The sequence below is a fragment of the Enoplosus armatus genome, chromosome 14 (assembly GCF_043641665.1).
Source record: "Enoplosus armatus isolate fEnoArm2 chromosome 14, fEnoArm2.hap1, whole genome shotgun sequence".
NCBI classification, from domain to species: Eukaryota; Metazoa; Chordata; class Actinopteri; order Centrarchiformes; family Enoplosidae; genus Enoplosus; species Enoplosus armatus.
The window spans coordinates 11,319,773-11,378,237 of NC_092193.1; the positions used below are offsets into that span (position 1 = coordinate 11,319,773).

General features: G+C 40.1%; 3 protein-coding genes across 4 annotated transcripts; 2 read left to right on the forward strand and 1 right to left on the reverse strand.

Annotated features, from left to right (window-relative positions):
• The first annotated feature begins 3,676 nt into the window (after positions 1–3,676).
• LOC139297073 (tubulin beta-2A chain) lies at positions 3,677–7,910 on the forward strand. 2 transcript variants are annotated; one of them, XM_070919660.1, is made up of 5 exons: positions 3,677–3,733; positions 4,159–4,267; positions 4,559–4,567; positions 5,515–5,625; positions 6,826–7,910. In XM_070919660.1, the coding sequence occupies exons 1-5, from the start codon at positions 3,677–3,679 to the stop codon at positions 7,908–7,910; spliced, it is 1,371 nt and encodes a 456-aa protein (XP_070775761.1). The 2 variants fall into 2 exon arrangements, with proteins under 2 accessions (XP_070775761.1, XP_070775762.1); XM_070919661.1 differs by lacking the exon at positions 4,559–4,567.
• Positions 7,911–11,885: 3,975 nt separating this feature from the next.
• Positions 11,886–20,282, reverse strand: LOC139296786 (desmoglein-2-like protein). The gene is made up of 15 exons (XM_070919299.1): positions 20,229–20,282; positions 19,464–19,586; positions 18,552–18,707; positions 18,306–18,447; positions 18,042–18,205; positions 17,724–17,858; positions 17,423–17,608; positions 17,018–17,295; positions 16,756–16,898; positions 16,437–16,658; positions 15,731–15,961; positions 15,287–15,414; positions 14,995–15,149; positions 14,820–14,865; positions 11,886–14,552 (listed from the first exon to the last, which is right to left on the reverse strand). The coding sequence occupies exons 1-15, from the start codon at positions 20,280–20,282 to the stop codon at positions 13,482–13,484; spliced, it is 3,234 nt and encodes a 1,077-aa protein (XP_070775400.1). The 3' UTR covers positions 11,886–13,481.
• A 3,422-nt stretch (positions 20,283–23,704) lies between these two features.
• Positions 23,705–32,922, forward strand: dsc2l (desmocollin 2 like). The gene is made up of 17 exons (XM_070919699.1): positions 23,705–23,786; positions 23,943–24,035; positions 24,220–24,310; positions 24,430–24,632; positions 24,735–24,839; positions 25,250–25,405; positions 25,856–26,000; positions 26,094–26,248; positions 26,397–26,531; positions 26,702–26,887; positions 27,028–27,275; positions 27,475–27,617; positions 28,295–28,516; positions 29,994–30,215; positions 30,521–30,636; positions 30,785–31,111; positions 31,556–32,922. The coding sequence occupies exons 2-17, from the start codon at positions 24,003–24,005 to the stop codon at positions 31,751–31,753; spliced, it is 2,685 nt and encodes an 894-aa protein (XP_070775800.1). The 5' UTR covers positions 23,705–23,786; positions 23,943–24,002; the 3' UTR covers positions 31,754–32,922.
• The last annotated feature ends 25,543 nt before the right edge of the window (positions 32,923–58,465 follow it).

Consider the following 58,465-nt stretch of genomic DNA (forward strand, 5'->3'; position numbering starts at 1 on the left):
ATAATTAGTTGTTGAGCTTGATTCAGTCGTTTTTTCAATTCAAAGTATTATTTTGAATAATCTCCCATGGCGTGCCCTTATTGTACAAACCTATACTTCATTCTTACAGTATTTGTGGCACCTCAGTGTGGTGGCACCTTATTCTTTGCAGTTGGGACAAAGCATGAAAATAATTGTGAACGTGTCAACAAAAACAAACTAGCAAACCTTAAAAAGACACAAAAAGCTATTTTTGAAATGAAACCAATGGATGACAAAATGTTCAATGTGATTTTGCCAACTGTCACAGCATTGCTAACCCTCAGTGTGTTTTCCAAATCATGTTCTGGCATTAACATAGTTTATGTATGTCAATGTGGTCGTACATTCACATGCACAACTAAGTTTACCATAATAAAAAAATGCAATATTTCATATATTTGTTAAAATGACATTTTAAAACACAGGTCAAGTCCTTATTTATAGATAGATTAACCTGTTCATATTCTTAAATTGACGGACTCTTGCTTAAGGAGGCACTTTCTCTTCCAAAGCCTCTGTCCATCTTTGGACAGCGTTATACTTGACTTAATACTGTGTGTAACTTGACAGTTGTAGTTACACACTTCATGCATTGGAGGTTGTAATATTTGTCTGAGGAAGATGTATGATTACGGATAGACCACTGTTTACAACAACAATAACAATAATGATAAATAACAATAATTACACTTATTACTGTAAAACTTAAGAGCCAACTGAATGATGTCTTGTCATTTCAAATGTGATAAAACCATCTCACAGTATATCATATTACATTCATCCAGGGAGTACTGGTGATCTATTAAGGTGTCATTCAGGAGTCAAAGGCCACACCAGACTTTCTGTTATGCACACCATCGTTTGGTACACAGGTACTTTACACACCATAATTCTCTTATGCTTTTATCTTAAGTCAAATGTGCACTGACAAAGGCTACATATCGTTTGGTAGCTGAATGATGGAGCGAACCTGCCTGTGGCTGTTTTCCTCAAATGCAGCTTGAATCAAAGTATGAAAGCTCTATGTTCGATTGGTTCAGGGTGATCTTTAAGTAGACCATCAAGTCAACAAACTTCCATTTAGTGAAAGATTCATATGAACATTCAATGTCTAACATGACGTATGCCATGCTGCTAAGCCTCAAAGCACAATGCCCTGCAATCATGTGATGTCAAATTTGGTGGAGCTTGGCGTCTTGACAGTTTAAAAAAGAAAAAAAAAAAAAAGGGAAAATGGAGTGGGATTTTGCATACAAGACAGTTACTAGTTACACATTAACTTTTGCAATAGACCCACATGTAATTACTTTGTGGAACAGGGTATTGACACTGGATTTAATAAGGAATTCTTGGCATCTGCAGTAGAGAGTGGGTTGACTGCAGTGGTCAGTATGTTCACATTACTCGGAGTCCTCGTTGTCTATGAGTGTTGGTCTCTCTGTCTCAGTGTGCGTATTGCAGAAATTGAACTGCCAAAAGCCCATGCAACACTAGTATAAAGACAATAACTCAGCACAATACATCCAGTGTCTTCTCTGAGATCTGTTGCTTCCATTTTCACAAGTCCCATCCAGCTATTTCTCAGTGCTGATGGGAGCTATTACATCCATTTGGTTTGACTTTTATTTGGAGTAAAATTAAAGTAAAAGCAATCCAAAGCAATGTTAGCACCAGCGATGGGGTAGACTAGGAGACAGCGATGGGTGAAAAAGCAAGAAAAAAAAGATGAATGGGTTATGCCTTTGTAAATAGTAAACGTGTGGAGACACCCAGCTTCGATAAGATGAAGGATCATAGATCATTACATGGACTGGTTCATAGTTTTAAACTTGGTAGATAAAAGACATGAAGTCCCCAGTGTACACATTTCAGGTTTTGCTTCTCTTAACCGTGCGACTCAGAATCTCTTGACGGGAGATTTGAATGAATGTAAAAACCATGGATTGTACCATTTATAATTTCTGATTGTTTGGTTTCATTTTGTTTTCGTTTTAACAGACATAATGCACTTGTATATAAGCCATACCTGTTGTTAAAATAAACCACTATTTATTGATCAACTGGATATCGATGAGTCCTTCATTTTATAACATTTCATGGATTTTATTAAAAGTAGATCCCAGGCAAAAGAAAACAGTCAAATATTTTCACTGCTGGCTGGAGGCCATGTATCTAAAAAAAGAGAGAGAACAAAAAACATGGAGTGCATGACCGTTTTTTATTACACTTTTATTTTAGTCATCCAATATGGAATCAAAGGGTTTCAAAAATCACGAGGGTTGTAGCCAAAGCTGGATTACCAACCAAGCAGAGAGAGCAAATGCCTCAGACCCTCAGGAGCCCTGAAAGTTGTCTGTGAGGCAATTACTTTGTGGTGATATGATTAATTACAAAATGTATGAGGTGAAATGTATCATTATAGCACAATTAACAACACTAAAAGAAGAGTGCATAGTCATGTTAGCTATTTACAGAGATGCTTTTAGCTACATGCTAATGCCAGCATGCTAATATGCTTATGATGACAATGCTAACATGCATATGTTTAGCAGGTATCATTTTAACCATGTTCACCATCCTAGTATAAAGTGTTAGCATGCTACCATTTGCTAATTAACATAAACGCAAGGTGAATGTCATTGGTGTTGCAGGTATTTGATCATAAACCTTAAACCTTTTGACCAGATGCTGGTGCTGGATGAAAAGTTAAGAGATTACCAAAGTTCTTACAATTAATTCAAAGGGGAACATGGATGTCTTTACCAAATTCCATGACAGTCCAATTCAATTGTTGTAAAGACATTTTACTTCAAATCACAAATGTGAACCTCATGGTGACACTAGAGGAAAAGTCAAGACATTTCCAAAGTCATTAGGATTCATCCTCTGGGGACCATGAATGTTTTTATAAAATGTTATGGCAATCCATCCAAAATGTTTTGAGATATTTCACACTGGACAATAGCCACGCTGCTAGCATGGCCATAAACTGAAATGGAGGGCCACAGCTCATTTTTGTGACCCAGGTAGAGTTAGTCTGATCCTGATCCTGATCCGTAACATTTTCTCAACTAATAGGAGCATCTGCTTTATACAAACTAAAACATCGGAGTTTATAGTGAGGGTTAAAATACCTAATCAAAACATCTATTTATATTTTTCAACCTGGAGTTTGAAACAACAGGCTCTTTTGTACAGGTAGCTTATAGCTGCTCCTGAACATGGCATCCACACAGCTCAGTTCTGATTGGATCAGCACATGCAGAACTGCAGCCTTCATTATTACAGTAATAAACCTCGACATTTCCTGGCAGGGAAAACATTTGCTTGAGCTTTAAAAGGCATCATTGAGGGGAAAAAAATGCATCATTGTTCCCTGCATGGGACAGGGTGATGTCAGGGGGATGATGCGGCATGATCCTCTGGTCCACTGCATCAAACCTGGGGCGCTCCTATTGGCTGACAGGGATACTGGGGATGCTGCGTTTTGTGCAACGTCATCTGACCAGCAGCACGTTTATCTATCTCGCCGGCTCAACACTCGCCCTAGAAATGAGGCAAGTGCTGATTGTGAGAAACACAGCGGCAAGAGACTGAAGACCGGACGCCGGTGAAGTCGAGACAGGACGCTCTTTGCCCGCATCCGCAGCGCACCATGAGGGAAATCGTGCACATCCAGGCTGGACAGTGTGGAAATCAGATTGGGGCGAAGGTATAAACATTATCATTTCATTAGGAAGGGGAGCGATTAACGGATTAATTTTAATTTACTGCGGAACATCGCACGTGTAATTTTCCGGGTATTTTTGTGTTGAATAATAATTAGATTGAGTCATTCAAATAAGTAGTTTGGCGTCTCTTGGACAAAAAGAAAGAAATATCTGTTTAAAAGTTTGAGATAGATTATTAATTGTTTATATATGTGCAGGATGCGGTCCAGTCGGGCTGGGCTTTGCTCCCAGGCAGAGTCTGCAGTGATGTGGCCCCCTCTGCTGCGTGTCATTTTCTCACCAAGCAGATGCGCAATTACAAAAACAAGGCCTGACGCACATGCTTTAAACTCGTGTTCACACCATGTTTTGCTGCCAAATGACCCCAACCATTGAGGTTCGTTTGATGATGTTTGTCCCATCTTAGTTCTGGGAGGTGATAAGTGATGAGCATGGCATCGATCCCACCGGTAGTTACCAAGGTGACAGTGACCTGCAGCTGGAGAGGATAAATGTCTACTACAATGAGGCATCAGGTAATATATATATATATATATATATAGAGAGATATTTGTCAAAGTTTTTTTTTTTTAATAAACCACGTTTGCATCTGAATAATCCGCCTGTACATAAAGCTTTCCATTGCTTTATCCTTGCATGACCTTATGCTACACAGACCTCATTTGAATCATGTCACTAATTTAGCTGCAAAGGGAAAGTAGGTCCCACCATGAGTGCAGCAAAAAATTAGGACAGTGAATCTGCTAAAATATCTCTCTATGTCTCCCTCTGTCTCCCCCCCTCCCTCTCTTTGTCTCTCTCTATAGGGAGTACAGGTATCTGCAGTCTCTGTATAGCCGACCCTGAGCTCATCTCATCTCAGTGTCTGATTTTATTGGTGTGGCATGTTGAAGGTCATTCCAAATGCATCACGTGTCATTCCTCACAGCTGCTGTACATCGAACAGTCAAACAACGAGGTTCAGTAATCATACGGCTTTGTGTCTAGTGCCTCAGCCTTTGGACTGACGCTCAAGTCAGTGCATATCTCAATCCATGTGTAGCTGGGATTGAGATCAAACGGTTCTTACTCATCCGCTTTGGATAAATGAAAGGCCTGCACAGGAGGCGCATGTAGGCACATGAAAAGCATATTCACTATGACTGTCTACCACTATCCTATTTCCTAGCAGCAGGGATTATTGATCCTTTATTTCCATGTTGCAGGCTGGCATCAGTGTCATCAACTGGGTCACTATTGCATGTGGATTGACTGAGTATCCCATAAATAAATTTCTCCTTAGAAATAAAGAGAACAGACAGATGTTTACAGAAGCAAGACTGAGACGAAAAGAGGTAGGGGTAGGGGAAGACTGCATCTTTGTTTAAATGGACTCTGCAGAGCTCAGCACTTTGAAAGCCCCACTGGTCTAGAATAAGCAGTGCAGCATGCTGCAGCAAGAAGGGTGACAGATGGACAGGGTGGAGCAAAGTAAAGTGCAAGAAACAAACAATAGAATGCAGTCTTTAAATATCCAGCTTGATGGGCAGGCTGTAGTATTCTTTAAACAAAAAGCTGTTTACCTAAAAGATTACATTAAACAACCGTTCTTCTGTTTTACCTTTTACATTAGAAAGAATCTTTTTAAATACAGTCAGTTTTTTTCCATGGCTCACTACAAATGTTCTGACATCATGCACACAGGGACTGTCGATATCTTACTCCACCCTTCCTTCCATTACCTCTCTCTATCCCTCTATCCTCTGCTCTTTTTCATCCAAAGGCAGCAAATTTGTCCCCCGTGCCATTCTGGTCGACCTGGAGCCAGGAACCATGGATTCAGTTCGCTCCGGCCCATTTGGACAGCTGTTCAGGCCCGACAACTTTGTCTTTGGTGAGTGGACAATAAATCATGGTGTCACTGCTCATCCTGAACCAACTGCACATACATGCAATATGTGTGTGTGTCAGCAGCTACTGTCATATCCTGTAAAGCTGAGCTCCGTTTCACCTGAGAGCACTGTACAGCACTGTATATTCCCAGCACAAAGCTTCTGCAGCCTCTCAGCGATGTGCCAGGACTGTGATGCATTGCCCATGTGTGCAGCTGTGTCAGACTGAGACAGCTAGCGGGGTGACTCAGCGAAAAAAGAAATCTAGTAGGAGATGATGCTGCAGTGCTGATCACAAGTGAGGATACAGGGGCTCGATAAACTCCACCAGGGTGACTCCGCATTTCTCCTTACCAGTAAATATACAAGCAGAAGAACTGTCTTTAAGCTTTATGATAATATGTGTAATAAATTTTAATTCTGAACCAAAAAAAAAATAGGTCACCAGGAATATCATTTACCTTGGCTAGATCTTAAAAAAGCTAAAGAAATAATGTAAATTAACTAAGGATTACACACGTTTCATTTTCAGATTTTCTTTTCTAATCACAATCTGGCATTTGGGTGCCTGTTTCCAACAAGGTATACTTTATAAAGGTTATATTGAATATGTTGTAACAAATGGCTTTATTAATGGTGATATATGATGTATCAATGCTTTATAGGTCAGTAGTAAGACATTAACTGGAAAAACATAGGTTGTGAACACTAAGAGCCTACAGCCCTGCTAGTGGCTCTGTGAGGCTTTGAGCTAAATGCTAATGTCAGCATGTCAACATGTTAACAATGACAATATTAAAATGTTGATGTTTAGCAAATATAATGTTTACAGTGGTCACCATTTAGTTTAGTTAGTCGGTATTGTAACATTTCTTAATTGGTAAAAAATGTACAGCTCGGGCTAATGGCAATGTCTTGTAGTCATTTACTCCAGTCAGTTTTTCAGGTATTTGGTCATAAACCAAAGTACTAGGCAAATTGAAACCAAAGTTATTACAATACATTTTGAGGAGGACAATGTTTGCACCAAATTTCATGGCAATTCATTTAGTAGTTTTTGAGTGTCAACCTCATGGTGGTGCTCGAGGAAAAGTCAACGGAATACTAAATATGTTAAATGTTATGAAGTATGCCTTAGCAGAAAGCGGTACCATTATTTTGACCAATATGATTTGTCTTTAAACATTACATCCATCATGCAGGTCAAAGTGGAGCAGGAAATAACTGGGCCAAGGGTCACTACACCGAGGGAGCTGAGCTGGTGGACTCGGTACTGGACGTGGTGAGGAAGGAGTCCGAGAACTGCGACTGCCTCCAGGGCTTTCAGCTCACCCACTCACTGGGTGGAGGCACAGGTTCAGGAATGGGTACACTGCTCATCAGCAAGATCCGCGAGGAGTATCCTGACCGTATCATGAACACCTTCAGCGTCATGCCTTCCCCGAAGGTGTCTGACACCGTGGTGGAGCCCTACAACGCCACTCTCTCGGTCCACCAGCTAGTGGAAAACACAGATGAGACCTTCAGCATTGACAATGAGGCCCTGTATGATATTTGCTTCCGCACCCTGAAGCTGACCACACCAACCTACGGAGACCTCAACCACCTGGTTTCGGCCACCATGAGTGGGGTGACCACCTGTCTCCGCTTCCCTGGCCAACTCAACGCTGACCTCCGTAAACTGGCTGTCAACATGGTGCCCTTCCCCCGCTTGCATTTCTTCATGCCGGGTTTTGCACCCCTCACAAGCAGGGGCAGTCAGCAGTATCGTGCCCTCTCTGTGCCAGAGCTCACACAGCAAATGTTCGATGCCAAGAACATGATGGCAGCCTGTGACCCTCGTCACGGACGCTACCTCACTGTGGCAGCCATCTTCCGCGGCCGTATGTCAATGAAGGAAGTGGATGAGCAGATGTTGAGCGTGCAGAACAAGAACAGCAGCTACTTTGTTGAATGGATTCCCAACAATGTCAAGACCGCCGTTTGCGACATCCCTCCCCGTGGCCTCAAGATGTCCGCCACCTTCATTGGCAACAGCACGGCCATTCAGGAGCTGTTCAGGAGGATCTCTGAGCAGTTCACCGCCATGTTCCGCCGCAAGGCCTTCCTCCACTGGTACACTGGAGAGGGAATGGATGAGATGGAGTTCACTGAGGCCGAGAGCAACATGAATGACCTGGTGTCTGAGTATCAGCAGTACCAGGATGCCACCGCTGATGAGATGGGCGAATATGAAGAAGATGAAATAGAGGATGAGGAAGAAGTCCGCCATGATGTTCGCCACTGATTGTAAAACACTGACACTATGAGTGAACCAGTCCCTCAAAATAGTAATTGTGTGAGATCATAAGAAGTACACTAGAGACGCAGATGTTCAACTAAATATTGCAGTGTGCAGATCACAATGAAATATAGCTGTCTAGCCAAAATTATATTGCATATAGATATGGCTTCTACTGACAAAGATCATGAGTGGTGTTAGGACCTAAAAATATGCAAGTACCACGTAATTGGTTTTCCAAGTAATGCTTTGCCAGTGTCAAAAATAAGTACAGTCTTGTCCTAAATACGGTTTTGTAACATTCACTTCAACATGCATTCACTGTCTCAAGTCTCGAATAAAAAATCCAGTCCTGTCAATCCTTCATGTCACGTCATGTTTTTATTTGATAGTTACACAGGTGGGGCTCTTCATTTATCACAATTTAGGCCCTTGTTTCAGTTGTAATGTGTGATATATTTACCATAGCAGTCAATATGTTACCAATGAGACATGCTTTTGTTTAAGGATGGGTGTGGTGATATATATTTTTCTAATTGTCAATAAATCCCATAAAAAAACAACAAAAAAATGATGCTACCTGTGCTATCAAGTATTGAATGTGGATCCAAAGTCAGATATAGCTTATTCTTTTGTGCCAAAAAACCCCATCTGTGAAGTGCGTGACTGCACTGGGTGACACGTTCATTCAATAAACATGGGCATTGTTTATTTTGAGTCAGGCCCATATACACATTCTTAGTATACTCCTAGTGCAGTAAATACTTGCTAGCACATCAAATCTGCAGCTGAAAATAGTCCCCAACAGACAGGGTAGGGAAGTCAGGAAGTACTGAAAGACAGACAACTGCATTGTTTGTTGACAGCAATAAAAACTTGCCATTTATCCTTTAATGTACTGACTTGAAGACCTATACACATTTAGCTCTATTATGGCCAAGCATACCTTTAATTTATGCACATTATGAGTCCTTTTAAGATGACATATAGCAATTATCAGATACATTTTGCAAAATATCAAGTTGAGTTGAATATGGAAGCCATTGTGAATTCTTGGTCTACTGCGTTTTTCTACAGATAGTCATCAGATTTACATGTCCTAGCAAACAAGGGAGGGGCCCAGCAACAGTAAATAAATACATCTGCACAGAAAATGCAGTAATAGGAGAATTTCAAAACACACATTAATCACTGATAATCTAAGAATGTAATGCACACCATGACAGTGACATGATGAAACTTGCTGATATGGCGCTTGGGCGTCACGACACACATTGCCATTCAGACAGCTAGGGCAGAAACTGACTGTGGAGCTACTCTCAAAGGGTTGTAAGTCTGAAATATGTTGCACTTCTGGCCACACCCCAGTCATGGCATGAAGAATTTTCTATTGGAAAACATCTTCTTTGACATGACTTATGGCCAAAAGAAAAAAATGTAAACCAGAGAGAGGTTAGTGGAGCTGTTTTGCCCTGAGCCAGAGGGAAAACATATTCATTACTGGCTTTTCGGTATGTCTTTAGAAGTAAATTAGAAGTCAATCACATTATTTACTCTTCTCTTCTCCTTTTGGAGAAATGAGGAGCAAAAACAATTGATGAGGGATTCATTAACAACATTTGCTTCAAATGCTGTGTCTACTGACAACTACAAAAATGTTTGTAAGGTAAGCATTCAAAATCTAACTTAAGTTAAAGTACAGAAGTATTAGCATCAAAATATATTTAAGTACTCATTATGCAGTATGGCCAAGTACATGTGCCTCAAAACTGTACTTAAATACAGTACTTGAGGAAATGTACTTAGTGACATTGCACCACTGTCACTGTTTTGGTGAGACTATAATACCAAAGCAATAAAACGGTACATTGGCAAAATACTTTCTGCAGAGGACAGTGTGCATGAAGGGAATGAAGTAAATATTTACACAAACTGAAAAATGTCCCAAAACAATGAAGAAATGGTTGCAGTTAATGAGCTAAGCCACACAAGCTATATGAGAAATGTGTGTAGCCATAAGCAAGAAAAGACATTTGATGCCAAGATTTTTCTGTGAAACAAGCGAGAACGACTATGAGAATTTAAAAAGATGTGTACTGCCAAGACTAGTCAAGACAAGTCATACTTAAAAGTCCAGCTGGAGAGCTGACTCAGATGAAAAAGATCACATGACGTTAAAAGGTCTGAGATCAGACCTTGCATCACTGTGAGACAATAAAGAGGGTTATTCTCAGAAGCTGAATGAGAAAAAGAAGATACAAGGCTATGCCTCCTCTATGATACAGATTCACTCTGTGTGAGCACTGGAGAGTAACATTTTCAGTAACATTTTCATACAAGTGACATACAAGCTTATTACATACAGCACACATCAAATCCACCTGTGCACCGTCAATACCCCCATCTGTTGACCACATACCACAGACTGTTTGTCTGACATCTGAGAAAGTGGTAGAACATGTTCTTCGACTTTTGTGCATCTTCCTGCAGGTAGCGTCACAACACACGAGCCTGTGATATTGATTTTATCCTTTAATGCAAAAAAATGATGCCTAAGAGCTATGTCTCTGGTTTGAAAGATGAAACTAGGCTTTTGCCCAGCAACATCTCATTTAAAACCACTCTTTGGCCATTTTCGTACTTTATCTGCATTGTAAATGACTTGAACACCAATCTGTCAGGGAAACCTGATTTTCCACTTTCTTGTCTTTGTTTAGGTGAAGCATGGCTGAATCTTTTTAAGCCAGCCACAAAGAAACCAGTTGTATCCGTTCAACATAGGCATGCCACTGTCTACTTGGAAAAGCTCGAGGTCTCCTCATTTCAACCTCACTGAATGAAGCACGTTATAAGTGACAAAGAAATATGCTATAAATCAGGAACGGCTTTTATGTTTTTAACCTGGCAAACTCCACATTCAGTGTGTCTGAATGATTTCCATATGTGCATTTGACAGCATCAAAACAGACTTTCAATTCAACTCCACTGATTTCACACATCATAGATGGTTTACACGTCTTGCGGAGTACTACATATGTGACAAAAGTTGTATAAGTGCCTCAACTGATGTCGCTTGAGTCAGTGTCGGTTGGAGCCGAAGACTACAAGTTTGAAAGTGAAAAAAATCTGGAGGTGTGGAGTTTGAAAGACATTGAGTTTACCAGACCGCTGTAGCCCGCTTCTCTTCTCTGCTTGAGGCTAGCAGCTTGACGCTACATTAGCTGCTGCTAGCATACACACTTCAGTCTCAGATCGAACTGTCAACAGTGGAGTTGCATTGTGGGAAGAAGAATGCTTGGAATAATACGATATATCTGGTTCTTCTGCATCGATTTTGATCATTTTTCTTTTTAACTGTCCATCATGAATCCGTCAGTGTTATTGGAGTGCAATGCTAGATCTCTTTTAATAGAATTTGCATACCAGTACATCACTTGTGTCTTATTCAAGTTTAGATGTGAAAATACTAACAGCCCCAAAGCTGACAACAGTTTGTTGGTCTGTAGGTTCAGTAGAAAAATTGACTGCAAGTGGGTGAAATGGCATTATAGACATTATGATAAGCAATTTCAAATCTAGTGTGCCAGAACACCATATTCATTTTTCAAACCCTTTTAGAAAGACTATTGTACACTAAGCGGAAGGTTGTATTTGTTTACACCTGATTTGCAGTGCAAACAAATAGTTTATTTGAATGACGCCCTTCCTGTTGAAAGCTAGATGACCGGAAAAAAGTGTCTCTTTAAATGAAGACACTATGTAGAGTGTCATCATAACACAAGAACCTCTGCCCCTCCCATGCACGTGTTACATCATACAAGTAGGTGTGTAATTCTATTTTAACATTCCCAACACTTAAGTGTATGAATATATAGTATTGTGAAATGACCACGGTATCTGTAATGTAATGTAGTGCATTAGCATGTTCCTATTAAATATCACAAAAGTGTGAAATCAGAGTCAGGGTCAATACAACAGCTATATTTTTCTATTCAATTTTATTATGACAGGAGGTGCAAAACTTGAAAAACATCATCATTATTAAGTCCAATACTACTCCTTTAATACTACACTTCCAAAGCAATATATACTATATTCATACAGCATATTATAAACTACAGATGAAAAGACATATAAATCAATAGCAAGAACAGCAATATCAAACAGTGTCATTCCATCAAATGTTTTCAGTGCTTGGCAAGTTCATCTTTGGTTACTCTGCCTATCTGCATACCCAAATTATGTTATCTTTACACCCACACACACACATATATATATATATAGACATAAGTCTATCTGGTAATTATAGCACAATATACATTTGTAAAAAATAGGGGCTTTGTACAACATTGTACAGCTTTGGCATTTATTTAAGTCTTTTGGAGTTACAGTTTAGAAGGTCACCCATTCTGTAGAAATAATAAAAAGAGTGCAGTATGTAGTGTAGTTTTTCTCTTCTTTGGTTTATAGTCTGTAATGACTATGTTGCCTACTGATAAAAACAGTCTAATCCCTTCTTGGGGCACCAAATCATTTTGCCTTTGGTTGTTCTGCAGGGTGCTTTCATCAGTATTACAGTATAAACAGCATGTATCTATGTTCAACAGTTTCTAAAGAAGCAGTGGCCACCCATATAACAGTTCCTGATTACAGTATAACTAAGTTCAATAATCTAAAATATCAGCAGAACAGCTTATGGCATGGCTAAGGCTAAAATATTACAAAATGCAACCCAAGCTTTTAGAAATCACACCACACTAAAAAAATACAGTACTCAGAGCACTGAATCTAGTGTTCAAAGCCTATTTGGATAAATGCAACATTATAGTAGCTTCAGTCACAATATTTGTCACAATAATCTTTTTGTTTGTACTCTGCTTTTTCCAATTTCTAGACAAGGTTAGAGGTTAGTAACCTTTGTTTGCTAGGTCCGTATACACTGTAGGTCTGACTGGTTTAGTTGTGTTATGTTTACTGTGGCTGTTCCCGCCCAGAAGCCATGCTAGTTTTGTACCTGAAATAAATACAGTGCTTTTAGGGCTGTCATTGGGTGAGGTCATTTTTTGGGACCAGTGAAAGAGGGAATTCTCACTTCCTTTTTTGCCACGGTTTTCCCTCTGCTGGGATGTAACGACAGAAGTCATATAATGCCTCTTAAAATCTGTTGCTTTGTCCCAATTCTGTACTTTACCCTAATACTGTAAAGTATACACTTTCAACTATTGTTGACAGAGCCTCATTTTAGCAGGTGGCATACAAGAGATGAATGCACTTTTTAGTATTAACAAAACAGCATGGAAAGCCAATACCTTTTATGGCCACGATAGTCACGTAGTCAGTACTATGTGTTAACTACTATGAGCAGTAGTGTTATCACTAGACAAGGACATACAGTATTGCACTTTTGGGCAAGCAGACTAAACTATCCTTTAGCCAGTTTTACCACAATTCATCACAATCTATCTGTATAAAATCTGTCTCTATATACTGAAGTATATTTTAGAATAGTAAAATATATTTCAGTATATAATCACAACAAGTGTGACATTAGCAGATATGCTAAACAAATGGATTGCTTTACGCTCTTGTACTAGATTCAATATTTCTCTCTGTGACTGAGACCTTCTTATGTTGCACAACCACTCTCTGACTCTCTTGCAACTTGGGTGTGGCTGTCAAGCCAAAGTCCTCATTTGACCCTGTAGAACTGCGAGAACCCAGTGAAAAACTTTGAGTTTTCACCTGCAAACCTTGACCTCTGGCCTCCAAATCCTGCTCTGTAATCCCTTGTCCTGTCTGAATAAAGCCCTTTGCTAGACGTGCACCTTGGCCCCCACCTGAGGACCCATTCTCCACCACCAACACTTGTCTGGACCTGGAGACGGTTCCTTGTGAAAGGCCTTGTGCTACCTGTCCTGTCGGCCCACCCATTCCTACTTGCCTATCGACAAGGACTACACCCTGTCCTGTCGCTCCACCAATTCCTACTTGTCTATCTACAAGGACTACACCTTGAGAACCTTGGAGGCCACCAACCTGTACCAGCCCCTGATTAAGCCCAACTTGGCCTACTTGACCCACTGTCTGCTGGGTGCCGCCTGCCACTAACACCATTTGGGGCTTGGGCTCGACTACATACATGGGCGCGGCAGCATAGTACATAGTGGGCTGCTGTATGAGCAGCGTCTGACTGGGAATCAAAATCTTGTCCTGGACATGTACCTTTGGAACGGTTGCTGAACCCTGGGCTCTCGCAATGATTCGCTCCTCCTGGACGATGGTGGAGGATCCAGACGCTACATTGGAGGTGTTGAGGGTGGCGATGTTGACGTGATCCCTGTCCCTGATATTTTCTGTGTGAGTATGGAAGTGTGTGTGGGTGGAGGTGGAGGGCCTGACAGGAGACACTGGTCTGGGTGGAGAGATAGAAACCCCTGCATCCGCAGACTTGATCACCATGGTTGACCCCTGACAAATCTCAGCCAGGGTTTTGAATTTAGGGCCAAGGTCATTGAGGAACACAAGATCATCATCATTCTCAAGAAGGCTGCAGCAACCTACAGAACCTGCCAGGGACTCCTGACCCTCATAGTCATAGACCAGCAAACTGTCCTTCTGCAGGGATTGCTGTGCGGCATGGTTGGATTTCTGCAAACAAATAGAATCAGAATATAATGAGTCCCCAGTCAATAATACTTAATGGTTAAATTGTGATAGAATGATACAGCTCTTACTTGTCCTAACAGACTGTATAATGAAAAGTGTTCTATGAGTTACATTTTGTAAGATATATAATGGGGAAAATCTTTTTAAAGCCAGATTTTCATTCCAGCAGTGTAAGCTAATGCTAATTGCAAATTACTGACTAAACTACTACTAAGTTTTAATTGATTCAAAAGCATTTTATGTACTCACACTTGAATAATACTCCCCCAGGAAGTGATCAGACAGAGCCATCCCATCAAACACCCCTGCACTGTATTGGGAGAAAAGATGTTCTTGTCCTGTCATCATCCCAGCATTCCCAGCACCTATGTAGTCCGCTTTCCCACATGAGTGGTTATATTGGTTGTACAGATGCATATCCTTGGCTGTCATGGTTGAGGTGTTTACGCCACCACCTAAAGCTGCTCCTCCTTCTTCAGCCAGTCCTCCTAGGTACCCCTTTCCCCTAAAGGTGTTGACGTTCTTGGCATTCACTGTGCCACCATCAACTTCCACTGGGGTATGTAGAAGAGGAACATCCTGTGAGAAAAATATGAGATCCCATCAGAGATGCAGCATTTTAGGCAAATTTGAACAAATTTTTTTATTATATTTTTAAACAAAAAATATTCAAATATTCAAAGATCCATTCATCAGGACTGCACTAATCAAAGTACCTTGTCTTCTCCTTGTCCCTCAGTGTGATATGAGATCAGCTGTTCTTTCGTATCAAATGGAATGGCCTTGAAATCTCCAATAGCTGCTGCACCTCCACACAGGCAGAACAGCAGAAGAAGAGGCACCACTGGAAAATGCACACATTTAACACTATGTCAACAGAAATTCTTATAAAAGTATACTGGTCAGGTCAAATAAAGCCCAATCATCAATCAGTGAATTCCTTTCATTCATCCATTGATTTAACTCATGGGAAGAAATAATGGTGTAATTCTTGCCAGGGTCATGATCTGCCTCTTTCAAAAACTGAGACCCACCCACATTAGTTAATCTCTCCAGGCATGCTACAACATGGCAGGTTAGGCAACTTTGTAGGGGAAAGTTGTGATGATTCTTAGCAAAATAACAAACCAGGAAGAGAAAATAAATAATTCTCTACTCACATAGCAGAAGCAGCAGTCCCAGGAGCAGAAGCAGGACACCTGAAGCTCCAAAAACTTTAGTCCCTGTACTGCGCGACACACAGGTTTTAGTGTTTTCATTACAAGTACACACAATTACGTCCATCATCTGAACGTCGGCACATGACTTTCCCTGCTGGTCTTTGACCTCCACTGCTACTTTGTAAGTTCCTGGCCACAAGTTGGCTTGGTCTCGCAGAATAGCTGTGGTTTCTGAAGAAAGAAGAGATCCACATTTTAAAATCTGTCGTTTGTTTGTTTGTGCCTTGCAATATATAATAATGCTTCCTCTCTTCATACAGAAGATGGACTCTTTTTCACTACAGACATTAACTTGTCATGGCAGGAAAAGCACAGATGAGGTTAATAAAATGAATGATGGTTCCAATTGATTTAAATTATTATTTGAGCATAACATTATGTCCTCTAAAGTTTTTTTGGAGCTTAAAATAAAATGTATTTGCAGAAACCATTCAATTTAAACGTGTTTGTGTTATTAATTCAAATGTGTATCATGTGAAGCCAATGAAATGAAATGAATAACACAAAATGTAAAAAACTGCGCAGCATTGAAATGATCACAAACTGCTGGCGAGTCTTTAGGATTCTAATGTTTTGGAGTTACAAACTTGACTACTTAATTTGTCTAAAAATGCCTATTTAATGCAAACCGTAATAGTAATCGTACCATTAAGATGCTCCACTTTCCAATTCCCCTTGCTGCTCTTCTCAATCACAGTGAACTCAAATGGTGCTGTATTGGGGAACTCATCTTCGTCTACCGCTGTGGCGTAGATGACATTATCCTCGAGGCACATGGTCTGAGTTTTAGTGGTCAGTTTAGGACAGTGATCATTAAAGTCCTCCACCTGAATGGCTATGGTCCCCGTGGCAGTTTTTGAGGGCATCTCTGAAAGCCAGATGAAAAGAGAGATTAATACCAACCTGTTGTGCGCCATATTAGTCCACTGGAGAATAACGATAACTGTCATATTTACAGAACTCACCATTGCTGATGCATATAATTTTGGCATAATATGTTCCATTGACTAAGAACTTGGACTCTCTGTCAGGCAGTTTATTCAGCTTGATATCTGCTGTATTTTCATCAATAATCAACCAGTTGTCATCATCGCGGATTTTGGCATACCTGTAAATATGAAAATCCATGTATGTGAGAAAAATTAAGCTATTAACGAAAATACATCAATTCAGAGGCACAAAGGGAGATCTCTATACATCTGCTTTCACTTCGTGGCTGTACTATACCTTACGTTGGTGGCTGTCTGTAGCGTGTCACTGTCAATAGCAGCGTAGGTGGTGATGACTTTGTTGAGCGAGACAGAAGTGTGGTCCTCAGAGAGAGTCACCACTTTGACACTTGGTTGGAAACGGGGTCCTTCCTTCTGATTGACCACATTGATTTTAATGGGGTAGGATTTTGAGGTCATGGACCCTGTCGTGGACGCACTGCCAAAATTGTACTGCGCTTTGTTGGAAACAGCCACTTCCAATTTGAGCACCTTTAGTTCTTCATAGTCCAAGGCCTGCAGATTCAAGGACAATGCACAGGACAAGCATTACATATTAGCCTTTGTAGTGCTCGTTGGGTCACAATCATTCATTTTACTGTTTACAATCTCAGTGCATCAGAATGAGACCACACTCTTTCACCTTGTGAATCATGATAATTCCCTCATTGGTCTTAGAATCAGTAGTGATGCTGAAATAGCCTGCCTCATTCCCTGAAATTATTTCAAAGGCAGCCAGCCAGTTGTCAGTGTGAATCAGATCCATGTCAATGGCTTTGATCCTCATCACTTCCACATTGATGGTGTTCTCCTCCACACTCCCTTCATACTGCAAATAAAAAACACACACCAACAGTTACTTTAGAACAACTAATCAAACATCATCATAGAACCAAATTAAAGAAGAATACAAGCATTGGTGGTGGTAACTGTGCCATACCTACCGACTCTTTTTCCAGGGTCGGAATATTGTCATTTATGTCCAGAATTTTTATCTCAATTTCTCCTGTGCCTGTGTTTCCTCCTGGCTGTCCATTCAAGTCTGAGGCTTGTATAGTCAACTTATAGGTATCTTGTTTCTAAAAAATAGATGAGATACAATACACTGATTGATACGTTCTAGTTTCCAGTAAAAGTTGTTGACTAACATGAGTATGAGTGTGTATATTTGGTTAAAAATTGGTCATACCCCATATATGACCTTTCCTATTCAGCAAAATAAGACGACAAGACAAGAATTTCAGGTCACTAAAGTGTCTCACCTCTCTATCTAGAGTGTTCTGTTGAACCATGACCTCTCCAGTGTGAGAGTTTATGAAGAACATCCTGCCTACGTTACTCTGCTCCACAATGCTGTAGAAGATCTTGGAGTGGGGCGTGTTCTGTTGATCATCATCAGTAGCTATCACTTTCATTACAACAGTACCTAGAAATCACCAATATAAATGAAATAAGACATCAGTTCATGGAGTACAGCTAAAAACACCTTGCCATGTCACAAATATACTGTGGATGACATCAAATACCTGTTGCACTTGATTCATTGACAGATCCGACTTGCTGTACTTTAATGACTGGTGGGCAGTCATTCTCATCCACAACAGTAATTCTAAGGTCAATATCCGTTTCAGCGTTGGACCCGTTGGAGAATTTTGCCACACCTTTTAACTACAAACAGAGATATCACAACTGCTTTACCATTCTCTCACCATACAACTTGAGGATATGGCTGTAAATGCTTTAGATTTCACAAACAAGATGAGTGCTCTTACCTGATAGGAGTCCATCCTCTCTCGGTCCAGAATGGAATAGATTTTCACAAAGCCAGTGTCACGGTTGACACGAAATATGCCTTCAGGGGGCTTATCAACACCAGACCCCGTCAGAAAATACGTTATCTTTGTAAAGTTCTCCTTATCAGAGCGAATCTGAAGAACAAACCACAAAATGAATCCACCTGACCAGGAAATCTAAGACTTTCCAGTTACAAGGAAAAGTGTAAAGGTAGCTTATTTACTGTAAGTGTTTATGATAAAATAGTATACGTATTGTTTTTGTAACTGTATTCTGTAAGGCATCATTTTAAACAAATGTCATTCAGATCATGTGAATGCAAGCACATTACATGATATGTTTATTAAGCTGAAGTGTGGCATCCAAACTGCTTTTGCTCTGACGAGAACAACCACACATCATTATTGTTTGACAGTAATTTAGCTCATTAACTTATGTCCATGTTACAGCATGGATCAGATCATAAAACATATCTTATAAACAAACAATATCTATCTGAGATATGAAACTAGATTGAGAACATCAAACACAGGTGTGTGTGTGTGTGTGTGTGTGTGTGTCTAAACATCAGAACAAAGATGTATTCATCATCGTGCACTGTGTCTGAGCTGACTCATGACTAATTATGAATTATTATGGAAGTTGGCTAGTGACAGGAAAGCTGTTCTCAGACACATACTCAGTCGAAGACAAAACAAAAAAGGTGGCCTGAAGGCTAAAACCAGTGAGGTGGAAAATACGATCAATCATGACAATGATAGAATTATCTTAAGGAATGAAATGTTGCTGTACCTGCGTTAAATATTTCTTGAATAATTCTAAATGAAGAATTAGGATATTCAGTTTGAACATGATTATTTAGACAGAAACAGAACAGAAAAAGTACACACTCTGGCGATACTCTCCAAGCCGGTGTAGTCGTGGTTCTCCTTCAGCTGTCTGGGAGCTATGATCCACTCTCTCTTCTGTCTCTGTAACCATGGCCCGTTTCCTTTGGCCCTCACAGGAACAAGCTGCAGGTAAACGAAGAGGGAGGACAAACTTGATCATTATTAATGTGTAATAATTACAAAACCATATGTTGCTCCTGACTCATACACATATGGCATTCGTATACACATTATTTCTTTTACATCATGAGAGGTTTGGCCCAATGGGGATCTCAGGGTTATACATTACACACTAAATGTGTGCTCACAGCAAATTCATTATTTTATTGTTTATTGTAATTTTACTTTGCATTTGAAGGGGGAGTCTCCATAACTTTGAAACATTTTTAATATTCCCCATATTACAATCTACATCTGAATTGTTTCAAAGCTTAAACCCTCCTCTATAGTTGGACTTGATCGAGACTTCCTGCCCCTAAAGTTTATCCCACATCCAGCGTTAAGAGAAATACTTCTGGAAAGCTGCTTTGCTGGAGAGGAAATAATGAAAGAGCTGTTCCGTGACCACCCAGCACAATATGTGAGCGTCCATGTAAACATGGACACTGCGCATTTGCTTTTTCCTTTTAACTGCACAGGTCTACGTGATGGTTTAACTTTGACTACACTCTGAGAGAAGAGCCACACCTGTTGAAGACCAGTTAGTCTTCACGCGATAATAAGCATCTAACAATAAGCATACGCAATAGTGAATCGAGTACTCGCCGTTAGAAAGGACGCCAGCAGAATAAAAAGGCTGCATTTCAGCAGTGGAGCCATCAGCTTGAAAAAAAAAATAAAAAATAAACTCCTGTTGAGGTGAAGTCGCGTCAAAGTAACTGGCTGAAGTCTGTCGCTGGCTTCGAACAGACTTTGACCCTTTGGACGGGTAGGGACTTTTACAGCAACAGGCGGTTCCTCTCTCGGTTTGATTGCTCACAGGCTACTGCTGATAGCAGGCGGAGGGAGGGAGGGACGAGGAGGTTTGTCCATTTTGTGCAGAAAAGGCAGACTTGACTAACAGGAAATCACTTCAGAGTAGACCCTTTTCCACGGCAGACACGTTGACTTGTTATAGCGGGAAACACACAGGTGAAAGACTCAGCGTCTCAGCATGCAGAATAGCAGGACCCTGGAACCAGCTCGTTTACAATGTTATCAATTACACCTGTGCTTTTCCTGCAAGTTCAAGCTGAAATGTCTGCAGTGAAAAGGGTGGCAATGTGTGAAATCATGTTTTTGTGGATAAAAACGGTGATAAATAAAATGAAAATGTCCACATTGACTTTGCAGTATATTGAGTCTATTTTTTTATTCATGATTTTGATATTCACTTTATAGAAATGTAGTGGAGTCCTTGTCAGACCAACTTTCTCACTCATCTGTAAAACTTCACCTGTGCCTGTGAAATTCCATAAAGGAGTGCACCTCTGTTTCTGGGTTCCCCACCCATAAACATTCAGCTGCACACTGGACTGTGTGAGAGTGTGTGTGTGTGCATGTACAGTAGGCGTTGGCGAGTTTGTTTTACAGAGAAAAACTGAGAAAAAAAAGATAAAGGTGCATGTTGGCACAGTGAGAGGGGTTTGTGTTGCCAAGTTACATGAAACTTTCACTCCCTACATCCAAAGGTGAGTCGGAGAGTAAATGCAGTATCAGTTTTATCTTTCCTGATTAGGACATTAGTTTCTACGAAGGCATTATGATGTATTTGTCTGACAGTTTATCTCACATTTCACTGGAATTTCTGCAGCTCCTATGTCAATTTTTATTTTCTCACAATGAGAATGATTGCTTTTTAAGCGATGTGGGTGATTTTCGATGACAAGTACATGATAAAGAGTGTGCATGCCCGAAAAAGATAGAGAGGGAAAAATAAAAATACTTTCAACTCACTTATGCTGCGTGAGACTGAAGCTACCAACTTTCTTAGTCATGGTTTCAAAGTTATGATTTTGACACAGATTTGATAGGAATTGAAATGTTAAAAGTGCAACATTTTTTTTTGAATAATCACTTTAATTTAGTGAAGTTTGAGTGAACAAAACTGCTTTTGGAGGAACATTTACGTGTTAACATTTCTCCAAAAACCATTTTAATGTGCATATTTTGACAGACCAACAAATGTATAGGCTGGGGTACAGGAGCATTATATTAGTAAGGATATTATCTTAGGAATTAGTTGCAATCGAGCAATGTATTAGTCCATATCAAAACAGTATAGCACAACAACTTCAAGTAGACCTGAGAGCTGAATCAAAAAAGACTGTAGACCATCCAGATCAAGAATAAATTGTGTATTTGTGAGTATTTTGATATGGCTCACTCAGTTGCCATTTTATTAAGTACACCTTCAAATGTGTTGAGTTATACTTAGAAGTGTTTCTAATATCTTATATCAGTCCATATATGTCGATGAGGATAAAGTATATGTCCTGTTTTTGTAATTTCCCCCCGGGATCAAAGAAGTACAAATTCAATGGCAAAAACGGCCATGAAGTTGGTCTCTAAAACACATTACCTTCACTTAGGTATTGTATTGTCACACACATCTATTAGTCACATCATTCTCTTGAAAAAACACGACTGAGCAACTTGTCTCGACCAAACACTAACCATCGCACATGACGTGAATGCTCCACCCTGCCTCTGGCTGGCACTCATCCAGCGTGAGTGGAGAGAAGGGTGGAGCAGTTGCATTAGGTGCACTCAGAAAAAACTTTCTTACCTCAGGGATATACACGTCACTGTCATACACGGAACTGTCTGCTATTACCCATTTGTAAATATATTCTCTGAAAACATCTGGTATGAGCCTTCTGGCACTTACAATAAATTGCACTGACAGTTTGTTGTCATCATTGCAGGTGATTTGTTCCAAACTAGATTTCGCAACATCACGTAGATTCACATAGTTTAATACCTGGGAACACAGTAACAATACTAACCACGCGTTCAAAAGAACAAGCACACCTTGTTACAACATTGTGCTATCCAGTTCAAGATGAGTTGTATGAAGTCATACCATCATGACGCATCTTGCGTATACCTCCTTTGATGTTCAAAATGATGGCTCAAGAGTTCCTGAGAAATTATTCAACTGTGCCTTCCTTCACACTTCACACTACTAATCAGTTATTTGCAGAAACTACAACACCTCTGTTGTGACAAATATTACCTCAGTGTTTCACAATGAGTGGACAGTGCGGGAGGGTGAGGTCAGACATGGTGTCACCAATACAATAAGCAGAATCTGTTCAAACATACTTATACTGTGTAGCCTACTCTGTACACACACTGTAGCCTGAGTATGATAATTCACTTTCATTCTAGCTTGGGACACTGACAGTAGGGTATTTTGCTTAGTCTGTTTTGAGTTTACTGTTAAGACTTCCAGCTGCAAGCCCTTTCATTGTGTTCACGCTCATGACTCACAGCAACGCAGCCTTCCTGACATTTTTCTCACCTTTCCTGTTGCTGCCCCACGTCTGTCTGACTTCCCAATGAACTTTTAAAAAGGACCCCATTACAGTACGTCCAAATGGGACATGTTTTTAAAAAAGGACACAGGCCCAGTGTTGCTGGCCCTGTCCGCTCTCACTTTTTATCAGCAGCTCATAGAGATAGCAAACGCTTCGCTGTGGGAGCAGAGCCTCCCCCACACTGGATTCATTCAGCACACATTCCTGTGGCGTTAAGTGAGGAGCCCAATTTTGTTCCTCCTACGAGAATGCTTCAGTGGAGCTGCAGAGAGAGGAGGGGCATGCAGGGGTCAATCTGTGCATAGACCTGGGAGAGGTTTCTCAGACCAGATCCTCTTGAAAAACAAGCAAACTTGACAAACAAGTAATTATGCAAATTACAATGCCAAAAAGATGATTTCTAAAATATGAATATTTTTTTCTCTGTAGCTTACATAACTATAAGAGCACCTGCTCAGCATAAACAGAAATCAATATAATATCCCTGTTAGACATTATATAGTGCTTTTATAGGCAGTTCTATCTCATATGGTACAGCAATAACTCTTGCATGGATAATTATATGATGTGTTGCAACACCCTAAAATTGAATACAGAATCACTTTAGCTGGAAGAACATTGAAGCAATGTTTCCCCCTGCTGGCAGAGAGAATATATGTATATAAATATATGTTCGCAAACTTTTAGGAGTTGACGCGTTGAGTTCAATAGCGCCAGAACACGGAATACGGCTTGAAGGTGCTTCGCCTTCCGATCCTGCAGGCGGGGAGGGAGGCTCTCAGTCTGGGTGGGGCGGCTCAAGGTGTGTCTGTCTGTTGACTCACTGTAGGCAGCGACAGATAGCGCGGCTCACAGTGAAGTCTGCACGTCTTCATTGAGTGCGCAAGTGCAGGAATAGACAAGTTTCTTCTTTGGGAGTTTTTAACCCAGACACTAATCCATCATCTGTCACTTTCAGGACGAGTCACCTTCGGTGGAGTCCAGCTTCCTCCTACGGACCGTCAAAAGCTTTCAAAAAATGACGAAGGTTTTCATTTTCTGCGTGGTGTTGGTGAGTGTTTTCACTTTTTGTTTAATAAGTCTTTATCGATACAAGTGTTTTACCACGTCATTTCTGTCAACACTATTGACATTCAATTATGTAGTATAATGTAGTTATATGCTATTAAAGGGGTGATTGTCATTCATATTAAGCCTTTTTAATCGATGAGCCTATTTGAAACTTCCTGCCTCAGATCTTGTCCCGCGCGGAGTCCTGTTTTCTCCCGAACTCTCTGTACGTGCGCGTGCCTCAAACGATTCAGGCTGGATACGAAATCATAAAAGGTACTTCACAGATGATGTTCATTAACTCTTTATCGTTACACTTTGAATTCTTTACCGTTTTGGCTTTTGTAACCCCCCCCTCTCTCCCCATTTCACCTTTCCCCTCCCTCGGTTTTCAGTTGCCGACTGTGACACCAGATCAACAACCTTAACTCTGAACGACCCGAGTTTTACAGTGAAGAGTAATGGAGCGATAGAAAGTTTAACTCTGGTGTCAGTGCCGACAGGAGGGCGGACATTTTCTGTGTTTGCTCAGGACAACAGTGGGCCGGAAAGTGAGATGGTAGTTCACCTTGTCCACAGCACAATGCAGGAAAGAGAGGTAAGATTACACGTGATCATATTCGTTTAGAGCAGGTTTATACAGGTGAGAATGTTAATGTTCATTTATTTTAACATTTCTTTCCCTGTTTGCATATCACAGCCCAAAGGCCAAGGCTTCCTGAAGCGCTCGAAGAGACGTTGGAGTCCCCCTCCCTTCAACATATTAGAGAATGATGCAGGGCCTTATCCAAAACAAATTGAAAGGGTAATCTCAATCTTGAAAATATAGGCTACTTTAGCATTGTAGTGTGTGTAAGGTTCATACTACATGACCTTTATCGCAGCATTTGCAAAACAAATTCTCTTCATTTTCCTCTCACTGCACTTTGCGTTTCTTTTCTCCCATGTTCTTTTAATTCCAGGTGACCTGATTCACACACCCAGACACACCCTTTTAAATTAGGCTGCATGACTGTGTATGACTTTATGCAGTGATGAATTCCTTTGGTGTTTTTATACCTGCACTATGAGATTGTCTATTGGCATCTGCTCAAAGATATCATGGAGTCGCATGTTCCTTTTCCTTGACCCATTTCAAGGTTTCATTGTTTGTGAATAACAGAATCCGTGTTCAGTTTACTTGTATATGTTTGAATTATTTGGTTTCTGCTGTAGATTGTATCAGACTCATCAGCCAACCAAGACGTGTACTACACCTTCAGTGGACCTGGTTTCAACGAACATCCAGTGGGAGTGTTCAGTCTGGACAGGAATACTGGGATGTTATCTGTTCACCAGCCAGTTGATCGTGAAGAATTCCCATCATTCACAGTGAGTGTGAAATAGGGCTGCAGCTAACGATTACTTTCCTAACTGATTCATCCAACGATTGGTTTGGTCTGTGAAATGCCATAAAACAGTGGAAAGTAACCATCACAGTTTTCCTAATGCCCAAGGTGGCGTCTTCAAATTGCTTGTTTTGTCTGAGCAACACTTCAGTTTACTATCATATGAAACAAGCGAAAAAAGCAGCAAACCCTCACAGATGAGAAGTTGGAACCAAGTAGAGTAATATAACAATTAATAGTCGCATATTCATTTTCTGTTAACTGTTTCGGCTCTAGAGTGAAATGACCCTTAAGCGTAATAATAGATATTTGACATTAAAGGACGTCTGTTGAAAGGCATTTTAAATGACCAATCTGACTTATCTGAATCTGAAATAGATTAAACTATATGATATGTGTGTTAACCTTGTAAAATTGACTTTTTTCTTCACAGCTAAGGACCGAAGTTTTCAACGTAAGAACAAATCAGCCCACAGACGAACCCTTGCCCATCACTATCATCGTAGATGACGTGAATGACAACGCTCCCACATTCAAAGGCCCACTGCAGTATGCTGTGCTCGAGCAAAGCAAAGCAGGTGAGGAACATGAAATGACACGCCAGTGATCTTGCTGTATTTGACACTCAGTGTGGGTGATAATAACCTCCATGACCATGTTTTACACCACAGGGACTGTGGTAGGCAAAGTGAGTGCTACAGATCGAGACTTACAAGGATCCCTCCACGCCAAGATCAGGTACACTCTCTTGACTGGATTAGACCTGTTTGTCATCCACCCAGAGACAGGTGTCATCACCACGGTAACTAACACTCTGGACAGAGAGGTGAGCACCGACGCCACTGTATTAATGATTTACTCTGAAATACGACGTAGAAATTAGAGGATACAGATGCTCTATCTTGTTCTCTTGCCTCATCTTAACATGTTATTTACCCTTTTCTCGTATCATTTTGTCAATTTTTTTTCTTTAGGTGAAAGACAAGCATATGGTGACTGTACAAATCAAAGATATGGACGGAGCAGTAACTGGTCTGTCCAACACAGGAACAGCAACCATTACTCTGGGAGACATCAACGACAACCCACCAACTTTCACAAAAAAATCTGTAAGTGGTTAGCAATTACACATCTTGAAATGATTTAATGTTTTGTGACGATAAAATGAAACACAGCAAATGCATTTTATATGAAGTGTAACTGTACAGGGGGTTTTAACCCGTGTTTTAGTAAAAGATTGGTTATCAAATTTAAGTAAGACACTTTTTGTTTCCTTTAGTACGAAGCCAATGTGCCAGAAAACGAAAAGGAAAAACTTATACTCCGAATTCCCGTTGAAGATAAGGATTTAATAAACACACCAAACTGGATTTCTAAGTTCGTCTTAACTAAAGGAAATGAAAGTGGAAACTTCAGAATCGACACTGACCCTAAAACAAACGAAGGGCTTCTGTACGTCTCGAAGGTGAGTACGATATTGTATTATTATTACTATGAAATAAGTAGTAGTAGTACAGCGAGAGATCTACATATTATGGAAAATCAAGGCCTGTAACAAGAAATATTGTTTTGTGTTTACAATACACTCCCTCCCTGTCTGTCCAGCCTTTAGATTATGAGACGACCAAAAATGTAAAGCTTGAGATTATGGCGCGTAATGAAGCCGAGCTGAGCGGCACCGCGGCCCAATGGGTGTCCATTCCTGTGGATGTCACTGTCACCAATGTCGATGAGGGTCCACAATTCGCAGCTCCTACAGTCCGCTTCACCGTCAAAGAGAACACGCCAAACGGCACGCTGATAGGAAGCTACGTAGCTGTAGATCCTGAGACCAAGAGCAGCAAAGGCATCACGTGAGCAACTTTACTTTCTATTTGTCTTTATGTAATGATCTTTCCTGTGGAACAGTACGGCTGATAGCAGACAGCAGCTTATCCTCAAAACCCCAACTCAAGTTTCTGTTACCTCTCTTTAACACTGGAGGGCAGACTTTCACTGCTGAATTGAAGAGTGTGCTACTAATACACAAGCACTTTTTCCATTGTCTCCCAGATATTACAAGTCCACAGATCCAGCCTCCTGGATCAATGTCGACAGAAACACCGGAGAGCTGAAGATTGCAAACACTATTGACAGAGAGTCACAGTTCGTCCAGAATGGAATTTACAACATCACCATGAAGGCTGTTGATGCTAGTAAGTTGCTTGTGAAATGTACTGTACATTTCCTTCTCCATGACTTCTATAAGCCACACAGAACTCAAGCTGTTATTATATCACAAAAAGCTTGTGCTGTTATCCGAGCAATATATCTCCTGTGCTTCCATAATTCTGCTGAACCTTATAACCACTTGACTTGATTGAAGAATTGAAGAAATCACAGGTTTCGACACAGCGCTGTTGCCTATTTCTTAACTCAGATCTTTTCCTGACTGTCTCTGTTGGGTTTGGCAAATATCCACCATACTGTAACCATGAAACCTGTGGACAGTAAATAGTCTTCCTGTCATATCACCACAAATGACATATTTTCACACCTTTTTGACGGCATTGTCATCAGCCATGTTATTAAGAACACCAGCCCCACCCTCACCAGTATCTGTCTGAACAAACAGCCAGTTTGTCCTCTCTTCGTCTCACCTGAGAACACCTGTTGACAAGATGTGATATGACTAGTCATTTACAATGACTCACAATACTCTGTGTGATGTGCGGGCTGATGGAAATTGGGCTCTTATCCCAGATACATGTCAGAATTTTAAATTTCCTGGTCATTGACACACAAACTGAGCACAACCAACAATCTTGTTTTTCCTCTGTACCGACATGCCCTTATTTGTCCTACATGCTAATTAATTACTAATGTATTTCAGGCTCCAAGACAGGAACAGGAACGGTTATCATTGTGGTGGAGGATGTCAACGACAACATGCCGGCGCTCCCCACCGGCGAGCTGGTGCTGTGTGAGAAGGAAGGAGAGCTTGGTTCTGTGCTGGTTGTGGCTGAAGACCACGACCAGTCTCCCTTTTCTTTCCCCTTCAGCTTTAGTTTGCCACGTGATCATGATGGCGTATGGTCTGTGACCACATATAATGGTAGGTGGTTGTATTTTTACCCACTTGATCTACGTCTGTTAGAGAGTGTCTTCTAAACAAAATACAAAAACTACAGTATGTTTTCAATGGAGAAAATGTTTAATGGGCAGTTTGGATAAATACTTTTTTCTATATGAATTACTCACATTATGAATGTTGACTCCAGTTAATGGAGAGTTGTTTAACAACAGCAAAACATGTTGAAACATCCGTGAAAGTTCTGTAACTGTTCAAACTACTCACACAGCACAATCCAAGTTATTCATTCAAATGTTTACTATCAACGAAACTGTCAGATTTTTCTTTTGGTCAAAGCTATCAAAATACACCACCAAAATAAAATCTAACAGATTTAGAGATTTAGAGAAGTTGTTTAGAGCTCGACTGATAATGAATTTTTGAGAGTGATACCAATACCAACTGTGGTGGAAGAATTCATATAATTTATTAAAAGTAAAACCACACTGAAAAAAAAACTGCATTACAAATTGAAATCCTGCATTCAATCTTACTTAAGTAAAAGTATCATCAGCAAATTGTACTTCTAGTTTCAAAAGTAAAAGTACTTGTCATGCAGCAGAATGACCCCTGTTAGCTATATATGTTAGTTTAGTGGATCATTAACATGTAAGTAGCCGATTAATGTGACTTTGAGGGAAAACTCATTGTAACTTCTTTGTGTACAGTTTGGAAGTTGATTATTAACAATTTATCATATTTTAATAACTAATTTTACGTTTTGTAACTATAGCTGTCAAATAAAAGTAGTAAAGAGTAAAAACTACAAAATCTGCCTCTGAAATATAGTAAAGTAGCAGAAAATTACAGTATTGTAATTGTTTTTCTGAAGTGCAGTACTTTAAATATATTAAAAGCTAAAAGGAATTAAAAACGAAACAAACATTTTTGATGAGGATCCCTTGACTTTGTTTTTTAAATAATTGTGACCATGATATGTAAAGAGTGGGACGTTTTACAGTTGAAAAAGGAACTTGTGCTCCCTGGTGGACAAACTATGCAATGCTGACACTGTTTCTTAAGTTGTTACTTCTTAGGCATCATATGTGCTGATACGATATATCTAATAAGCTAATATCGGACATTAATATTGGCTGGCTGATTTATCATTTGGGCACTAGTATGTTGTTTGGGACATACAGAGTATACAAGTGGATTCTTGAGACAGATTTTGCTGCATGCATACTAAAGATAAGATTTTACATACTGTACGTTTTGATTTTGTTTTAGTGGGTGCACAAGTAACTTGTCATGGCAACCAATTTGTAAGTTGTGTTCGACTTTTTGGGCTCACAGGTTACAGAGGGTCAATATTTTGATATAAAATGACAATTGCGATGTGTGTGATGAAGTATTTGCTGAAAGCATGAAAATGAAAAATTCACTTCAAGTTGAAAGTGTTTTGCACAGTGTTGCATCGCTATTTCTCATAATGTTTACACGTGTGTTTCCTCCTTAGACACAGCAGCTACGTTGCAGCAGATGAAAGAGCTTCCTACGGGGATACACAAAGTTCCCGTGGACGCTACAGATCTGCAGGGCTTTGGTGAAACACAGACGGTGAAAGTGAGGATCTGCCAGTGCAGGAATGGAGTCTGCTTGGCCAAGCAAAGCTCTGTGTCATTCGGGCCACTGGCTTTACTGGCTCTGCTGTTGCCTCTGCTCCTCCTCCTACTGCTCTGTGAGTGCCCCCACTGCTATACTCTTACCAGCAGAATTGTGTAGGCTACACTGTGCAGATAATGAAACAGGAATTTTGTGCTCATGCATGTGTAAAAGCACGAGAAGAGTGATAGAAAGTTAGTGGTTCTGTCACTGAATTATGCATTGTATATTTGGTACTGAGCAATGATATGTGGTATTATTATGAAGTGTATAATGCCATTATGCTCACTCTTGCCTACCACATGTGGAACATTGTTTTATGAAAATAAAAATGCACAATCCTTGGCACTGATTTCTAACACACTTCCTTTGTTATTGCAGGCTTGCTTCTTGCCTTTTTCTGTGCGACAAAGAGAGAGAAGATGGAACTTGAGGATATGGGAGACAGTGGTGGCATCCTGCTCAAATCAAACACTGAGGCTCCAGGGGAAGAAGTGGTAAGGACATAATAATGAAAGCATTGCCTGGGCTCATACCCTTGTAAAGGAACCTTATTTCTATCTCTTTTCTTTCCTGTTTTCCTTCATTTATTTATCAGTTGTTGCTTGATTGCTCATATTTTTGTTTTGTTGTGTTTCTCTATAGGATTCAAGTCTCATCAATGTTCCCACTATTGGGGTTGAACAAGCAGTGAAGGGCTCAGTTAAGGGTTCTATGGTGAATGCAGGATGGCTGGGGAATAACAGCGGCAGCACAATCGGAGCCCACCCCATACATGATAATGGAATGTATAAGTCTGCTGCAAAAGAGCTCCATTATGGCCAGTATGATAGCCAGTATGATAGCCAGTATGGCACACAGCTAAATGGAGGTAATCTCCTTGGTAGCGGCATGGCCTTTGACAGCAGGTACTATGGCCAGGACTCAGCTGTTCTTCACACCTGGCAAACAAATGGACGCTATCTAAACCAGGTAATGTTTTAGAGTTAAAAACATTTAAACAGAATTCATGTATATGGTACAACAAAAAATATGTCCAAGTGGAAGTTAGCACAAAAAGTGGGAGAACGTGGCAGAATTAAATGTGTCCAGATGTGTACACCTTCCATTCTCGGAGGTTTAATAACTTCTTTGTTATCTGTAAGAGCTTCGGTAACTCTCATGTGTAATATAATCTTGTGTTCTAAGCTGTGATAGTATCCTCTGTAAACTTTAATATTTCTCAACTTCTTGGTGAGAAATATTATTTCTCTAACTTGTGGGAGAGTTGTTTGTTTGCTGTGTAATATCTGACTGCCAGTCATATCCTGAGCAGCCTTGTGTTATCACATGGTGTAGTATCCCCCTTCCTAAAGCTCAGACTGAGTCCACACTGAGTAATAACACACTTCCTCTCCCTCTAACTTGGTCTTGCAGAAGCTGACCTATCTGGGAACAGAGGAGGACGGGCGGTACGCAGACGACATCATCCACTCCTACGGGTTTGAGGGGATGGGCTCTGCGGCTGGCTCTGTGGGATGCTGTAGTGACTATGGCGACGACGATAACCTTGACTTCCTCAACACACTCGGACCAAAGTTCAAAACTCTCGCAGAGACTTGCACAAACACATGAACAATGAAGCTCAACCATAATGGTGTTTACAGGATGCAGAGGGGCCTGGGATCTGAATGCTTGGTATGCCCCCGAACATGAATGAGAAAAAGAACAAGCAGACATCAGTGTGTGCCTATGTGTTGCTTTTTTTTTTTGCTGCTTTTTGGTAAGTCTTTTGCACTGAAATCTATGCAGGTGCAGGCGGTTGTACATATTTTGTGTCGTGTGTTAGGTGTTGTTTGCTTTTAGACTCTTGGTTTTCCATCCACCCATTAGCTATACTTGCTTATCCTTTTTGAGGACGGCGGAGGGGGGGCTGGTTTTGCAGGTTTATAATGGTAGTTTGTATTGATATGATGTATGCAGTTAATGGCTGTGGGGTTTTATATCAATTAGTAACACCTTAGGGTATTTTGGTTATTATTAATAATCCTTGTTGACAGTAAATGATACAATTGCATTTGAGTGGCTGAATTTAAATTGTTTGCTAAATTTTATATTTTTAATACATTTTTTAAAGAAAAATAAAAGAAATACCTAAATGAAATAAAACAACAATAAAACTACCTTTTTAGATATTTTACATGAAAATACTTAATTCAGATTACATGCTTATAATTATTTATATTTATAACAGTAATGTAGACTGTCTTCCTCTGGTTTTCCAAGTCATACAGTAATTAGCTGTGCAAACACATTCCAGTGCAGCTATTGACCGTTGACTGAGCGTAGTTTCAGCCCTCAGTGTCATTAAGGTTGTTGCAACATTCAGGCAGTAATCCTGTGAAAGTCAGCACAAGGGCGTGAAAGGGAGGAGTGAGGTGTTACTGACACTGACTGCAACTGTCTGAATACCAGATATGAGAAAAGAAAAGCTAAACAGATCAGAAAAATGTCCTTGAACCTGCTAATTAAAGGGAATCAGACATTCCCATATGTGTATATTAAGTTGTCAAAGTTGTAAATTTAGTATGGTCATAACAAGAATGTTTCTCTTGGTGTTGCAGATGTAGTTCTATAGAAATCTCAGCTTAATTTAATGGAAATAAAATGGTTGTTGAAAAGGCTATAAGCACTGTAACTTGACTAAATGCACCAAAGTCTTTGCTTACAGCTTGGATCTCATGTTACAGTATGTTTTTTTTTTATAAGAATTAACTTGTAAAATAAAAAAAAGGTTCATTGCACTGTTTTGACTCTGTACTTTGGCAGAACGATTAGAGCCAAGACAATTGTTCATTGTGCTCTGTTTGTGTACTCTGGTGAATGATTTACTGGGTGTGGCACTCTGAGCTTGCACAATATGAACAACACAATGTTACACCTACTGGCTCCTAGCTAATATTTCACCTCCAGACTGCAGATCAGGTGGATTTTGCATACAGTACAGTATCATACAGTCACATGCACTATCATTGTGCCTTCCCTGTAATCATCCAATGTTCTCCATGTCAGCTGTATCTGTTGCCCCAAAGTTTAGCTACAACATCCAGTAGAATATGTCATTGGCCGTCATCTTTGAAACAGATTTTGCAGTAACAGGAAATTCACTGTAGGATCCAATCAACGTTACTTAGAATTAATTATTGATGACATATTTAAAATGGTGAGATTCTGTAGATAACAAGCTTAGCTACATTATGCACAGACCTCCATGAATAAATAATACAGTATAACAAATGTATTGAGATCCAAATTGAAATCCTCTGTGAGTTCCTGATCTCATTACGCTCAGGCCGATTATGGATTATTAATTTATAGATAATATTTTTTAAAAAGCGTCGGTGCTCGTAAACAATTCACCAACTTTCGTTAAGCTGACGTGCAGATCGTGCATCAGTGTGATGAATTACAAATCTGAAGCTGGAAATATAATTATAGGGTCTAGAAAGGACCATCTGTCATGTGATTGTGGTGATGAGTATCAAAGATGACAGCAGAGACCAGGAGAAAAAAAAGGGGGGAAATTAAATCTTGGAATGAAATCAGTCTCTCGCTACGAACACTGGAATCTTGTTAAAAATACAACAATATTATCTGCACAGATTACAATAATACTGTCACAATTATGGGAGGATGTGAACGAGACTTGAACATCAAAGGCTTTTTGCTCAAAATCCCACTGGGGCCAATTAGGAGCATCCTGAAAAGTCACTTAACTCAAAATAATGAAAATAAGCAGTTAACCCAAATATCTAAAGAAGGCTCTCCAAGCACTGACAACAGCTCTATTACCCCTGTTTTACCAATAAACAGTCTGTTTTCTTTTTAATTACTATTCTCTGCAGAAATAAAAGCTTTTGTGTGTTCTAGAAATCTGCAATGATTCAAATTCCTTGGTATTTTTGGAAACACTCTTAGATTTCTGAAGAATTTCTCATGCTCTATCCACCATGAGCCAGATATTTAGCATGTTGTGGACACCAGAGTTTATGCTCGCCGTTGTGCTGTGACCAACAAACTGGTCACAGTGATGACACAGCATGAAGACCTAGGAGTGAATGTTGCTTGAACAGCAAAAATCATTTGACAAACAGTTTATTTATAGATGCTGACTACTCAATAGGTGTGAAATGTATCATGGAAGTCCAAACTGAGAAGCAGGGAGGAAAGAGTTTGACGTGCCGGTAGAAGATTTTATATGGTAATTATATGATTGGCATCACTCTGTCACTAACCTGACTTACATTTTCACACATTTTCATTCTAAAACATAGTTACATAGTACTATACTGCACAAAACAACATACTCAGCTGTCCTGACATATGGTGTGTGTGTGTGTGTGTGTGCCATGGGAGCTGCGCGACAAAAAATACCTGAGCAGCAATTAAAACGACAACAAACGAGAGTTTTAGATCATTTCTTTAAGGATTATCAAGTGCATCCTGATGTAAAGTAATGGCACTGATAAGCTACATAATTCAATAGACCACTTTGTGTGTCCACCCTTATCAGAGCTGCTTGAGCCATCACTTCCAGTCACTCCTGTAAAGATGCAATTAATTCCAAAGCAGTAGCGTGAAATTAATTTATTGCTTGTAATTAGTTTTCGGCATACTGTGAAAACAATCTCTCCAGATAGGGTGTTTTCACCCTCCACCAGAGAGTCTGAGGACACTTGGCTCCATCTGAGTTCAATATGGAGTGGTGCCTTCAGCTGCCAACAGCGTGGAGCACAGAAACTTCTTAACCCCCTGTTGACTTTGGCCTCAGGATTTATAGTTTTAAATGGCACGTGACATTTTAGTCGCTATAAATGTACACGACAAAGTAATCTCTTCATGTTGCGTCTTGGGCAACACAAACCAGGTCATGTATATATGGAAGGTTAGTTTGCGAGTAATTTAATCACTGAATGTGTGTGTTTCTGCATGCAACAGGCCTCATTCAAATGATTGAGATGTATTCATGAAAGCGGCTGCAATTATGTATTGTTTAAAATGATTCTCGTGTCACTTATCCGATATGGTTCATTTGCACTTTCCTCATGGCAGGATGTTATAAATACAAGCTGTCGTTACTGCCAGAGACACTAGGTGTCACACTTACCTCTTATCTGAGTTTAACACCGGCTGCAGAGGTGGCAGGGAGGGAATATTAATAGAAGGCGGCTGATTTTAGTCAAGACACTTTCCCTGTCTGTCACATGTGTAACCAAACACCTGAAATCACTTCAATTAAGCTGTGAAGTCACGACAGCCCAGTTAAAGTGAAGTGATGTGACAATTTGTGGCAGGAGCCTCATCATGCTCTGAAGTGGAATATGCCAGACTGTAAAGTCATCACGTGCTCTTAGTCACCTCCGCTGATATTTGGTGTCACTTATTTAACAAGATCAGGCTTCTCATTGCACCTCCATGCTCATTATAACTAAAGTGAGACTGGCCACCACCTCTCTAAGACGGCGTAATGATAGTGTATTTAAAACTCACACTTTTAATGATTCAAATATTTAACCGTCTCGAAAGGATTATTATATTTTACGCTTCACCACTATTAAAGTTAAAAGAAGGATTATGTTATGTTTTTGTCATTTAATAGGAACAGTGTTTTATTTACAGTACCCAAACATAAGATAACAAAAAGAAGAATACCGTGAACATTATATGGTATTTCTGGTAACTATATAAACTATTATTAAAGATAGAATGTAATTAAGGGAAAAAAGTTTGTGTGGTTGTACTGTCATCATAACACCTAATCTTAAAGTACCATTTGGCACAATGTACTGTGCCTTCAAACTTTTTGTGCAAGAGCTTAAATGACTTGTTACATTGTTTGTTCGAGGTATTGTGCTTCTTCCTGGAGTTTGCCGTCCATATCTTTCACACTCAATTGAAATGTTCGGCTTACATATTAATTAGATGAATCTGTTTAGCAGCGGAAAGCCTGAGTGAGACATCTGGGTCTTAATTAGTCAAAAGGATTCAAGTGATAAACAGTCTAAAGAATATGTGTAGAAATACTAAATTAACTCATGCAATTAAATCCGTGATTATTAACAGTAGAATACCTATGAACAGTGTAAATATTCATTTGTAATATATTTCCTATTTCCCTGATATTTGTTTTGTGAGATGCAGTTTTTCTTTTCATGATTTTTAATCCGATTATCTGCTTTCTAAATTCATTTTTGCCCCACACATCATTATCTCATAGATCAGAGATATCATTGTTTCTCCAAAAGGCTAATGGAGTGGACTGATCCTGAAGCATTGTCATTGCAGTGGACACAAAAACATTGATGCACATGGTAAAAGCATATACGCCGAAATGAGAGGATAAACTTAGTAGTAAATTGTTTTGAAATTGCTATGACATGTTGTTTTTGTGTTGACCTCTTGTACTTTTGTGGTTGCTTTTTGTTCTTCATTTTCTCTGTGGGCATTAATGGCAAAACATATAGGAAAGCAACAAACACGGCAAGATGAAAGCTTGACTTTCATCTTACTTCTCTTAATGAGAATGTGACATCAGAGGTCCAAGCTGCTGCATTCACCGTCAAGTGTCCACCACAGTAACAGCCGGGGTGAAGGAAAAGCCTCAGATTCATTACTGTATCAAATGAATGGCTGAAGTTGACAACCACAGAGGCCATTCATCTCCACAGTCACACCTCTGAACCATATCAAAAGACTGTTTAGATGTGTGGTCGAGATATCTGCTTGTGTTTGTCTCTACCGAACAGAATTTCTGAAGTGCAATAAACTAGAGGTCAGAGGGCAGCAGCCAACATAGCACACGCTAAAATCATAAAGCACGGCTCCTGTTCATTACTGATCCTCCAGCTGAGGCTTACGTGATCACACTTAGGCTTTGAACAATGTTCTGAGAGAAATTCACAGCTTGTCTTGGTGTTGCTGGTGTGAGGTTGAAATCACTTCTGCAATTACCGCATGTCAAAGTACAGCACAGCGTAATCTGTTTAATGAATACACTCATATAAAACAAATAGCAAAAAAAAAGAAACAGCCGCAAACAACAAGATTACAGACAATCTCAAAAGAGCATTGTTGGTGGCAGAAAGCCTTCAGAGAAGAAAGGACGTTTGTTACAAGAGTTTCCGTCTGACTAAGAGTCTCAGTGTGACGTTGTTGTTCGTCAGAAGTGCCACACATTAGCACAGTGGCCTCGTTACATTTATCTGACGGATACACAAAAAAGGGGACCTGACAAAGTGTTTTCCTTTGTAGTTACCATAATCAAAGTGAGCCCTCTGCAAAAATCTTACTGTCATGTTTCACCAACTGCAAAAATTTAACAGCCGAACTGCTAGGATTTAACAGCTGAACACGCAAGGATCAGCAGAGTGCGAGTTGCCTGAGTAGAAAGAAAGAGATAGACGGGGTTAGACAGGCTGAGGAGGAGGAGGAGGAGGAGGGGGGAGGGGAGTAAACAGGTAGATTAAGAGCGTAAAGAAGAGAGGCAGAGTGCCTGACATACACACGCAAAGAAGTGAGACAATTTTCATGTGGGAGTTTGTGAGTTGATTTCGGGGACTGATGTTGGGCATTAAGTCGGCGCAAAGGCAGAGGCTCACTCTGGCTCTCAGTGTGTAACCCCTGCAGTGAAGATCTATAAGGCTGATCAGACCACCGGCTGTGTGAGCGGCCGCTTTTCCCTCACTGCCAGTCTCTTGGCTGGATGCAGAGAGAGAGAGACTTCAGCAGACTACAAAACGCAGTCTCACACAGGGGTTATGCCCTGATAACCACACAGTCTTAGTGAGGAATTTAATTGGCCCACTGCACATTTGACTTCAGGGAATGTTTTGACACTGTAGGTGTCAAAACAAGATGAGCTAAAGGTTGAAGCTGTAGATACAAAGCGTGCAACCAAATCTCAGCCCCCTCAGTCCTCTGAGCTCAATGGCCATAACAAGAAATTTGCATATTGATGAGGATACTTGGAAAGTTTTTAAGCCATGAGTAAACATTCAAATTCAAAATAAAAAAAAATGAGGATTATTGAACTAAATGTAAACTTTTTTTTATGGAAACATTTTCTGCTGTATTTTTGGACAAATATGTGCTTATTTCATATATTCAACAAATAACATGGCATAGCTGTATATCAGTCAGAATATGTATCACCAAGTGCGACAACATACATAAACAAATACACATTCTGCATGTATAAGAGGGCACATAAAAATACGACTTCATTATCTTTGAATAAATATATCCACGGTGGTAGCAAAAAATTCAACACTGCACAGCAGCAAATCTCTTACTAAGTCCTTTGACCACTTTGTTGTTTATTTATACCAAAGTCTGGAGAAGTTAAACCACACCGACACTCCTTACATGTTGATCCCTTTCATGTTCTAAGACTGAGCTCAAAAGACATTTTTTTTATATCCAGCAACACTGATGCTAAGGGAATACAATTTATTGATTTGCTGTCAGGCTTGGATCAACACAGTCCTATCAGGAGGCTCCGTACATAACAACATAGCCAGTGGACGGCGAGCAGGGCACAAATACACCAGCAATGATGATATGTGCCGTGGAACACAGGGGTTGACCCGATATCTCATGCAGCTGGCTCAACAGAAGTTGCATCACACAAATCTGCCGCGCTCCGTTGAGTTCACTTGGCTTACATTCCCAGACGATTGGCAGCCAAGTGATAGACCTGATTTAACTCAGATAATCAATACAAAAAATTAATCAGAGCAGCCCACTGATCTATCTTGTGTTGAAAAGTGTAGCATCCGCCAACAAAATTCAATTGGTTAGCATTTTATACAATCTTACAATTCCTGCCGTGTTCAGGTTGTGTTTGTGAACATCTCCATCACACTGAAATGCCAAAACAGCAGGAACAATCTAAAATCTTAAATCTCTTCGTCTTCTTAATCATTCAGTCAGAGAAAAGGCTGCAGATTAAGAAATCTTAACAGGCATTCACACCAAAATTGGTATTGTGTTAATAGTTCCACATTTTGGGAAATATGCTCATTCCCTATCTGATGGAGAACTAGATGAGAAGATTGATACCACGCTCATATTTGACTGTCAAATATGAAGCTACAGCCAGCAGCCAGTTAGCTTAGCCTAGCACAAAGACTGGAAATAGGTGTTCACAGCTAGCGTGGCTATGTCCAATGGTAACATCTTTCTACCAGCATCTATACAGCTTAATAATGAACAAATTGCATCTTGGTTGTTTAATCTGTACTGAAATCAAAGTGTACAGATGACATTTTGCATGGGATTATGTGCCAGACTGTTTCTTGACAGTAACTTCCTCGAGTCTCTGCGGGATGCCTGGCAACAGCATAAAGCCGAGAAATAGTCATAACCCCCCATAAAACCACAAGTGGTCATTTTTACACTTTAGTTTGGGTGCAGATTAAACAAACAAGATATAGTGTGTTTATTAGTGAAGTGTTGCAGGTGGATTTTGTAACCCTGTTCTTGTCTTCGTGCTAAGCTAAGCTAACCAGCTGCAGGCTGTAGCCTTATATTTAATTGACCGGTATGAGAGTGGTATCGATCTTCTCATCTAACTTTCTGACAGAAAGGGAATAAGCATATTTTCCAAAATGACAAACTATTCCTTTAAAAAAGACCGGAAGGTACATGCTTCGGTGTGGGCATTAATCTGTGGGTACTGGTAAGAAGATAAATTACAAAATGTCATTGGTTTTCATTGAAATGAACGAGAAGGATGCGCGTTTGTCGCAGTGCTATTGTCAGTCTGAACACGGCCTTATGCACTGTCACAATGTTGCCCTAATGTTTCAGTTTAACACCTGCTCACAACACACCCCTCATTCAGCAAACAGGCAACCTTGACCTGTTTGCATTACATGCAGGACCACCTGTTCCCCTGCTGTTCCCCTGCTCGCTGTGTGCAATAGCCTGTCAGTGACGAACGTCACGCTAGGCCTTTACCTTTAAATAAAGGCGAGATTCCTTTTTTTCCCCCTCTGGTCTTCTACCCACCAAAACCACCTCTTCTTCATCTCTCATTGATTGCCACCCCAACATCCCAGAAATCCCTCCATCTGTTGTGAGTGGCAGGTATAGGAATGACGGAGGAGGATGAATCGATGCAAGTACATTTGGCAGTCATTCCTTTCCTCTAACCTTTCATCCTCTCCACCAAGAGGTCAAATCAAAGCCCCAACATCCACGATACCAACGATGTGGAATGAATTGTTGCGTGTGTTTTTTTTCTAAAATCCACTCAATAGCGTGAAATGTGTCTAGACAATATAGAGGACCTCTGTATGTGGCTGTACATTTTTTGCTAATGTGACTACTGTAATATTAATGTTTAACATTATCTTTTATTTTATTAATTGCCATGTATTTCCTGTCACACAATTAATCGTCTGGGTAAAATTGTACACTTTTAAACATTTATATTCAATCTTGGCCACGACTCATTTAATATGTGCATAGTGATGAACTGGTATTGACTGGACGAGCCCCCCCATACATCCTTGCAAATACAGGTCTCAAAGAATGACACCTGGGGGAGTTTGACCTTTCGAGGGTCACTGTCCAGCACGATGAATCCCTCTAAGATCAAATGAATGTATTACCAGGTGCCTGTGATTAATTACTAACAGGGCCTACAGCAAATTGCTGCCACAGATGACAGCTCGTGTGATAACATTTCTTATCAGTGACCTCCATCACCCCTTCCATAACTCACATAGATCACACAGCCCTGATTTAGACCTTCTTTCATGCAAGGTATCAATGGAGCCATTGTTGCTAAATGATTGATTCCTTGAGAAGAATTGCAACCTTTATTTTCAGTGCATATTAAACAGAGTCCAAATTGTCCTTTAAATGTAATGTTATATATTTATGTATCAATATTATGTTTAAACCTAACATGATGTTTTCACACATCATTACTTAAAATGGAAGATATTTCAAGTCCTAATAGCTAAACATGCTAACTAGGTATTTTCTTGTGCATTTTAAAACAACCCTTGAGGGTTTTACTGATGTGCTGCAGCAGTATGGTCAAGTTTAGTTTTATGATTATGGCTGAGAAAATTGCCATAATGTTTAAAGGAAAACAACATTACTACGGCAGTGTTGAAGTCAGATATGACTGACATATAAGTCATGTCAAGTCTGAGCTCAACGCTTAACTTTTAGCTGCACTATAAGGGTGTCGCCTTACTTCCTACTTTGGCACTGAATGTAAATATAAGTCGTTTTAAACCATATGGTCATATTTCTGGTGAGGACAGTCTCAAATATTCTCCATTTCTCGTGTTTAGCTTGACATCTGTAGTATCTCCAGACAGATCTTTGCGAGAATTTAAAATGATGCTCTGTGGGTTTGAGCAAAGCTTGTCCACACAACATGAATTTAGAATGACAGAGCCACCGGCAGGTCAGCGGACTTGAAGAGTATGCGACAGTGTAACCAACAAAACATGTCCACCAAAATCCATAGTGTGCAAATGAGTCAATAGATCACTTTGAAGCTAATAATGCCTGTCGACACTGAAACTAAACACAGCTCAAATACATTATGTAGATCTAATTCAGTGGTGAAAACTATCTAAAAATATATAAAAGATCATTTTTTCAGTCGTCGTCTTGATCAAAGTTGGGCTAACCAACGAGGTAAAGCTTGTTTATCATCAACATTACAGCGGAAACTGCTCCTGTTAAAACAGCTCGAGGGTTATAAAACACACGCAACATTACATGTATTCCCAGTTGCGGACACTCACAGTATATTTATGAGTTAAAACATTTTCCATTAATAACCTGGTGACTAATGACCAAGGTTGTTGCCAGCAGAGAATAGGTAAAGCCTTGTGTAGCTCCGCTGCTTTCAGCCCTCAGATAGCACACAAGTGTGTTCCCACTCTTTGCTTTACACCTATGTTATATACCTGAACCAATATCTCATTGTATTTAAGGAGAAGAGCAAATTATGTGGAACCTTTCTCTGGATAGTCAGACTTGAAAATGTTGCTCATCTAAAAAACACAAGACAGCCTTAATTATTCATCTGAATAATTATTTTATAACTTGCCATTATCAAACCAAGTGAAGAGGCGCTAATGTGATCTTATATACAATTCCATGAAATAGTAAATGGATTATTAAGGCAGCATGCTAGCCTAAATGCATCTCTTTAGAGCTTTAGAAGTGATATTTGTGTCTCTCTGGAATTATACAGCTAATGCATTCGTCCCTCGGCGACAGCAGCATAGGCACACAGTGACTCAGTCCATAGGCAGCAAGTAGCCATAACAAAAGAGAATAGGGCAGATGAAGGTTGCATGTAATTACACCTACCCTCAGGCTTAATTAGGTCACCCTTAAGTGAGTATTGTGTGATAGTGTGCATGTGTGTTCGTCCGTGAGTGAATGTGTGTGTGACTATCTCCAAACAGAGGTTCACGTCCATGAGTCACAAGATCAGGATGAATATACAGTAGGCTGCTGGAAAGTGCCTCTCTGCTCAGCTGAGAGCAATTTGGTACAACATACTTACGCAGTGAGTGTGTTTTCATGCGCACTCCTGGTTATGAGTCGAATCCAGTTTTTCATCTTTTTTTGGGGGGCTGTGACGCTTTACATGGAACAAAGGGGTTATTGATGTGCCCTTATACACGATTATCCAGGTTTTTGATCATTGTTTGTTGTCTGCGCAGGCGTGTCTTTGACTCCTCGACATCACAGTCAGTCATTTTTATAGGCCCACTGATTACATTATCTCAGCAGCTGGGCATGAAACCATTGTAGTTTATGGCCTCCAAGACGCTGCTGCATTGTAATGCGGCGTTGTGGACTTTTTCCATCTTATCGCTAGTAATGGAAGTTGAGCGCTTATCGTCATATTTGTTTGTTTTTCCGACCAACTCCTGTGTGACTCTGGTTGAAGAACAGTCCGTGCAGATAACACACAGTGATCAGATTCCTGGATAAAAGCTTGTTTCTGGAAGTGCTTATCCAGATTCCTATAACCAGTATATGTTTTCCCTCTGGGTGTACTGCACACACATTAGTACTGCAGTTGTGGCACCATTTTCATTTAGAAAAGTAATCTGTAAAAAGTATCTATAGTTTCCAACACTATGTTTTTGTTCCACTAAACTTTATAGTCTTACATGTTGGGCAGACTAAAACTTCCCACCCAAGTACTTGGGATTCAGTTGTATTGACTCTTTTCAGATACTGTCATCACAGAGGAATGGTTGGAGCTATTCATTTAATCATACTGAAATTATTCCAAGGTGACATTACTGCCTGCATTCCACATGTTATGCTGTTTTTTCTTCCACTGCTTCCATTTTTCATTGTCATTTTAAACTGTCAACCTTTTGTCCTGCGCTCTCTCTCTCTCTTGCTGTGCCCTTGATATAAGTACCCACTGCTTCTGTCTGAGCACCACTATTACCATGCGTGGCTGTTTGCTGAAAAAAAAAAATAAAAGAGAGAGAGGGAGAGAGAAAAGCTAATGATGTTGGCTTGAGCACAGAGCTAATTAAAATTCTATAAATATGGTGGAGGTAGGTGGCGTGATGGATGTAGTGTGTCAGAAGTCCGGTGAGCAGGGAGGTGCGTGGAGATGTCCGGGCGATCAATACTAGCAGTAGCATAGTGAATGCATGACACTGCATATGCATTTAATGAACCAACAGTTTTATCTGTTAATTACACACCAGGACACACACCTTAGCATTCCTCACACTGTGTTAAACCTTCCTGGCTGTCCAGATAATGGCCGGCTATTTCACACAACAAATCTGCAAACGGTGGGCACATTCCTCTATTTTTACCCGCTCACTTTATCTCTCCCTCTCCTGCCTGTGCTTTCATTTATTGCAGGTAATTCTCCATGCAACACACTCTCTACGCTATATCGGGAAATGTAATGCATTTCTTCTTTTGTCCCTTGACCACCTAGTTTAGAGAAGCGTCTGCATTCGTTCTGCAAACATTGTATCTCAGAAAAAAGCCAGCGGTTTCTCAATGCCCTGGGAATATTGGGCAGGCAGGCAGAGGGGGTACGGGTTAATTGGCGTAACAGGGCAATGTTGGTAAATCAAGAAATAAAACTCTCATGTTAAAGCTTACACAGAAATAATATTCAGCAACTGAAGCAAAACCCAGACCCAATTTATTGTCCAAAGTCTGTTGGGAGTTACTTACGTAACACTGAAACAAAGCCATATTTCAATGCCTCTCTTCGCCCGTCTAAACCGAGATCACAATGAGATGATTTCTGGTAGTGGAGCAGTAAAATATCTATCCATCAATGCTTATATTACACCAGAGTAATTCTTCTTTTCAGAGAACTTTGTGCCACTTCAGCTTATGGCTTAAAAAAAAATTCTATAGAGGAAGCTGTGGCATAATCCCGTATTACAGGAGAAATCCTTCTGTGAGGGTGAATTATTTTTGAGGTTAAGCTGTGAATATTATCTCACACAAAGTCGTTTGTTGTGGGGTGAAGAGGTAATATTGGATCCAGAGAGTTATATAATTTACTGTGAAATATGAATAACAAATAGAGGTGAATAGTAGACAATATGAGACATTAACCTTATTCATTAGCTGCCACTCAAGGGTCTAACGCCAACCTCATTTTCAGCACTAAAGTTACCATAGATACCTAAAAAGATATTTGAGATGTTTTTTTCCCCCCCTCTCTAGTCACTTAACTTTTACAGTGCTTTCCATACATATCATGTCTTTATAAAGTTTGTTGTTGGCTCTATACTGCAGCACACTGGATTTAGAATGATGAAATTAAAAAGAGGTTAAAATGATGACTGTCATCTTAAATTTGAGCATGTTTACATCCATATCCAATTAATCATGAAGGCATTTTAGCCCTTTTTTATACACACAACCTATGTTAATAACCTCACAGTTATTGCTTCATTTGAAATCCAGTGTACTGGAGTGGAGCACAATGAAAAACACACGACTGTCAACTGCACTGTAAGTTATTCATGATATACTGTTTATTTACACACACGTACCTGCAAAAAATACTGGATAAGTTCAGGTTTCTTAGGATGGCAGAGGTAAAGCAGAGAGCACAGGGACGCTGGGACGGTGACTCAGCTGTGAGCTGTGAAAGCCTCGGCTGCAGTCAAAGAGCAGGGGGGACCGGTGATACGTTACTTTTCTTACTGCAATTCTTTCAACATATCTGCCTCGTCTCTCTGGCTTACATTATCAGAGGAGTATCTTGACAGCTGCCAGAATTCCCTCATGTATGGTATGAAAGCTTTTTTTTTTTACAACAGCACATGTGCTGTAGGCTGCAGCAGAATCCTAATAAGACTAGATAAAGACATTTTTCATTTATCACTGAATCTTAGTTGGTATGCTGGGACTCGTCCGCCATAATCCTGAATAGGGATAAGCAGATAAAATGAATGAATGCTGTTTTTTTCTCTCACCATTTTTCGGAAACACACACACACAGTGTAATATAAATTGGATTACTGTAATGTGTTTAATGGTGGAAAGTGTGTATTTTAACAAAATCAGCACTTTTTGGGCGAAATTTAATTCTATTAAATAATCTATTTCACTGTCTTATATCTTCAGTAGCCTTTAGTAATGGAAAAGTTTGTTCAGGACTCTCTCGGAGACTTTCCAAATCAACTCTCCCTGTGTCTCTCTTTCTCTTCCTCTTTCTCTCACACACAGCGCTGTGACCTCTGGGCCATTAGGTCGGCCTCTTGAAGCTGCCTCCAAAGCTCTAACCAGCTCTTTTCCCGTAAGTGCAGTGTCTGTTTATTTTTAACTCCAGCAGCTGCATCTTGTCTTTTCTTTCTTTTTTTTCTTCGAAACTCAGACATATGTTCAGATGGAGGAGGCAAAGATAACATTCCTCAGCTTAATACACTCCTCCCCCAAAAGAGCAAGAAAAAAAAAGAAGCCTGTCAAATATAACAGCCTTGTGTTTGTGTGTGGTACTGGTGGTGGTGGTGGTGGTGCAGGTTAGGTCTGCAAAACAATAGCCTAGGGATGAAAAATGTATTTTATAAATAAACTTTATTCTTTCTGACACAGATGAACTGTCCTGCTAGCATTATGAGTTCAACGTATTTTTATGTAATTCAACAGTTTTGTTATTTTTTTATGTTTAAGGCATTATAGGTTGTATATATAGGCTGTGGTTTACATAAAGTTATAAAAAATAATGAATGCCTTTTTCATTACCTCATCGTGGCACTGTGACTCATACTTCATAAGGGAAGTGTTGCTGCATGTCACAATGTGTCTACAACATTGTTATCGGGTTGTAAGAATATCATAAAGTAGTAAACCAGTAAAGAAGCGACCAGTTGAACTGGCAGAGTCATCTCGCCCTGCCTGTGGAGAATCAGTCTGCCGACTCGGTAGAGAGGAAAGAGGGAGGATCGGTTGGCTGATGGTTTAGCTGGAGGCAGGACAATACTGCTCTGGTTGGCAGGTCATTTTGCAAAGAGGCAGGGCGATACTTTTGGCTTGCAGGGTGATTCTACCTGGTAGGCAGGTTCGACAACAAGAAGCAAGGCCATATTTCTACCATGGTGGTGGATTCTGCCTGCTTGGAAAGTTGTTTTTCCAGCGGCAGGGAATGTTTCTGCCAGGCAAGGCAACTCTGCCTGGTCAGCAGGTCGTTCTTCCAGAGGCAGAGCAAAGCCGATTCTTTTATGATTCTTGCTGAAATTCCATTTCTAAAAAAGGGCTTGGACACAAAAGGGGTTCTAGTTTTGACACTTACTGTAGCTGTCTTGACATCATGTTCCTGCCTCATAAGGCATCTTGCTTAAAATGGTGGTCAGTGGAGTTGATAATGGACAGCACACGACCTGCAGAAATAAGACAGCCACAGGCAATTACGAGAGGCGTCAAAGAAGGCTTACTGCTCTCCATTATGTGTGTGAGTGTGGTCCAAATTAAAATCTAATTTAAGGTAACACCAAGATAAAAAAAAGTGTGTTTCATTTCTTCAATTTGCACAACTATTCCATTCCATTAGACATGTAATTTCTGCTCATCAGACACTGGGTGAAATTGGTGCCCCAAAGGAGAGCTTTTTCCATTTAAAGTAATTAGTCCTGGAGAACAGGGATGAGCAGGCATGCATGCATGTGTGCATTTTTGTACATGTGGGCAAGTGGGGGGAGATAAGGAGAGAAAGAGAGAAGGAAAGGAGCAGGGAGATTGCGATAAGGAGGCACTAATTATTTATTGAGTTTTGAGGTATTGATTCTAGTGTATCATCTTTATAAATGTTGGACAAAATCTCTTGACGATTAATTCAACCTTTTCTATTCAAATTTTATTTAGCTTACCAGATGAACAAACCAATGCAAAACCTATATACGTTTTCTTCTCTTTGTCAGGTTTGTGCTCCACACGTGTGGCTCTGCACCTCTCATCTCGCCATTTTTAATCTCTCACAGTTGACACTAACAAAGCCTTCAGATGATACTGTACTGTCAGTCTCCCCATAGACACACAGAGAAAAGGCACTGGATTGAAGAACCAAAGAGGTCAGATCCTGCTGAAATGACCTGACTGCTGCCTACTCACTTACAAAGCTTATTAGTCTGACTCACCATGTGGATGACCACGCTCATGCCCATTTACCAGTACCCAGAGGCTATCAAGGCAGGGTGACCATGGTGGGTGGTGAGCTGAGTTCCTTCTTTGTACTCAACCCAGCAGCCCTGACTCTGATTGGAATGATTGTGCCCTAGCCTGTGTGAAGTTTCACTGATCAAGCCTTGTGACTCATGGACTAAACAGGAAGAAACAAGTTAAAACTATAGTTTAAAGCTCATTGCAGAACTAATAGTCTGGCAAAAGAAAACCAGAGGCCACCAAACTGCACAACAATAAAGAGTGTGCTTAAAATAGAAAGATGAGCACAAACTCATCTATAGAGCTGCAGAATTGCCACCAGTGTGATCCCAAAAACGGAGGGCTCCTCTGCGGAGCACAAGAAGTGGGTAGCCACGCACAAATATCCACATATACCAATTTGGCTGCTGCACACGGACATACAGGAAAATAATAGATGAGATTGTTTTTCCCAAGAATAGATTAGAAGAAATGTTGATAACATGTTCGGAGCTACTGTTTTCTTTTTCCCCTGTGGTAGTGAGGTCTGTGGAAGCTTATCCTAGTGCAACTACTTAAAGTTTTTGCATCATGATATCAACACAAAGTCCTCTGACCTGACATTCAGGGCAGAACCAGGCAGGTTAGAAGAGAAGAGCCTTCAAGTTCGGGGCTTTCAAAACTAGAATTATTTTAATCTAAAATACTTTTTAACTGGGTAAACCAATGTCAACAGCATTAGTGTCTATTACATTTCTATTATCAAAGTGCCTATTCTAAATTATTGGTTATTGTGGATCTGGAAACTGAATTTGTAGTTTTAACTGAGGTGGACAGCAGCAACCCTTTTATTGTGTAGTCTGCTGGAAATTCTTAAAAAGGGAGCTGAGAAACTGTCTGTCCATCTGCAAACCAGCATGGTTACACCGAGCTAAATCGCCTCCAACTTTCTGGCCAGTTTACAATGCAGAATAGCTCTCGACTAAGAGCATTTTGCTCTATTCATACTGTGGACAGCAATTTCAAATGTTCTGATACATATCAAGGCTACACAATATAAAAGAAAAAGATTCCCACACAGTCCTTGATTCAAAAAGTAAAAAACAGCATTCTGTCACATATTAAGATCTTTTTTTTCTCTTGAAGGTGTTTTTTCTTCTTTGGCAAAAAAATCTTTGAGATTTTTTTTTTTATCCCTGTTTGCCGTGTCCAATCCCCTGTGCACAGCAATAGTTGTCACTGCTGCTGGGCAGAGCTACAGGCAGACATGTGCCACCTCCGTGACACATGGAGTTGCCAACCGCCTCCTTTCACCTGCCAGCGATGAGCTTCACCAGGAGGGCATAACACATGAGAAGTTCACGCTATCTCCCACGGTTCGACTCCCCGCTGTGCAGGCACCCGGACCAAGTGCAGCAAAGAAGCTCACCTGCAAACACTGTCAAATGTTTCCGTCGGAACGCACAAGAAGATGGAGGTACCGCCAGCAGGAACCATGTCGTTTTAATTCAAGTGCTCAAGCAGTCAAATATTCCCGCTCAGTAAGACAAAATGGTATTAGCAACTATAATATTCCAAACACATGGTCATAATTACCAACATCTACATGTCTGATACATAAAGCCACACTTCATAATTGGGATGAACTTGAATAAATAATCTAGTAACGAACACATCATCGGTTAATTCAAGACCGGAGCGTAGGAGTGGTGTGCTACCTGGGATTGATGCACCGGAAAACAAGAAACATGGTCACTCTGTGTAGCACTGATCACTCAACTCCCATGTTAAGGAAAGCAGAGAGCGGGACGGCCAGGCACAGAGAGCAATGTGCTCAAATAACACACCCTGTCAGCGCAGGCCGCCCTGCCACTTTGATTAAACTATGTACATCAACAGGCCTGCACCCCAGAGGCCCCGGGTAACAGAAGGGCATGGCTCGATGGAGTGAGTTAAGGGTGTACACTGCTGCCTTTTACCATTACTTCTCACTGCAGGTTTGTGTCAGAAAAAAAAAAAACACAGACAGGCACAAGTGGTAAGATCTCAAGTGTAATTCTGTGGCGTCAGAGCTGTGAGAGAGTACCAGCTGGTCTGTGAATGTTTTAGACCCACTGCGCTGCTGATGAATCTCTGCTCAGCTGTCTTACTAGGGAGTGTTTTATCTACCATGCCACACCTGCGGAACAAGATATGCTCAAAAATCCATCTCCTTCTTACCCATGTTGATGTTAAACAGTGCTCCCTGTAGAATCCCACATGATGCCTGAACCAGGCTGGGAGGCCTGACCCAGATATGGCATCCCGGCGTCACACACAGCAGCCAGCTATATCTGTAAAGCTCGACATCTGTCTCACGCTTGCACACAGTTCTTTCTTTTTCCTGTTTCTCCTTCCCACCACCCTCCACCCCCTGTTCCCTTAAAAAAGTGTAGAGCCACAGAAAAAGGCTCTCCAGGGGAATAAGAATGAGAAGCTAGCTCAAAGAGTTAGTGCGTCTGAAGAAAAATGTGCAAGCGTGCACTAAACAGTGAGGCAGAGATATTGCTCCAGTTGTTCAGCAAATTTGTTTTTTACAGTATATAATTACGGTAATTATAGTAATGTTCTGGAAAACCATTGGGAGAATAATAGTGTTCATTTACATCAATGGCAATGCTTTAAAGAGTTGAAGTCTCCTAGGTAAAAATTAGCAGCTCTAGTGTTCCTCTTTAAAAGCAATAAACAGCTCCAGTAGTTCCTCTCAACATTTCAAAAGGTCTTCTGCAGACTGCACACCGTTTACATGAAATTAAATAAAAATGGAAAATGATATATCCACAAAATGTCCCTCAATTTCTCTCTGAAAGTGCCACCTTTGGGTCTGTGATCTCAACTGACATACCGCTGAGATTTTCTTGTCAAGCTAGTTCAGCGATGAATGACCTTCACCAGAACTGCACTACCAGAACCTTTTCTGTCCTCGTGACCGACTCCACAGTGAAAGAAGGAGAAAGAAACTGTGAAGTAAGTGCCGGTAAATCCAGCCAGGCCACTCAGAATGAGAAATGCTATGCGCAAGAACGGGATAATTTATCAGCATTAAGTCAAATAAGGAAGACATAGAGAGAAGTGGTGGTAGTGGAGGGTTGGGGTGGGGGTGGGCGGGGGGTTGAGTACACATCAGTAGGACAGCAGCATTTAAAAAGAGACATCAGTAGATAATGACTTCATCCCCCTTCATCTTCACTAAGTGTACGGCGGCTTGTGGTACCCCAACGGGCTCTACAGATGCTTCAAAAAAAGACAACGGAAAAAAATGACGGTACATTGAAGTATGATGGACTTTAGTGGCAAACACATGCTTCTTTAAGTCCCTCCCTGCTCTTTTAATTTTATCAAATGGCCTGTATTTAGAAAATGAGATTAAATTCAAGCAATCAAAATAGCAAAGAGGATTTATAATGTCATGCTTACACAGATTTATTGCTCTTTCTGTCTCTCTTATGCATACAGACACAGATAGATACAAATGCATGCTTATTGCCTCTCTCTCTCACACACACACACACACACGCACGCACACACTTTATCACTGATAGCGGCCGTGACAGATTCGTCAGTGGGTGGTGGGCGTGGGTGAGTAGATGTTGTGTGTGTGGGTGGACATGATTTAGTACACACTGAAGCTTACCGCAGTGAGACATGATGGCACTGCTGGAGGTTCAAAAATGTCTACGTCTAGTTAAAGTCAGCATTAGATTATAGCTCCTCATCCTCGACTAGTCTTTATTCTTGCTTTTGGAATGCTGTTATTTTGTACCTTGAAACTCTTCATAACTTCTTGTACTCTTGAATATTTCTAAAAGGGTTTTTTAATACAAAAGAAAAAATGCAGACATTCTTCATAACAGCTGAAATTATTATTTCTTTCCTTAGTTTCCTGAGCTGCTGTTACAGAGGTTGTTATATTGATGTTCTTTTGTGTTAATGTCAGCTTTTCTGTGATCAAGACAAGAAAAACTCTCCACGTTTTCCATCAGGCCAAAATAGCAAAAAATTGTTCTCAGACAATATCCCATAATCTATATGGTAGACAACAATCCATAAATTTTGGATTGTGAGGTGTAATGAACAACACAGCCTCTAGGGGTCACTAACAGGGCTTCAGTTACAGTTATAATCATTACCAGCTGTGACAGCAAGTGGCTGGTATTGTTTTCGCCTTGTGAGTCTGTGTGTGTGTCCTGCAGACACCTACTGTAGCAGGAACCACCACAGAAGCGGTTTTGAGTACTTTGCCAGGTGTTTATGTCAATGATTTTGTCAATGCGATATGCGATAGCGTCACAACTGTGCAAGAGGCAGTCACGAAACTTTACAGACGTGTAGTTGACATCAAGATGGGTGCGGTCCAAGCAAGTGCACTGAAACTGTAACATGAATATGCATTATTTTTTAGTCCATTTTTATTCTTTATTTAATTTTCCTCAAATGTTTAAAATCATTTCTACGCCCTATGTCAAGCACTTTTGTTTGACAGGTGTTATATCAATACATTTGCCTTGCCTTGCCAGTAAATAGAACTACTGTAAGAAATTATTGCATGTATAATATAATAGTGACCTTTTGTTCACCATTCATAATGTTAATACTAAATGGAATTTCCTATAACTTAGCATAATGTCCATCATGGAATAAATAATAAAAAAAGTAAAATCACAAAACAAAAATCACCAGAATTGGAATTACAAGGTTTTCATATGAGCAGCAATATGTATTGCTGTGCTTTGATTAAAGGTCAACTCTCTCCTTTGTGCCCGTGATAGAGTTTGCTCTTGGCTCCAGCTGGGGTTCCTGACACCATCACACCACGGTTTATTCCCCTGCTCAGAGGACAATCATCTTTCAACCCTGTGGTGCTCCTCGTAGTGAGGACACGGAGAATAAATCACCGCTGCCCAGCCCAGGGACATGGGAAGGCTGTTAACAAGTTCAAGAGGGGCCTGAGGTGCTGTCCAGAGAGCGAGTCAAGGGTCAAAGCTTCACTGCCGGGTTAGTAGGTCAACTGCTGACCAGGTAGACTGGTATTTGCATGTGCACTGGCCAACTCGATGCATCACGCAATCAAAAGTACCATGTGAAAGTAAAAGTACTGTGACATTAGAGCTTATGGAGGTCCAGTCAAATCAGCAATTAAAACGGCAAATATTTGCAGTGAAAGTAATTAATTGGAATGAAATCACAGTGATCAGCGGATCAGTAAATCACACACTTTTTGCCATTGACAGTGCAGATTATTTTTTAGAGAACAGAAACAAGAAAAACGGAGGAAAACTACTGCAGTGTATTAGCTCTGTTGCACCATCCACTTTTATTCAACCCTTCGTTGTTGGAGGATAAACTGCTCCACAGAACAGGAATGGTTTGCAGACAGTTACCAGGCAGGAGGTGATAGTACTAATATGTCTTAGAAGAAACCGTGTGAACTCATTGTCCTATTAGCGACTGAGGTGTCTGTTGTTGAAAAGACCAAACAAGATTTCCATTTACAACTATAGCCTTACTAGCCTATCTCTTACTTTTTGAAAAATACTAATTTAATGAAAATACACACAAACATATTCATGTATATTTTCATTTTTCAAAACAGGAGAAAAATTGTGACGTGATAAAAATAACTGCTTAGAGAGGGAATTTAATGGTTTTGAGTGGAATAGAAATAAGTTCCTGCATGATGAGCGCTTGCCTGTACTTTGGGTTAGTCAGTGTTTTATTTCTTTGTTAGGAGACGCACTTTGTGTTGCCTCATTCAGCTTCTTCAAATTACTGTAAAATTACGAACAGCAATAATACAAAAGCGATGTTATGGCTTTATTTTGAAAAATATGAATATGTGGATTAGTGCTTCCAGTTCCATTTGACCATTACATTCTGCCTTTAGACAATAGCTTAAAAGCTTTTACAGATAACAGCACATTTTCTCAGATATTCCGATGATAGCAATTACCAAGGCAGTTTCTATAAAAAAAGCTGCACTCTTCATTTGCAGTCTGAATAATTTTCAGCCACCATGCAGTTACAGTGCAAACACTGCTCAGTCATTTGTTATTAAAGCAAAGAGAAAGCCATGCAAAACTTTCTCAGCCAAAGAAGTTCTTTCAATCACAGATCTCTAATGAAAGTGTTTGAAAACTAATTCCCAGTCTGCACTGAGACATGCATCTTTCCTCTTGTCTAATACCCGGATTAACATTTTTTAGACACGGCATTTTTTTCCCCGCCTTATCAGCAGAAGACAGTAGGAGATGATTACATGCCATAGCACTCCATTGCCTGTACAAAACACTTCTTCAGTTACTTCAATCAATATCAGTTATGTTGAGATGGATAAACAATTTGCCTGTTTAGAAAATAGGAAGAGCTTCATGGGTGTCACAGCAGGTGGATACTTAATTCATTGCAAACTGTTAATGAAAACACAGTGGCATGTTTTAAAATCAATTTCAAACTAGTCTGTAGGGGTTTTTGAGGCACCCAGACATTTACTGCAATACATTATACTGAATATCTACGACTATACTCTCTCTCTCTCTATATATATATATATATATATATAAATCTATGAATATCTATGTAGAAAGATACAGAAATCCACAGAATGACTTGTTTGAGTAAACAATATTAAAAGAATGTAATTAATTGAAACCTATCCGGACATATCTGCTCTTTCTCCTACTTAACCTTTGACCTGCTGTCTCTCTGGTATTCATTCCTCTACCTCAGGAGCCCTCACTAACTCTTCTGATTCTGAACACTTGTTGTCTGATCCCGCTAATACATTCAGACTTAAGCATAGGACTTTTTGATTAGTAGTGACCTTATTAATTCATGATCAATTTGTTATCTGGCAGTGTGTCTGAACCTGCCAAGCCAACTCAATATCACCTTTACTCAACAAATAATAATAAAAAAAAGGATGTCAATGCAGATAAACTTCTTACTTGAAACTTGGTCAAAAACACATTCTTATCACCTGAATATGAGGCACACTAATGAATAGTGACGCTAACACTAAATTTTTAATAGATTATTTATGTTTTTTTCACTTGTGACATTGGTGTGCAACTGAGTGTCATATTGTTTTGTGAACACCTTCTTCCTAGTCATTTCCTTTGTAAACATGCATGAGGTGTTTCTTTTTGGTGTTAATTGTTGGTATGGTATTGTATTATTGTATTACCCACCTTTGTCTACAAAACAGCCTGAATTCTTCTGAGCATGGATTTCACGAGATGCTGTAAACATCCAAAGGTTCTCTATTGGCTTGAGATTGGGGGCCATGGGAGTAAGTAAAAGTCACTGCCACTGCCGTCACTGCTGTCACTGGACCTAAGTTTAAATGATGCCCTTTTTTTCACGCCATATCACATAATCCTAACATAGTATCCATTTGACAAAAGGTAGACTAAACCACGGGAAGATCCACTCCGTCAAATGATGCTCAATTGGTATAGCCTGGTTCCAGACCTTTTGAATCGCGCCTGCACCTTCAATTTGGTTAGTAATTCCAAGAGGTATGTTGTTATCGACCAATTAGAGCTTTGTAGGCAGAATAAAGAATGGGGACTATTATCTTCCTATGGCTAGCTAGCTAGCTAGCTACATGGCCACAAACGGATGGATGAAATCCACACAGCTGTACAGATTGTTGTAAATTGACGTACAGAAATTACATCTCCTAAATTGGCCTTTTTCTTTTTAATCTTTGTGAAAAATGTTAACTGCTAATGCCACAGCATTTTCCTTGCTTCTCACTGATGGGTTAGAGCAAAACATAACAAAATACACCCTCTTTCCCAACAAGAAATCAGCTAACATGCACAACGTATCGGGCTGAATGAATTAAGTGAAACGAAATGGCAATTAAGTCTAATTATCAGGCCGCAGTTTGTACTGTGGTGAGTATGTAGCAAGATAACATTCTGGTATGGTTTTTCCCCCTTCTAGGTGCACGGTGTACAAAGCTCCTCTGAACATCACTGCTGTATTAAGCTGCTGTCTGCTGTTTACTTGTGGCCTGCATTTAGCTTGAATGGCTCTCCTCCGACTTCTCTTACAACAAAGCAGGACTGGAACCAACTGGATGTTTTTTAATGTCTCTCTCTCTGTAAACTCTAGAAGCGTAATGCATGAAAATCCCAAGGGTGCTTGTGGTCACAGGGTTTCTGAGATGCTGGAGGCATATCAGGCACTTGACAACACACCAAGTTCAAATCGCTTACAGTAGATCACATCTTACCCATTTTAACATTTAGTCAAGCGGTAAATTAACTGGCCAAACCTGTCTGCATGCTTTATACTTGTAATTTATTTATAAGGAACTGACTGACTTTAGGAGTGAGCTGTTTGTGTTGAAAAGGACACTAAAAACAAATGGTTGCCTCCTACAACCTTCATCACTTCAAGTCATTTTCATTGCTTGGGACAAATTACCTCCTTTCAAAGCTCCGCGAACACAAACATTTTCAATTGCCCATCATGATGCATTTAACATCCCATGTTTTGTCCTTGGATATGCTTATTTTCTGAAATACATAAATGATGTATTGAATTTGCTGTGAGACTGAATGTGAATATGGAATGTGAATATGAAATGTGATCAAATTGCAATCAAGTACAACCCTTGCCGGGACAGAGAGACACAGACACAGAGAGACCATCTTCATTCAGAGTAGGTTACAAATTATTCAACGGTTTTCAGAGAATACTAAATAGGAGCAGGGCATCTGTGGGTACCCAACATAAAAGCAGGAACACCTTATCCCACCAAATCATACATGTTTCATCAAGCAGTTCTCCACAGAAGAGTCCTTCAAACCCAAATGCTTCATGAAATTCTTATTTACATTGCCAGATAATGTGCAAGTGGTTGTGCATCACAACCCTTTTTTCTAATAACACAATGTTGGCATACGTTTATATGACTTAAAAATTTGTTTCTTTAAAATTGAACCTAGAAGCAGGCGCCCAGCAAGATTAATGTGAATTTAATCGACAGGTGACAAGTGCAGAATCACCAAGTGAGTGTAGTCTCTGCCTCCGTAAACTGCAGTACTACGTTTAGAAATTCTCAACAGCTTGTGAAGATATTCAAGATCTCTGAAAGTCTGAGCAGCAATGCAGCCATGACGAAGACGTGGAAAGCAGAAACAGACAGCCAAACCCCCTTCAGTCCAAGAACACATGCAGCCTTGGTATGGCAAAGCTATTAACATAAACATTGATAATGACTTCTCACTGAGAAACAGGGGCCCACAACATGTTTTCCACAATAGCTACACCATCCAATTATCCACAGATGTTAACTTCACAGAATGCTGGTTCACCACATCTGTTTGTTGGTGGGAGATCTCATTATAACAAGCCTGTTTTAAACCCCAGCATCAAGCACCGCTTGGCACATTTTATTGCAGCGTGTTGAGCATTTACAACAAACATTCCTGACTGCTGTAAAAGTTTGCATGTTATACTTGATGACTTCCAACAGTCAGTAAAATTCTCCTCATCGCTGCCGATTACAGACGACAGCTTCCATGTCGACCTTTAATCCACGCTGTACCGCTCAAATAGTCGCAATCATTCTTTTTCCTAAACCTTGTATTTCAATTCATTAAATAAATTCTTTTTGTGAAAGCATATGAGGCAGAAAAGATGACAAGCTGGACAGTATGGCAGTTTTGCTTGATAAATGACAAACAATTACTCAATTACCAAAATTGCTGCAAATTCATTTTCTGTTGATTGATATTACCCAACCAATCTTTTCAGCTCTAGGATAAACTAATTTCCATTAAATGAAAGAGTCTTTAGTACAACTACGCTACTGCATTCTGGTATGTGAGAAACTGCAACTTGTTTTTAAATCTCTTATAATTGAAAATGTGCAGAGGTTCTTCAAAGTCAGTCACGCGTACGGTCATATGGAACAGTGAACCAGAACAATGAGATTGAAGCGGTTAAAAGCTGCAGGTAGCTGCGAATCATTGTGGTTTATTACAACAAGTATGGTAGGTCAAAGTTGAACCAGGGAGCTGGTCTGTAAACTGTGATGGATGTTTATAACATATAAGTTTTGGTAATAATTCTGATGGCCGCCTTCGTTGTCTCTTCCAAATAAATTTGGCTGCCCTGGGGATTCATTTAAAACATCTGTATTCTGTCTTCATCTTTTAACGATGTCGCCACATTTGCGGATCTCGGCAATTGTTATTATTATCAACAGGAATCATGACCAAAACTCTGAAAATTAGACCCATGTTGTAATAAACTGTAATCATCCTTTAATGGTCTGTGGAGTCACCTGTTCTAGTATTCCTCTCTTCTTTTGATTCAACAATATAGAGCTTTAACTGGTTTTCAGGAAAACCCAAAAGCAAGTTTCACAATGTGGAATGTCTCATTGGATCATTCTCTGCTTCCTTTAACAGAGTCACTCCTTTCAGAGGAAGACTGGGTTGCCTATCCCCTGTGGAGAAACATCCAAACACCATCTTTGAAAATATACCTCTCACCCAAATTACCAAAATTGCAAAGTAGACATTTCCACACGTCAAGGACACAGTTGGAGCATGCGTGTGAAACCTCTTTTATTTCGTTATATCATCAGGACATGTG

What these genes read in the sequence shown, in the direction of transcription:
- LOC139297073 (XM_070919660.1), top strand. Translation starts at nt 3,677, where the DNA reads ATGAGGGAAATCGTGCACATCCAGGCTGGACAGTGTGGAAATCAGATT. An exon ending in GAAATCAGATTGGGGCGAAG is followed by an intron (nt 3,734 to 4,158) that starts GTATAAACATTA and finishes GTCCCATCTTAG; the next exon opens with TTCTGGGAGGTGATAAGTGA. An exon ending in GCCCGACAACTTTGTCTTTG is followed by an intron (nt 5,626 to 6,825) that starts GTGAGTGGACAA and finishes TCCATCATGCAG; the next exon opens with GTCAAAGTGGAGCAGGAAAT.
- LOC139296786 (XM_070919299.1), bottom strand. Translation starts at nt 20,282, where the DNA reads ATGGCTCCACTGCTGAAATGCAGCCTTTTTATTCTGCTGGCGTCCTTT. An exon ending in CAGACAGCCACCAACGTAAG is followed by an intron (nt 16,899 to 17,017) that starts GTATAGTACAGC and finishes TCATATTTACAG; the next exon opens with GTATGCCAAAATCCGCGATG. An exon ending in AATTATATGCATCAGCAATG is followed by an intron (nt 16,659 to 16,755) that starts GTGAGTTCTGTA and finishes TCTGGCTTTCAG; the next exon opens with AGATGCCCTCAAAAACTGCC.
- dsc2l (XM_070919699.1), top strand. Translation starts at nt 24,003, where the DNA reads ATGACGAAGGTTTTCATTTTCTGCGTGGTGTTG. An exon ending in ATCCAAAACAAATTGAAAGG is followed by an intron (nt 24,840 to 25,249) that starts GTAATCTCAATC and finishes TTTCTGCTGTAG; the next exon opens with ATTGTATCAGACTCATCAGC. An exon ending in CAACTTTCACAAAAAAATCT is followed by an intron (nt 26,532 to 26,701) that starts GTAAGTGGTTAG and finishes TGTTTCCTTTAG; the next exon opens with TACGAAGCCAATGTGCCAGA.